We start from the raw sequence: 72,089 nt of genomic DNA, 5'->3' as shown, positions 1-72,089 counted from the left end.
CAGAAAACAAACATTTCCACCAATGTGAACATGGCCCTTTGTTGATAAAATTCTATCGAGATCTGAAGGGACTCACAGAATTCTGTCACACGGGAGATTTGGAGGTGTTCCACAATATGTGCCTAAAGTACAGGCCAAAGAGATTGCATTTCGGCATAGAGGGGAGGAAATATAGGACATTACTAGCGGTATTAGCCCATAACGAGAATATAGGCCGTGAAAAATCGAGGACAGCGGGAAACCTTGGGATGCTTCGCTACACTATGGCCTTTACAAAAAGAGGAAAAAAATGGGTGGTTAGGCCAGTATACGAAGAAATGGAATTCGATTTTGTGAAATATCTTATTAATGTTTTGGAGGTGCATAATCACGGAATTGCGTGCAATTTTGTTCAGAGTACACATACATTGCCACAAAACATTGCCAGCATGCCCTGTCCACCTAAAGCGGAGCTCGTGGATCAGTTCACTTCCCGGTTGGACTGATTACCATCTGTTTTTCTGATCAACAATGTTTTTATGAAGTGTCTAAATAATGCATCCAATTTGTCTTTTGAAATGTATCCTCTTTGTCATTTTTTTTTTCAACTAGTACCATTTTTACGAATGCCATACAATGTAATTCTGTGCTTTCACAGTTCACAGTTTAGTCGAGCTACGGTGGGACCTTCACTGATCGTGGGAGGGCCAGATGGATAACAGTGTGAAAGAAACTTTGGGGTTCGGCAGTTGCCTTACCATACAGTTGCCCAAATCGCTGAATAACTACTCGTCCCACAAAAGGGATGAGACCTAGGCTACATAAGATACTCGGCACCCAAGAAGTACTGACTGTGAAAAAAACAGTGCATCAAGCTATTGTAGACACACTTTGACTCCATTTTGTGTACCCTCGATTCCATTTTTGGAGTAGGGCACATTCTGTCATTGTGAGGTTTCACCTACCCCTCAGCAGCGCCACAAACAGCGAGCAATGACAGCCCCCACATTTTTCCTCCTGTGCCTGTGCTTCACAATTCCAGTTCTCATGGATGCGGTGAGACAAGATGTTGCAAACTAAGAATTTATCTTCATTCTGAGTGCAGGGCACCAGCTTTGAATTTTTGCTTGCGAGCTGAGGAAGCGCACACGTCGCACACAGTATAAGGTTCAATTGTTTTTCGACCTTGAGAGAAAGGGACCATTCTGAAAGGAATTGAATTAAAGGAGGAGTGTAATAATGTAAGATATGATAAAGTTCTCCATTCCTAAACTGGACTAAGGAACATGTAAGTTCAGTTCTTGAAAAATTGTTGATCCGAACGGAGTCTGCATTACGGTCTGCTTTATGCCAAGAGAATGGAAATGCCAAATATAATGTAGGTTTGACTTTCGACGATTGTATACCCGAACGAGTCAACCTATCATTAGCTTACCATTATTGCTGGGTTACATTGTACTTGTTTGTTCTTTGTGGCATATTGCAATGAAACTCAAGTACAACCTTTGTGTGTAATGGTCTTTCTACCGGCACATGGGCAGTCCAGCATCGAGATGCATGTAGGCCACCACTCGGTGCCCCCAGGTTCAACGCTAATATTTCATTAAAATGCCATGTTTGTGCACCTCGAATTGTAGTGTCAGCGTCCGCATACCGTTTCGAGCTGAACATACTCCATAGCACTAACCTCCAAAGGAAATTGTGGAGTACTTTCCACGTGGTTTTCTCTGTTCACATTGTTTCACGTCTGTGCTAATTGTTAGTTTTAATACAATGCCGAATTAATGGATAAAATGATCATTTGTAATAAAGATCGGCTACTGCGACACATTTCTGGTATGTTTTCCAAACAGGTACATCCTGCCATTCTGCGATTGTCATCGATTCCAGATACCAACTGATGGCTTTTTCAACCGGCAGCTGCAGATACACGTCAATAGCTGGATATCTTTGACTGTTTTTTGGGATGATCGCCAAGGGCCGATATACCCTTACGCAGTACCAGCGATTAGGAGCAACATAACATTGTTTACGTTGGTCTCGCGCCAAGTTGATGCACAAGCCTTGCGATTCACTGTGCGACCAAAGCGCTTTTTTTACCCAAAAGAAACACCCTGTGTACCCTAAAGGAACAGCGCGTGACTCATGATAAACATTTGTGGACTGAGATAAAAGACAAAAATTACCCATTTGATTGAATATGGCAATCGCCGGATGTTCTCGGAGCGTTTATTCTGAAAGTAAAGTACTTTACAAATTGTACAGTCTTGCTATTTCATTTTAAAGTACAGTTCTATATTCCGAATTGTGACATGCTGTGTTGGGAGACGATGTGTGTTGATTTCTGGGTTCTGCATCACGTCACGTAGGTGATGACTGGGTGCATTTGGCTACGCTGCCCAGTAATGTCATGGAGAAAGGCGGAGAATATCACTAGGTTTGGTGATGTCAGGCTCAGGGCCGGGGGATATAATTTAGTGCCACCAGGGCAGCCCTGCTTGGGCGATGCGGCAACCGATCAGATTATCACAAAATGGCCGCGCCCTGCTGCCTGATTTCGCATGTGTAGAAAAGTGAAAAACTACGGTAAGGTGCATAGGAAATGTTTGTACGATTGACCAACGTATGCTTAAAAACACATGCCCGAACACTTGGGACAACAATATTTCTGAGCGCATTATTCCTTTAAGGTAGCTTGTCAAGGAAAATACAGTCTACTCATATTATTGTAGGGCTGTTCATGTATGAGAGTGAACATTAGTTCATGTTAAAGGGGACAGCACCATACAGACAATACAGTGCGCATTAACTATGACATTACAACAGGAAAAGGAGAACCTGTGAAAAGCACAAGCTGCATCACTCTTTTGTGAGAAGCAACCTACTATTAACAGACACATACCCAAGGAACAATCGTTGGAGGCACAACCCAACAATTAAGTCAATCTTCTAAGAGACTTAGAGAAGTTAAAAAACGAGAGATCAGTAAGTGGTGGGAGGAATACTCTCTTCAAAACTACATTGTGTGATGTGGGCCGTATCCCTAGAGGTCTACATATTGTTAAACGAGTCTTCACGAGATTGCTGGTTACCTTTTCTTCCTGGAGACCGTGGAGTTGAGGTTGCCAGTCTGTCGGAGTATCTATTGCCGATGAATGGGTAGCGCGAGAAATTAGCCCAATACCCTCCTGACGATATATGACAGGATGGCACTGAACCAACTCCCAAAGCCACGGGTGGCACTTCTCAGTATTTACGTGACGTCGGGACAGTGTTTCCACTGGCAGAGAAGGCTTGATGAAGACACCGATAATAGTGGAAGCTGAACTCCGGAACATCCAAGAAGGCAGCAAGGCACAGGTACCGGCAGGGCACAAGACAGGTAAAGGAGGAAGGTCTGCAAGGACAAGCAGAACAGACAGGGGAATCCTACTATCCTAGCAGAAGGGAAGAAATCCAGGAACCCAGACAGGACCTCCCCTTACCCTTAACCAGGAAGCAGGCAAGGACCAAGTAGAACTGGGAAGCAAGGGGTAGGAGGACTAAGGAGCAGGGAGAGGACAAGGAGGAGAGGCTGGACAAGGCAGGATAAGGCAGAGCAAGGAACTGGGGAGGCTGAGGCACGGACGCCAGGGCTCCAGCAGCGCATACACAGTAACAACCGTGTTGAGACGAGTTGTCCCTGTGTATGCGGTGCTCTTTTAAAGCCCGGCATCAAAGCGAGGCTTGGAACGCATGTTCCGACACTGCGCATGCGCGGGACGTCGGATACTGACGATCCGCGCATGCGCAGATCCTCGCAAGATGGCGGCGTCCACGGAGCCTATCCGGACCGCGGGTCGGCGTGGGGAAAGATGCCACCGCGGGTACAGCCTCCATGAAGGAGGAGACCGCTGCGGCCGTGGACCCGGGACCCTAGGACAGGTAAGTGGCGCCCGCGAGCGAGCGCGCGGTGTGACACCATACCCCCTCCCGGACAACCCCGGAGCACCGGGTTTCCAAGGGTAGCGGAGATAGAAGTCCCAAACCAGGCGCGGTGCATGCACGAAGGAGCGCGGGTCCCAAGTGCGGTCACAAGCAGGATAACCTTTCCAGCTGACCAGGAGCTGCAGAGCACCCCGCCAAATCCGTGAATCACATATCTCCTGCACCTCAAACTCAGGGACCCCCCGAACCAAAACCGGGGCAGGACGGGAACAGGTGCGACCCATAACATCGGGCACATAGGGCTTCAAAAGAGAGACATGAAAGACAGGATGGACCCTCCAAGAACGAGGCAGAGACAAATGAAAGGCAACAGAAGAAACACGCCCAATGATGCGAAAGGGACCAAAAAAGCGGGGAGCCAGTTTCACTGGTAAATTGCGTACCGGTAGATTCTTGGAGGACAGCCATACCCTGTCCCCAACATGAAGGACAGGCTCAGGGCTCCGTCTCTTGTCAGCCTGTTCCTTCATACGTGCTTGTGCCACTGCCAAGGTACCGGCCGCCAATCAATGTTGATTGCGGATCAGGGATACCAGGGCATCAGCAGATGGTACGGCACTGGAAGATGTAGGACGAACTGGCAGCAGTCTGGGGTGAAGGCCGGTAGAGCAGAAAAAGGGGCTGAGTCCGGTAGCAGAATGAACACCATTGTTGTAAGCCGCTTCCGCGGTGTCCAACCATTCCGACCAGTTGTCTTGAGTGGCATTGGCATAACAACGTAGGTATTGCTCAAGGGTTTGATTGGTGCGCTCCGTCTGCCCATTGGTCTGTGGATGATAGCCGGAACTCAGGGCTCGCTGAATGTCCAAATGCCGACACAGTTGGTCCCAAAAAGATGAGATGTATTGAGATCCCCGGTCCGATAGAATCTTCTCCGGAAGACCATGAAGACGATACACCTCGTGTAGAAAACGTTGTGCCATCTGGGAGGCAGTGGGCAGTTTAGGAAAGGGCAAGAAATGAGCAGTCTTGGTGAAGCAGTCCACCACCACCATTATACACGTGAAACCACCAGACAGGGGCAGGTCAACGATGAAATCCGTGGCGATGGTATGCCAAGGGTACGGAGGCGTAGGCGTGGGTTTCAGGAGACCAATGGGCCTTTTGCGAGGAATCTTGGTCTGGGCACATACAGGGCAGGAATCCACGTAGTGCTTTACCAGCGTGGCCCATCCAGGCCACCAGTACTGCCGTGCAACCAGTTCTTGTGTTGTGCGGACTCCACAGTGACCACAGACGACGGAATCATGGCAATTCTGTAGAACGATCTTCTGGAGCTCCAAGGTGGGAACGTACAGACGATCCTTAAAGAACAACAAGCCGTCACGTTCTGTGATGTCAGAGCGTTGTAGTATCTGTGATCTTGAGGGATCTGTTCGTGTGGCTTCTATCAACTGTTGGAGCTGGGGAGTCACCATCGATAGAAAATGCTTTGACGCTATCAGAGGCTCCGGTTCCTTGGCACCTTCAACGTTGTTTTCCAGAGACCGAGACAGGGCATCAGCCTTCGTATTCTGGGAACAAGGAATGTACGTGACGGTGAAATCAAACTGCGAAAAGAAAAAGGCCCAACGAGCATGACGGGAGGTTCTGCATTGCAAAGAGCGCAGGAACTGTAGATTATGGTGATCTGTGCGAACCACCACCGGGTACCTCCCACCCAGCAAGTGATGTCGCCACTCCTCGAGAGCTGCTTTCATAGCCAGTAATTCCTTTTCAATCACCGCATAGTTTCTCTCGCTCGCTGACAATTTCCGTGAGTAGTAAGCCACCGGGTGCTCTGTTCCCGTGACTGAATCTTGCTGTAGTAAGACCGCACCAATTGCGTAGTCCGAAGCATCTGTTTCAACCACAAACGGCTTTTCATCATCTGGATGTCTAAGAACAGGAGCCGACATGAAGGATTTTTTCAATTCCAGAAATGCCTCCTCGGCCTGCGTGTCCCAGAGAAACGGCACCTTGGTACTGGTCAGGCGGGTTAGGCTGTTGGCAAGTTGAGAAAAGCGTGGAATGAAGCGTCGATAAAAGTTGGCGAAGCCCAAGAACCTTTGAAGTGACTTCACGCCATGTGGCGGTTTCCATTCTCGTATAGCTTGCAGTTTCACGGGATCCATCTGCACTCCCGTGCTGCTGATCACATAGCCCAGAAATTCCATGCTTTCCATATGAAATTGACATTTTTCTACCTTGGCATACAGGCCGTTAGCTGTTAGTCTACGGAGAACTTCCTGAACATGTGCAGTACGAGTGTCAGAAAAAACCAGGATGTCATCAAGGTATACCCATACGGATATTCCAATAAGGTCCGAAAAGACATCGTCCATGAACCGCTGGAAGACGGCCGGGGCGTTGCAGAGTCCAAACGGCATCACCCTGTACTCGTAGTGACCAATAGGTGTTTTGAAGGCCGTCTTCCACTCATCTCCCTTCCTAATCCGCACCAGGTGATAGGCCCCTCTTAGATCCAGCTTGGTGAAGATTTGTGCGGATTTCAGGGATTCGATGATGTCCCGGATGAGTGGTAATGGGTACCTGTCTTTCCTCGTGATCTCATTTAGTTGACGATAGTCGATACAAAGGCGCAAAGTGCCCTCTTTCTTCTTGACGAAGAATAACGGGAATCCTGCGGGGGACTTGGACGGCACTATGTAGCCCTTGTTGAGGCAATCCTTAATGTACTCCTGTAGGACGCCTTTCTCGAGTTGAGTCAACGAATAGATCTTGCCGTGGGGAATGACCGCATTGGGCAGGATGTCAATGGAACAATCAAAGTGCCGGTGGGGCGGTAATGTTATGTCCTCAGGCTTGGAGAACGCCTTGTGGTATCCGGCATATTCCTGAGGTACCAACTGAGTGGCACATAAACGGGCAGATACGTCAGCAGGATTGAGGGACTCCAAAATTGCAGGAAAGGTTTCGTGAAGTCCACAGTCCCGAGGACAACGCATCGAAGAGAACACCAGGGAACGAGCGGTCCAGTCGACCTGAGGATTGTGATATAGCAGCCAAGGTAAGCCCAGCACCACCGGAAAAGAGGGAGACTTGATGACATCCAACGAAATCCGTTCGAGATGCCCTTCCACAGAGAGCCACAAGGGATCGGACTGTTGGCAGACTGGACCAGAAGACAAAGCAGAACCATCAATCACCTCGACCACTGTTGGTCGTTCTTTGTAATGTAAACGGATCCCATTGGCAATCGCGAACGAGGCATCGATGTAGTTGCCGGATGCTCCACAATCCAGAAGGGCCCAGGTTTTCATACACTTCCCTAGCCAGGCAACACCGACTTTCAGGATCAACAAGGGCACCGGGTTCATAGGAGGAAGGTCAGATTCAGAGAGGCGGCCCGCTGCTGCATTCGCCTCAAACAACGGGCCTGTTAGTTTTCCTGTTTCTTCAGAGGGCGTAGTGGACAGGTGCCTAGAAAATGGCCAGAACCACCGCAATACAAGCACAGGTTTTGCTGTCGTCTTCTTTTCTTTTCGGCCTCGGACAACGGGCCTCGGATGGCACCCAACTGCATGGGTTCTGGGCCCACATCGGTAGAGACAGCTGGTCCGGGGTTCTGTACCGGAAGGACCGGGTGATACCTGTCAGATCTGCGACGTTCACTCTGTCGTTCAGCTAACCTGTGGTCAATGCGTAAGACTTGTTCCACCAATGCAGGCAACGTTTCTGGCTCCGGGATGTGCAGCAATTCGTCTTTGTACTCTTCTCGTAGTCCCCGACGAAACAAGGTTTTCTGAGTGATTTCGGGCCATTGTGAATCGGTTGCTAATTGTCGAAACCGACTGATGTAGTGGATTATGTCACCTGATCCTTGTTTGATCTCCATTAATTGATTCTGGGCCATGGCTGCCAAATTGGGCGGTTTAAAGACATCCAAAAAGGCTTTCTCGAAAGCAGCGAAATCACCCAACAGGGGACTGTTGGTAGAGACCAAAGGTGCGGCCCAAGCAAGTGCATTGCCGGTTAGGTTTCCAAGGATATACCCGATCTTAGCCTTGTCTTGACCAAAATGACTTGACCTGAACTGGAAATGGATCCGACAGTGTGTACAGAACTCTGCCACTCGACGCGGGTCACCATCATACTTCATCGGAGTAGTGTAAGCCATGGAGTTCTCAGGTGGTGTAGCTGGTTGTGAGGGGTTAGCCAAACTCCGGCCCATCGCTTGTCGAAGGGTGTCGTTCTCCTGGCGGAGGGTGGTCATTTCAAGACGCATGGCACGCATTTCTTCGCGTAGTTCCTGCATGTCGTCCATGTCGAGACTGAAGGAAAGGCGTCTCAATCTGTTAAACGAGTCTTCACGAGATCGCTGGTTACCTTTTCTTCCTGGAGACCGTGGAGTTGAGGTTGCCAGTCTGTCGGAGTATCTATTGCTGATGAATGGGTAGCGCGAGAAATTAGCCCAATACCCTCCTGACGATATATGACAGGATGGCACTGAACCAACTCCCAACGCCACGGGTGGCACTTCTCAGTATTTACGTGACGTCAGGACAGTGTTTCCACTGGCAGAGAAGGCTTGATGAAGACGCCGATAATAGTGGAAGCTGAACTCCGGAACATCCAAGAAGGCAGCAAGGCACAGGTACCGGCAGGGCACAAGACAGGTAAAGGAGGAAGGTCTGCAAGGACAAGCAGAACAGACAGGGGAATCCTACTATCCTAGCAGAAGGGAAGCAATCCAGGAACCCAGACAGGACCTCCCCTTACCCTTAACCAGGAGGCAGGCAAGGACCAAGTAGAACTGGGAAGCAAGGGGTAGGAGGACTAAGGAGCAGGGAGAGGACAAGGAGGAGAGGCTAGACAAGGCAGGATAAGGCAGAGCAAGGAACTGGTGAGGCTGAGGCACGGACGCCAGGGCTCCAGCAGCGCATACACAGTAACAACCGTGTTGAGACGAGTTGTCCCTGTGTATGCGGTGCTCTTTTAAAGCCCGGCATCAAAGCGAGGCTTGGAACGCATGTTCTGACACTGCGCATGCGCGGGACGTCGGATACTGACGATCCGCGCATGCGCAGATCCTCGCAAGATGGCGGCATCCACGGAGCCTATCCGGACCGCGGGTCGGCGTGGGGAAAGACGCCACCGCGGGTACAGCCTCCATGAAGGAGGAGACCGCTGCGGCCGTGGACCCGGGACCCTAGGACAGGTAAGTGGCACCCGCGAGCGAGCGCGAGGTGTGACACATATCCTCACTACACCCTCCTTCGAAGAACAAGATCCCGCCATGCTGCAAGAATGGGGAGAGTCCAGCAACACTTGCTCTGTCAATTTTCTGAATATTGTAATGAAATATGACAGAATGGACCAACATCAAACTTTGGAAAAAATTCAAGGGAGATTGCGGAACAATTACAGAACCTTAAAGCAAGTGAAGGGGGCAAAAACATCTGTATCAACATGGAAAATCGATACAAAACATTTGAGGTAGACATAAAATTGCGGAAGCAGAGAAATCTATCCGTGATAAAAATGATTACGAACAAGGGAGAGTATTTACCTTCGCCAAGCGTTTTGATACCTTAAAACAAAAGCTCCCAATCCAACCATCCACTTCTACGAATATTAGCGCCACTGAATTGTCATCCTCAGATGTTGATACAACTGAAAGTGACAGTGAACAACCCTCTAGAAAATTAAATTTTTTGGAGGAAATGAGACTGTTGTGGGCATGGAAGGCAGACTCAACAATGGCAAGAAAACAAGAGCAAAGGACGTGGAAAACCATCGGGCCAAAGAGGAAGAAAAAAGCAAGGATGGGAAGGCGCTGTATTGACATCAAACACGGACAAATCGGAGCGCTTAACACGCTCTGGAACAAAGAAATAAATCAAACAACATTGGAATCATCAGACATGTCCATTATTAACCTCTCAACACACTTGCTTACTCCAATAGAAACACAAGTTTTAAAACTGGGCCTGAGCTTTGTCCCACATATATGTATAACTATGCGTAAACCTGCATTGATTTTGATAAATACATGCGTAAAGTAAGATAAAAAAAATTCTTTGCCATGTACCCATCCAAAGCAAAGCCAAAGGTCAGCCACCAAGGACATACTGATGTCTCGATACAAGGCACTCTTACTCTACGAAATCTTGAGTATTTGGAAACTGAAAATACAGACTCTGTCAATATTTTAGATCCAGAATGGGAATCTATGAATGTCGACACAAAATTGGCCAGGTAAAACTGAGCTAAAGGTAAAATCAAGATTTAACACTATGTTCAATCCAGAAGGCCATGTAGAGGCTTTCAAAGACCTGGTAATCAATGATCTTAAGAAGTTCAGGAAAAAATGGGATCCATTGAGAACAAATGTAACCCCGCTACAACAACGCACAGTGATACAACATGGGGTGCTATGACGGATTACATCATCAAACCATCAGATAAGGGGACAAACATAGTCATTATGAACCAAGATGACTACATCAAGGAGGCCCAAATACAATTAATGGACAAAAATTGTTATGCGAAATTACAGGATGATCCCTCACAGGCCATGAGTAATCAATTATGTAAACTTTTACAAACATGGAAGAAGAGAGACTTGTTAGATGAAGATATGTGTACATCTTTTACATCCCAAATTCTCTACTATTCAAACGATCTATTTTCTGCCCAAAGTCCATAAGAGCTTGACTAAACCCCCAGGCAGACCCATAGTAACACTATGTGGGGCACTGTTGGAAAATGTCTCAAGATTTGTTGATGAGACATTGGTTTCTTTTGTGACTACCTAACCTTCATACTTAAGAGATACCAAGGATTTCTTGAGTCGGATAGAAGGTATACCATGGAAACCGTCTTACTTGTTAACGACATTGGATGTAGTCTCCCTCTATACATCGATTAGACACTCAGATGGCCTGAACGCATGCAAAAAAAAATTGTATACCAGGTCTATGAATTACCTCCAACATGGCCATATGATACTTGAGATGATTAAATTCTGTTTGACTAATAATTGTTTTCCTTTCAACAAAGTGTTTTTCATACAACTCCGAGGCACTGCTATGGGCACCACATTCGCTCCCTCGTATGCAAATCTGACAATGGGCTGGTGGGAGAAGTTTGTTGTGGCATCCCAGAAATAGCAAATACACAAAGAAAATAGCTCTGTGGTTACGCTATATTGATGATCTATTTGTAATCTGGGACGGTTCCAACTTGGAATGGCTGGATTTTGTAAAGGCACTGAATATTAATGGATTAAATCTGAAATTCACTGAGAGCCATAGTAAGACAGACATTATATTCCTGGATATTGTAGTTACTGTGGCCCAAGGAGAACTTACCACTAGTTTGTACAGAAAGCCTACCTGCTCAAATATACCACTACATGTGAAGAGTAGCCATCCCACAGCCCATATGGGGAATTTATTCGCATCCGGAGAAACCGTTCAAAAATAGATACTTTTGACAGCGAATGTGCCTTGATGGCTCATAGGTTTAAAAATCGAGGGGACCCTAAAAAAGTACGAGAGAGGCTTTTTAAAAGCTAGAGATATAGACCGTTCTCTATTACTGGTTTCCAACATTGTGCAAGATAACACCACAGACAAGGTAGAAACATGTCTTATTTTGACCTACGGCAATGGAACACAGAATATCCGCCAGGTCATACAGAGACATTGGCACATTCTTAAATTGGATAAACACCTGAGCAGTATTCTGGTTGACAAAGTGAATATTACATTGCGTAGGTCAGCTTCATTTAAAGACACTTTTACCAAGTTTTATGAGTCCTCTTAATGACAAATTGGGAGTCATCTGGATTAATATAAAAAAAATGGGCTTTCAAAAATGTTCAAAATGTAAAGCTTGTACCTATGCTGCCAGTACTACTTGTTATTTACACCCCATTTTAGTAGAGAACATTAAGAGTCTGTCCAGGATTACATGTGAAACTGAGTTTGTGGTGTACATGTTAAACTGCCCATGTGACTAATGGTATGTGGTTAGCAAAAAAGGTAAACTAAAATTAAGAGTGCTACGGCATATTATGGCAATTAAGAACACTGATCCAACATACCTGATGGCCCTCCACTTTAAGAAAGAACATGGTGGAAAACTAGAGGGATTCACCTTCATTGGAATACACACAGTTTCTAAACCACTCAGAGGTGGCAATCGCGAGCTTGCACTGAGACAATTGGAAACAAAATGTATTTTGGACCTTGAGACAAAAAAAACAGGGGACAAAACCTCGATGAGGAGCTATATATGTTCCTGGGTACATGAGGTCCTTTGTACATCACCCCTCTGAGCTGTGTGTAACAGACTGCATTGTGTATTTTATCCAAAGGAATCCACCCGCTAAATCTTTTGGGCATCATTTCTTGTTATATAATGCACTATGACTCTTTATGTTTTAGCTCTCAAGTACCTGTAATTATTTGCACATTTTATCCTCAATTTGTTGTCAACATATACGAAATCATGGTTCCTTTTGCTTCTTTTAAGATTGAGTGTTTTTTAAAATTTACTGAATTATGTTAGTTTGTCTAGGTTTTGGGTTTTATTATGAGCAGCCCTTTGAACACATAGATTTTTGGACTAGTTTTACTCTGCTTTTTCTATCATATCTTATATTATCCTCATTGAGTTTCTTGCATACATGTATTTTAATATTGCATTTCATCATTGTGTTTAATCATGTATGAGGCTAAGCATGGAGTTAACAAATATGAACACTCATATTAGGCATTTTATAAACAGAAATATTGTATGCACTATGCACTTTAGAGGAGAGCAATATTTGGACACACTATGCACTTCAATAGGGAAAAAAGGGGGGGTGCTCCCTTCTTTTTTTCATAACAGCCCATGCATGCACCCATAGCTTTGTGAGAAATGTCTGCAAGGGATATATTCCCATTCATTTAATGTTATTAGGGTATTTATTGCCATATCTGGACATAAGACCAATACGCTACATTTGGATTATATAATGTGATAAGATGGCTGATTGCTTAGACACAGAGAAAGCTGTTATCAGCATGTAGACACTCTCTATTCATGATCAGAGAGTTGACATGGTTTAAAACGAATTTCATCATTTGTGTTAATTCAACCTATGTGATCAAGCGGGTGGCATACCGCGAAATGTTTTGTTTTTGTTATGTCTGCTCCGTTTTTCCTGATGCACATCTACTAATAAAGAAACTTTGTGCTGCCTGGACTTAAAGTGGTGCTTTCTTCCTCTTTTTGCTGAAAGGAGAGTTATACTTTACAGCTGCTCTCAGGAGTGCATACCACTTGTTCCACTTTTAATTAAGGCTTCTTTTTGGAGAAAAAAAAATGTATATATATATGTATATATATATATATATATATATATATTCAGTAAAAAAAAGTTGTTAAAGGGACGTTATGGTTAAGTTGCACTACTAAAAACCTATGAAATTTAGTAAAAAACATTGTTAAAGGGACGTTATGGTTCCAAGTAAAACTGAAAAACCCCTGAAATTCACCAGTTATGGTAAGCTAAGCAACCATAACTAGCTCCACCACCGTGCATTGCTAAGATTAACACCCGGGCATCAAAGATGACATCACAAATGTCATTGATGACATCACTGATGACATCACATGTCTGGCTCCCTCTTTTTTATTTTAGTGATATATCTTAGCCAGTAATACTTAGGAACAAAGAAATAAAAAAGTACTATATTTGTAGACTTATACTTAAAATATGTTTTTACAGTAATTCATTTGGGGTTCAATCACAGCATATGAAACATATACATAGGTAGAATACACACTTGAAAAATACCAATTCTTTCTGTGTATGAAGACAATCAGTAAAGTTCACAACACTTTCTTATTGTTGTGCTGTTTTTTTATTACTATACTTTCTCTAGATATGCTCATATTTGTATTCGCATTACTTTCTTTAGGGTGCCGTCACATCATGTGATAGTTATACATAGGGAAGTAGTAGGTTTGAAACAGCACAATCATTTCTGTGCATAAAGATAATAAGGAAGGTTATGAACAATTTCTGGTTCTACTGCTGTATTTGTGCATACTTCACTTTCTCTGTATAGACTCAAATTTGTATGTGTTATTGTGTCTTTGTGTTTTCTATGTAATAATGAAATTATATAGGAAGTGGGTTTCATTAGCTACTTATTACATGTTGCGCAGTACACAAAATTCTAATAAGAAAGTATTTATCATTTCGCTATTCAACATGGGAAGACTATGAATATTGCACCTCCATCTTGCATGCTGCACACAATGCTTATATTTATATATGAGTAGCTTAGTATACTGTAAAGAACTTCATAATAGAATACTATTTATATCAATGTATTGCCTAAAGCACTACATAGCTCAAGCCATCTATTCCAATGATCTTTGACACTTTTTTTGTCAACATTATAATAAGAATCCCTTGTACAGAGTTTTCATGAAAATTACATTCACATGTGATGTCATCAATGAAGTCATCAATGACATTTGTGATGTCATCTTTGATGTCCTGGATGTTAGTCTTAGCAATGCACGGTGGTGGCGCGAGTTATGGTTGCTTAGCTTACCATACTGGTGAATTTCAAGGGTTGTTCGGGTTTTACTTGGAACCATAATGTCCCTTTAAAAACATTTTTTTACTGAATTTCATAGGTTTTTAGTAATACAACTAAACCATAATGTCCCTTTATCAAAGTGTTTTTTTACTGAATATACATATATATACTATGAATTTGATAGATGTTCCCTTACTTTCTATACATATAACATGCTGAACCCCCTGTTAGTGATTATGATGTCCGAGGACTGTGCGCATGTCTGTGGACGACGCGGATAACATCAACACTACCCAAAAACTCAGGGGGTATCTTAGATTGTTCTATCATGCCATATGAACACTGAACAAGTTACAAAAAGCAGCACATAAACACATATATAACAATAAGTAAGAAGTGCAACCTATATATGTAACATATCAACCGTCCATTTAAATACCATGTGTACTAAAATGGAATATACCAAAACAAAAAAGATATGCTTCCAGCATAATTACCTCACAGAAACTGCACAGCTAGGAGCAACAGCAGACCTACACAACAGTAAGAACAGAACTTACCAGAAACTAGTAAGTAAACTTCATTTTTCTTATATATTTCTAAACTTTCTATATTTGGTACACTAAAAGTAATATATTTTTTTTACACAGAAATGTCCAGTACTTTGGAATGGCTTGAAGAAGATTTTCCACGTGAGGAAATGTCTGAAGACAGTGATACAAATGGTAGACACTTCTCTATATAACAAAATTAATAATCATTAATTTATGTGTACTTAACATATATATATTTTTTTAACAGACCATACAAACATTGAAAATAATACAGCAAAAGAGACATTAGAAAATACTCTACAGCCCATGGAATGAAAAATTAATATGCTTATGGAAAATGTCAATCTTTTGAAACATTTTGTAGAGGATCACATAAAAGAAAAAATTCAATATCATTGTCCTACATGCACCTGTTCCCCCTCTCCATGTCCCAGTCAACTATCCCCAAACCCTCACCACCAAAAAAAACGTTATGATGAGACTTCATCCCTTCATCCCCTCAGAGCGATATTCTCCAAACCCCTAATTCCCCTGTATTTGTGTCAGTTTCTGCTTCCCCCTCTCTTTCATAAATGTTATATTTGTATATAATAATACAATATTATATGTGTTGTTATTTCATTCCTTTGTGTCTTATTTTTTTTAAAAAGGCAGTTGGAGTGTCCGCGGAGAGCGCGGGTGTCCGGGATGTCCGCAATTAACCAAAATGAGGGTTTTCTACGGACACTATACCTGTCCGTATTGTCCGCACGCAAGATGAAACTGTTCTTAGAACACACAAGGTGTCCGGGATGTCCGTTATTAACCAAAATGGAGGTGTCCTAAGGACACTATACCTGTCCATACTGTCCGCAAGAAAAATTGAACTGTTCTTAGAACACGCACAATATCCGGGATGTCCGTAATTAACCAAAATGTAGGTGTCCTAGGGACACTATACCTGTCCGTATAGTCCGCAAGAAAAATTGAACTGTTCTTAGAACGCGCACAATATCCGGGATGTCCGTAATTAACCAAAATGTAGGTGTCCTAGGGACACTATACCTGTCCGTATAGTCCGCAAGCAAAATGGAACTGTTCTTAGAACACACGCGATGTCCGGGATGTCGGTAATTAACCAAAATGGAGGTGTCCTAAGGACACTTTACCTGTCCGTAATTAAAATGGTGTCCTTAGAACACACGCGATGTCCGGAATGTTCACAATTAATCCAAATGGAGGTATTCTAAGGACACTATGCCTGTCCGTACTGTCTGTAGAACATCTACGCACATGCGCACCACACCCATAATTCCTACAAACATTGCGCCTGTCCATAACTGTCCGTCTCACTTGTGTCGCACTTTTAATTAGTTTGAAAGCTACTCCACAACGTGCTGCATGCACCTCCAACCAATGTATCCATGAGTCTCCCAAAATCCATATAATCTGTTTTCTGAAACACACAGCCATAGCTATATGTACTTCCCTCAGGAAAAATACTTTCTAATAAACTTTCTCCTTACACAACACACCCAGTAAACTTTACTGACCAATCCCTTGCTTTACTCATTCTCGTTTGCATGCCTCTCCACCCCAAAATCACTGTATGTAATATGCAGTGTTTGCGGACTACCACAATGTCCGCGGACATATTGAAAATCTAAGCGTGTTGTATTTAAATTTAAATAGTGTGCCCCATTTCCCCTTTGAGGTTGGCTCTGAAAACAGCCGTTTTTTTGGTTTTTTTGCATATGCTTGACAGACACCTGTTATTTTCTATTTTTTCCTTTTTTGTTCTTACTTTCTTACTTTATTCCTACAATCTTCACATTACCCTCTCCAAAGCAACCCTTACATTCCGCCATGGCATTTCCCATAAAAGATAAAGAAATGCCATCTTCTCTAAAAAAAACGGCATTACTGGAATCAATATTCTCATTATTACAGAAGAACACCAGCTCTAAGCATGAAAGCACACATGCCTTGGTTGATTGCACACCTAACAATGTTTTTCTGAGGACAAAAACAGAACTATTGTGCCATATTGCCCTAGGTATTAATCGAGAAAAAAATTACTTTGGCATTTGGAAGGATGTTCATTACTGCTTGAACCAAGTGTTCCAAATCTGCCAACAAAGTAGAGGCAATGACACAGCCCAAATGGAAAGCACCATAGTGCAAAACTACCACATGGGGACTGTTCATCCTGGCCATTTCTTCACAAACTTGTACAATTCCCTGTACATTGTAATCAGGCACAGTGCTCCACAAAACTACCACATGGGGACTGTTCATCCTGGCCATTTCTTCACAAACTTGTACAATTCCCTGTACATTGTAATCAGGCACACCAGCTCTAAGCATGAAAGCACACATGCCTTGGTTGATTGCACACCTAACAATGTTTTGCTGAGGACAAAAACAGAACTATTGTGCCATATTGCCCTAGGTATTAATCCAGAAAAAAATTACTTTGGCATTTGGAAGGATGTTCATTACTGCTTGAACCAAGTGTTCCAAATCTGCCAACAAAGTTGGGGCAATGACACAGCCCAAATGGAAAGCACCATAGTGCAAAACTACCACATGGGGACTGTTCATCCTGGCCATTTCTTCACAAACTTGTACAATTCCCTGTACATTGTAATCAGGCACAGTGCTCCACTAGACATGCCTACATTGAGCATACTGCTGTAAACCATGCACAAACATATCTCCAAGCACCAACACCCTGACTTTGTCCACCTCTGCCATCTTCACTACACACAGTCTCTTTCAACACAAATCCACAACCTCAACACCCGATTGGCTGATCCATACAGTCCCCTTTCCATGCTGGATTTGCTGGAAAACCCCAGATGTGGCACGCCCTGTCCACAGACAGCCGCAGTGTTCGCGGACTGCGTAACTCTTGGACAGCCCTTCTACCCTTTCCACTTCACTTTCTGTGCCATTCTCTAATTGGATACAGCTAAGCAGTCACACAACCATCCACCAATCGCATCCAAGACCTCTACATCTAACTCCATCATCAGAGTTCAGCACTTCAAATGTACTGTTGATCACTCTGAGTGCAGGTCTCATATCATTGGAAAGCACCTACTACACAAACTACTGTACAAGTCTCCAAGATTTTTACTTGCAGCTGCATACATATACACATGCATGAATACGAAATACAGGTATGCATATTTTCTGCCCAGTACATGTACAACTCTTATGAATGCATATAAACAGAGTAACTGCCACTTAACCTGTATAACCTATAAAATGAACTTACTGTCATTGTTCCCATCTGCTATAATCAACTGTCACTTCCAAACCTGTCTGCTATCTAAATTTGTTTTTTACACACACAGATTTCTAAAAAATTATAATATTAAAAGATTGGAGAAATAACAGTATAATTGTAGAAAAACACTTACTAGTTTATTATAAAAATTACATACAGCTAGGATAAGGGCATGCATCTTTATACGGTCACACAGATAGACACTATCATTGAAAACCTCCCAGCTGAAATAACACCACTGCCTGTAAATCACATTCTTCTGCTTTATTACCCATACCGTCACAAATGCATACATTCCATGCTCTTCTATAGACTTTCTGCCATTTATCTTATAAAAATTGCAAAATAAGTATATCATTATTTCTTCTATCTTTTAACATTCAATAACACAGCCTTAACAAACCAAGTGAGATTCATACACTTAGTATTCTACTCATTTGCAAAGCATGTTGAACTAACATATTTTAAGTAAAATATAAAGCCTGCACATAGTCAAAGAAAACTGCATTCACATACTATGTTCAGTTATCAAACAAGAATACTACTACAAAATTATAAAAATCAACGTCTAAATTAACATCAGTGCTATAAACACACAAAATTACTAACTTGTTTCTTTTACAATTGCAGTGAAGACCACTCTCCTGAAAAGCAGCAGTATCTGAAGTACAAACAACAACTCAGAAGAAACCTGCTGATTCCAAACAAAATAAGTAAGTAGAATACTACCATAATATTGTTACTATTACTCAAACACATTGTGGGGTTGCTTCATGTAATTTGTGTGCCGAAAAACAGAGATTTGTGCACCATTCCGCCCACAAATCCACCTTTGTTAAACAAGGATTAGCAGGCAGAATGGCGCACAAATCCCCGTTTTTCGGCACACAAATTACATAACTCAGTCCCTAGAAAGTTAGTATTACAGAACAAAAACCTGTTTTAATTCTGTACCATTAGATTAATTATTAGTGCTTCTCGTCACCACTAGCTTACTTTGTACTGTTATCTGAACCCCAGTATAGTAACACACAAATACAAGAATAGCCTTCCCAACTACTTGTAGCTGCCCAATGAACAATCACACACCAACACATACATCCTTACCATCATACTCAGACACTCATGCACAGAGCGCACATACATTGCAGAATAGCCCAACCCATACCTTCTTTTTTTTTCAACAGACCCCAAAGAATGCCTACCAAGAAGAAAGTCAGTAGAAAGCAACACAGAAGTAGAGCAAATGAAAATAAAAGTGTCCAAAATAAGCATCCATCTCTAGCAGAATTTGTACTAAAAGTTCAAACAAAAGATCTAATAGAGTCATTAAGCGAAATAAAACAAGCTTCCAATACAAAAACTTTCCCTCCTCTTTCAAAATGTAAAACGAAACAGAAAGTGATTAACAAAAATTCAGCTACCACTACTGCTAACACTGCTCCTGTAAATCTTGATGTAGTGGGAAGTAACCATACCAAAAAAAGTATTTTAGAAAAAATGTTCCAACACAGATTCCTTCAGAATCTTATAAAAACAGGAGACACATCATGCACAACCCTTAAAATCTACCGTAGAAAATTAATCTTAGAAGCTTTGATAGACAGTGCAATCCTTCTCAAAAGGAAGTTATTTATTTTTGTGTTAAACAGAATGAAACCACTAACAAAACTAACTACAAAAAAAGACTTCTCAATAAACGTAATATCAACAAAAATAACTTCTTAAATATCTGTGGAGGTGAATGGAGTCACATCACGAGCATAGAACCATATTTCAATGAAGAAGCATACAAACAAAACCAAACAAACACAATTGCCATACATAGCAGTGGATGAGGGTATGAAAAACTTAATAAAATAATGCAACAAGAAATGCTGCTTACAAAAATGTCCCCAGAAAAGTCAATATCACCTCTCCATTCGACTGAACCAGAACGTCCAGTATACAAATGGCCGTGCATGTCAATGTGTAACATTGCCAAAAAATCTTTCAAATCTTTACGCCAGTTCCTCAATCAATATGTGAAAGGCAACGACAAAATCAAAATGAAACTACTACAAAAGTGCGCAAACACACAGGACTACAAGGACATTCATTAGCCTGCATTTCAGGACCTATTTGCAAAAGCTCCTTCCATCATATCAAAATGATATCAACACATCATTCAACTATAAGAAATCTAGTCTATAAACTGTACTATGCTAAAAGTCCTGCATTAGCACTAGCCAAATTAAATAACAATCTTCTACATGGTACAGCCAAAGACCTACTCGAAGAAATAGAGCATATCCAGAGAAAATATTTTGGAAGTGAAAGCCACTTACAAAATGCAATAGCTTTACAACAGACTAGCAACAGTTATACAGATGGCAACCTTCTACTACACACATATAAAAAAGAAATACTAAAATTTAAAGGTATATCTGCTGAAGTACCAAACCATGTGTGTGTGTGCTGCCGCAGAACATTTTATAAAAGTAACATAAAAACTGTAGACATAACATACAAAATAGAAGACAATGATAATTCCAAATGGTTTGAATTAGCTCTCTATCTTATAGCAGAAAACAAATATGAAATAACTGACCCCTTAATACTTTGCACTTACTGCACTACAAAACTAGACAACAACCAAACTCCTTCGCGTGCTATCACAAATAACTTGGAATTATTCCCACTACCAAAACCCCTGCAACAACTCAACTTATATGAGAGCATCATAATTCAAACAGTACACCCATTTCAAGCAATACTATGCCTTCAACCAAAAACAGCAAAATGACCTCCCTCGGAATTAGTGAAAGGCTTTCGTGGCAAAGTAGTTTATTTACCATTAGATCTAAATGGAAATGTGCACAATCTGGGAGTGCAAGGTCCAATAGAGCAATCTTTAATTGTCTTAGTAAATGGTGTACCTACAAAAGACAAAACAAAAGGCAACAACTCATAGTCTTACATAAAGTTAGGCAAGCCTTGCAATATCTAAAAGACAATAATGAATACTACAAAGAAATTAATATTGAAGAAAACTTGAGGGAAACCACTGAAATAATTCAAGAGTCAGCATAAACTGGTCAATTTGAACTTCTAGATCTTGCTACAGTATCCAATATTTTAGACCATTATACAATTCATCCATTACACTCTAATGACACCATAGATGATGCACTAGAAACATACCAAATGTGACAAACCAAGGGATCAATAATCAGCATATGGGAAAAAAGTATAGAAGCACGTGCTTTTCCTCTACTCTTTCCTACTGGGAAAGGAGGAAGGTACGATGATAGACCCTTTCAAATACAGCATCAGAATACCTCTCGTTACGAATGTATTCTGAAGATCCCAGATTTAGACAAAATGTGGAATACATATTCCACCTACTCTTTGAAAGTGAACCAGCAACTCTATGCTACGGAGTTGCACACATATTGAAATCCGGTACCCACTTTCAAAATATGTCAGTTAGCAAACATGCGTGGTACTAAGGAGTACTGGTTACGACGTCACAGAGATGTACGTTATATGATAAGAAACCTTGGTCCGCCCACTTGGTTTGTTACATTAAGTTGTGCAGAATATGCATGGGAAGATTTACATGATTTCCTACGCATAGCGAACAAAAACAAAACAAACATAGATATACTAACACCTGGAGAACTTTGCTCTCTAGATCCTGTTAATGTTTGAAGATATTTCCATCATCGCTTCTTTGCTATGCTACACTTTATTTGTAATAAAATTGTTCCTCCCCTCGGAGACGTGCAACACTTCTTTTGGAGAAGAGAATACCAAGCCAGAGGAGCACCACATATCCACAGGCTTTTATGGATTAAAGATGCTCCTAAATTTGGTCAAGACAGTGATGCCACTGTTTTACAGTTTATCGAAAAATATGTTACTTGTGAAATTCCACCAGAAGCAACAAATAGTGATCTTCATGCACAAATTTTACAGTTTCAAAGACACAAATGTGGGAAATATTGTTGTTGCAAATACAAAAAGAAAAGGAAATACTACACCAAATGCCGCTTTGGTTTCCCTAGACCAGTTACAGCAACAGGTCAAGTAAACAACTTCATGTCTTCAGTTAGACATAGCGTTAAAGGTAAATCACCCAAGAACACAAATTACAAAAAAAGAACAGAAGAAGCTAAATATATCAATGATTACAATGCAATCATTGCCCTCCTATGGAATGCAAACATAAATGTGCAGTACATTGCAGACAATTCCACTGCAGTTGCACAATATGTTACAGCCTACTTAACCAAAGCAGAAAAAACAGAGCTTACAGACCTCTGGGATGAACTATCATCGGACAAAACACTGTCTCAGAAATTGTACAGTTTAGGCATAAAAATGCTCTCTCATAGAGAATGTGGAATCTATGAAGCTGCAGATCGTTTAACCGGTACTGCTTTGTATGGAAAATCTGGAAATATAGTATGGCTAAGTCTTGGTCCTGCTAAATCTAGGAAAAGAGTTCTCAAATCATACTACGACATAGAACCAATAGCCAAAAATTATCCTAACAGCCAAGAAATTTTGAAAAATAATTACCAGACACATACTACCCAAACAGAAGTACCACTTTGGAAACCATGTGTCTATACCACATAGCCCAAAACTTCGCATACAAAAATAATATAAAACCTGATGAAAATAAAAGGTAGGTACATAGTGACAAATTATGAAGGCAGCTTAGTGAAACTTACCAAACTAAACTTAATTAAGTCCCATAGGACTCAATGGAAATGGGGATTAACACCATTCCGCCTCCGTGATTCCTGGAAAACCGGGGTTGTAATGCCCCAGTAATTCTGGGAATCACGGAGGCAGAATGGTAATACGAGTCCGGCGGTAACCAGGTGGTTTTACCGCCACGGTTACCGCCAGACTCGTAATGAGGCCCCATAACTCATGCCACCACTGTGCACTGCTGTGACTAACACCCAGGACATCAAAGATGACATTGCACATGTCATTGATGACATCATCGATGACATCACATATCTAGGCCACTTGTTTTTATTCACTTCCATATTTAGGCCAGATGTTTTTGTTCACTGACAGTCAGAATATGAAAATTCAAACGGTGCTATATATCTAGATGTTTTGTCATATGTTCTTAAAGTACTTTCCTTAGGATTTGGTCTCAGCTCATGGTGCACATACACGGGGCAATAAGCAGGCCTCAAACACACTATTCATTTGTATACATGAAGACAAACTTTAATGCTATTGACATTTTCTGGTGATGTAGTTTCGTTCTTCCTTACTTTCGTTTCCTTGTATGTGCCTCTGATTTGTATACATTGGGGGTCTTCATATGTATTGTTTGTATATTACATTATACTTTAACGTGTTTTAGTCAAAAACTTTACACATCACATTTTTTAAATTAATCGTAAAATACGTAAAATACAACTACACATTTGTAAAAGCTCATTTTCTTAATATAAAATTAGTAAATAATTAATGAAAATACACTTCCTAAGATTTCATTATAGTTGACATATGAACCAATGAATAAATATATTTATATACATTTAAGAGAGTAGCAAATAGGCAGAATATTGAAGTGGCAAAATATCACAAATAGCAACCACAAAGTGCAAACCAAGTGTCACGATAAACATGTTAACCAAAGTAGCGGAAGGTCACACTAGGATGCTCAGTCGTATCTCGCGTATTTATGCGATTTCACAAATTGCTCAAAAGATACCCATTTTCGGTTTAGCACCAAATGCAGGCTATTACTACATGCATTCAAACAGTAGAGATAGAAGGCGCTCTCACTGATTGATTCCGTGTCATGAGTAAATTCAGCCAAATTTGACAGTATACCTGTTACCATACCAGGGCTCTCAGTGAGGACATGTTTTGCGGTTTCCAGGCAATTCACGTTTTTACAGGCAAGACAAAATATATCATCCTGCATCATTTTTTGAGCTTGTCCGATGATTGCTAGCATGGGCAGTCGATTTAGTCGAAATAATAGAATAAACCTGCAAAGGTTTTTCGATGGCCATATCAACAGATAACATTGCGCAACCCCTAGTGTGTAAAGCATGTATGATACATGCTTATATGATTGCAATCCCACCAGGTGTGTAAAACTATTAATCCTGTCACAATCTATTCATTTTGCCTTAAAATCTTCACACAGCCTTATGTAACCCATCTCCCATTTTGGTGACCAGTTTATGGAGGCAAATAGGTCCAGAATAGACTTCACATACATTTTGGAGTGTCTAGTTTTCAATCAAGACCCAATAGATGCAGAAGTGGACATTGCAGGGTACCCACACCTTTAATATACAACAGGCCATGCTTCATTAATGTCAGGACCTCCATTGATATGAGTCCTACTTCTAGGCTCAAAATCTCAATGGGGACACAAGGAGGAATTCCAAGGATCTTTCTCCAAAAACATGCCTCTAATGTTCTAATCCATGTGGTATCAACAACCGTTAGGGACTCCAGACCGTACTTCACAGCAGGACAGAAACATTATTTATACAATCGTAAGGCCCACACAAACTGTAGCCCGCCAAGCTGTGACTAAAATAACAATTAGGGCCATTAATTGGGCCACCTTCCTCTTCCTTGCAGTTTCGCACTCGGGGTAATTCCGTTTAGACTCAAGTTCGACACCCAGATAACAATAGCTATTTGTGTATTCTAGTCTAGTCTCCTCAATCAGTTGGCCAGGTGTCACAAACATTCCTTCTATTGTTTGTACTGACACAAGTGTGTATTAAGTCTTGAATTGTTAGCTATCTATTCCATGTTTAAGGGTGTATAAGAGTGAAACTCCCAGACCACCAATCAGAGCAATAGAAGGGGAAAATGGGCAAATAGTGGACACCCAAGAGGGAGTTAATAGGGAATTCCTTGAATATTATAAACAACTATATGGGGACAAAGAAGGGAGCGACTACAAGGGGATGATGGACCCATTGAAAGACATAGGTATACCAAAAATAAGCGCAGAGGAGTGGGAAGAACTAGACACCCCAATTACATTGGAAGAGCTAGAAGCAGTGGTAGTACAACTACCCACCAGTAAGACCCTGGGGGCGGATGGACTCCCCAGTGAGTTTTATCAAATGTATAAAAAGGAGGTGCTTTACCCGCTAATGGCAATGCTAAATGAGGCATTTGAAATAGGGAAGTTACCGGAATCCTTCAGAGAAGCAATAATCATACCACTCCCTAAACCCAACAAGCCAGGCAGGGACTGCGGATCGTACAGGCCGCTATTGATGCTGAACCAAGATAGCAAAATTCTCACAGTGGTGCTGGCAAACAGGATGAAGCAGGTCATAGATAAATTGATACACCCTGATCAGACCGGATATGTCCCACGCAGGAGCATATCCGATAACCTTAGACGCCTTCATCGGGTCATAGAGCACACAAAAGGAGACTTGAGCGAGATTGCAATTGTATCGCTTGATGCAATAAAAGCCTTCGACTCTGTCAAATGGCCCTGGCTGAGCGCAGCCGTGACTAACTATGGAATAGGATCTGGATACCTCAAATGGGTTAAATTACTACATAGTGCACCGTTAGCTAGAGTTAAGACTGGAGCCATCATTTCGGAGAGATGGCAACTAAGTAGTGGCACTAGACAAGGATGTCCGTGGTCTCCGATGTTGTATGTCTTAGCACTAGAACGTCTAGCGATATATTTGAGACAGTAGTATGGAGTGATAGGGATCGGCATAGAGGAGGAACCGCACTTGGTTTCACTATATGCAGATGACATGCTGCTGTACCTGAGATATCCTGAGGAAAACCTCCAATTTATCCTGGAAGTGATGGAGCACTTTGCGTTGCTGTCCGGCATTGCAGTGAATCCTAAAAGATAATGTATATTCCCTGTAGGGCGGTATGTAGGGGTCCCAAGAGAACAATTGCCAGTTTTACCAGTACCATGTGAGATAAACACATTCAGATATCCAGGAATAGATCTTTATCATACGGCGGTAAAGAACATTGATAACAGTATGAGGTTCTGGGCTAAGCTCCCCTTAACAATGATGGGAAGAGGGGCGCTGTTAAAGATGGTAGTGCTGCCGAGATTATTGCATTTTTTCGGGTCCATACCATACCTAATACCACAGCGGTTCTTCATCAAGCTACAGAGCATTTGTAGGGAATTTCTATGGCACGGATCTAGGAACAGAATTGCCCTTTGGAAGTTGCATAACTCGCATGACAAAGGGGGCATAAAACTGCCTAACTACGAGATCTATTACCTGGCCAGCCAACTACAATATGTGGCCAAATGGTTGTCAGAAGACCCGACCTCAGAATCGAGATTGTTGAGACTGGAGTGTGCTCCATTCTTCCTGAAAGAAGTAATATGGCTACCCACACCACCGCTGAAAGGGCACCCAGAGATGATGATACTGGTATGGAAATTATGGCGTAAAGCTTGTCAGGCTATGGAGAACCCAACCCCGTGTTCACCGCAGGTGCCATTAGTGGCTCTGACAGGAGAAGATGGGCAATTATTGAAGACGATTCAAAAGCACTGGGAACCGGTGGGGGTCACAACAATGGGAGACATATGGCAGGATGGGGAGATAATAGAATTTGGGAGGCTGGTGGAGGAAACAGGACTACATGATGTAGGGCAATATATCACAGATAACAGAATGGTACGGTGGATCACAGAGACATGGTCTGAAATAACGCTAGAAGAACAATCAGACATGGCAATAGGAATGATATATGACATAGCAGAAGGAGGGCATGAGATTTCCAGACTATATGAGCTATTGATGTCCAGGATGGGGAAGGAAGTGGCACAATTAAGACATGACTGGGAAGAAGAAGTCGGGGCACCCATGAGCAATGGTATGTGGGAACGGGCTCAGGGGTACCACAAGAAAGTGTCAAGGAACGTGAGGTTACAGCAAATACAATTATATGTAACCCACAGGGCATATATGACTCCCCAAAGAATAGCTAAATTTAAGAATACAGAACAACAAACATGCTCCAAATGTGGAGAGGAAAACGCTGGGGTGACGCATATATTTTGGGCATGTCCGGAAATTGGGAAGTTCTGGGCAGAAATAGCTAACCGGCTAGACGAGAAGGGGATTAAGCTAAATGTTGAATCGGTGTGGGCATGTATGATAGGAGGGTTCCCTAGACCATGCCAACTGAAACACGTAAGCAAGTTAAAGGACTTGGCATATCTACTAGCCAAGCATAGAATTGCCATGGGATGGAAGGCATGTTACAGACCAAGAGTAGAAGTCGGGTGGAGAGACCTTCAGAAATGGACAGAAGCGGAAACAGAAGTATGGCAGGAAGTGGGAGATAAGGGAGGGGAGGAAGAAAAACTTTGATGGCCTGGAAACAATTAGTGGCTACACTGTATGGGTCCACCCAAGACAGCTCAACAGATTGGGATTCTGCCGAGGACACAGGAAAAGGAATTCCTCTAGAAGAAGTAGATGTGGATCGTGAAGTGGAGTAGGCTTGAGTTGGGGGGTAGGGCTAGGTATAGGCAGTAGGCATTGAATGATAAACGTAAACTGTTAGAAGTTATGACATGCACTGCAAGTTGTTGTTTTATGTTGATTGTTTGTTGAAAACCAATAAAAATGATTTAAAAAAAAATATCTATTCCATGTTTAACATTACTGAAAACTCTGATACGGTAGCATTCATTATTTTACTATCCAAAATTACCAGTTTAAAAATATTGTACTTCTATGGTGCATGCTCCGGTCATTGCCTATGTGTATGTATGATTAGGTTCCACTATTAACAACAACACTCCAATATCATGTCTTGTTTATATAGGTACATTCTTAAATACATTAAGTAGTTCATGATAGGTCTCTCGATCACCCCTGACATCTTTCTACCAACATTATAAACACAAACCCTTGTAAGGACTTTTCATCAAAATTAAGTGCATATGTGATGTAATCAGTGATGTCATCAATGACATTTGTGAAATCATCTTTGATGAACTGGCTGTGCACGGTGGTGGTGCGAGTTATGGTTGCTTAGCTTACTTAACCATAACGTCCCTTTAACAACATTTTTTCTCTGCATTTCATTGGTTTTTATTAGTGAAGCTTAACCATAACGTCCCTTTAACAATTGCATAGGATTTTATGAACGAAAATATTTTGTGATGTTACATCACTGTATATAAGTTATTAATAATTCCTCTTTTAACATATATGAAGAACTGTAAACCTCCTTTAACCAACATATTTATTGCAATGCATACTGATGTGTGTCTTTATCGGCAGCGCATGCTGGGGATGCAAGTCATGGTTGAATTTCCTAGGGCATGAGTTGAGACCATGACCCCAGGCCCACCAAACCACCCTTGTTTTCTACTGCACCTCCACTCTCCTTCCCTCCCCTCTAATGTTGCCCCCTCTTGGCTAAACAGCTGTCATGATCTCTGCTTCCAAAAGGTCAGGGTTTTCCCAACTCCCTTGGAAGCAGATCCATAACCCAGGTTCCGAGTGCCAACCAGTCCCAATTGGGACCTTTTGGACCCAGTCCTGGCGCCAGTGGCACCAGGCTCATAAATATGCCCAGTCCCAGCGCTGGAAGCGCCGGGCTCATAATGCTTGGGTGGACTTACCTGCAGCAGACCATGCTGCTTACTTGCCTGCCAGTTGAGACTCTGATCCTCTTCTGTTTGGAACTACTTTTCCTGTTGGGTGGGGCAGGAGCCACTCCCTAGATTCAGAACACTGGAACTCTTCTGGAAAGCAGGAACTCTTTTCTTACCTAGGCGTGGCTGTGGAAGGAGACACCTAAGCACTACAGGAGGCTATTTAAACCACACCCGATGGATGAATCTTGCTTTGCGTTATTCTGCATCCTCAGCAGCAGAACGCTCATCGTGTCTTCTGCATCTGATCCTGGGCCTAAGGAAAAAGGCTTACCATTCTGAATCCAGTCTTCAGCAACACCTATAAAGACAAGAAAGAACAGGTTAGCATTACGGTCTTCAGTGACAGCTCTTCACTTACCTGGTCCATCGGCTGTCACCAACGCCTCGCGCTGCATTCCGGCATCTGAAAGACAAAGGCTTACCTACTCTTCGTGCGCTCCGGAGGTCTTCACACTGCATTCCGGCATCTGAAAGACAAAAGCTTACCAACTCTTCGCACGCTCCGGAGGCCTTCGGCGCTGCATCCCGCATCTGAAAGACAAAACAAGGTGCGTTTAAAGACATTGGAGAACTTTAATACTCACGTGCCATTACTCCTTTCCACATCTAACCCAGTGGGTATTCCGGCACCCTGCAGCCGCCCCGAACTTGTACCTGCAAAATAAAAAGACAGTTAGAGCGCATCGTGAAGCAGGCAACAAGCGCTTACTTACGTGCTTCCAGGCGCTTCTATTCATCACAAGGGCTCCATCTTCAACTCACTTCAGCCCGCCATCCACCATCGCCGGAACCCTGCAAAACAAGAGACATCATTAGTAAAGACTTTAAAGACATTAGAATTACTCGAAACTTACCGTTCGTGCAGTAAACGACGGACAGCAGTTCTCTGAAGTCAAGAGGCCTGCTTCCCTTATCCAGTGAAGAAACTGGTTACAGCACCCTGCCTCGAGGCAGATGGAGAGTACGGCGTTCACTTACCTAATGTGAGAGCGTTAACCTTTGGGGTTCTACAGGAGAAGAGAAAGGGAAGAAGAGAGAGACATTCAATAACCCAGTTCATTAATCCCACATTTTCTATCTGCAGACATCTTACCCTTCAAGCCAGACATACAGTGCACAGAGATCCAGCCCAAAGAGCCAGCCGTGTGTTACACATCACCTTTGAAGATACGGTATACGCCCAGTCAAGACCGGCGCCTCTACGGGAATCAGGTGAGCGTTACAACAGCACCAAACTTTGCAGAACCATTCAGGGTCAGGTCTAAAATGATATTGCTTAATTTCATGCAGCTTCATTGAGTGCTATAAGCCATCCAAAAACTGCTTTTCACCGACCCTGTAATACAGAACGATGCATTGATGACCGTGAACATCACAGGCATGCAGCCAAACATCTCAGATGTTTGCAGACTTTGTAGAAGAAAAAACACCCTATTTATTGCTTTTTATGGCCATATCCCATCCCATCCTAATCAACCCTCACATCCCCAGAGATTTTTTTTCATTTGTTAAGACAATGATGTGTTTTTAGAGCAATGTCCACAGACTATGGGTGCTGTTCGGGAATCCAAGGTGGCGTCCGTTTCAAAAGTGTTGACGCATCTCATGTTTTTAAATGACCAATCAGCAGGTGCATATGACGTCCGTGTACCTCATGCTGCTCTCTGATTGGTCCAGGGGATGTCTACAGACTCTGAATAAGTAAATGAGATATCCAGATATCAGAATTTCTTTTCCCTACTTTTTGGCAATTTTTAGAAAAATGACTGGGTGAATGTACACCAAATTTGCTAAAGCACACTGAAGTATACAGGAACCAGGCAGGTTTCACAAACTTTTGTTTATTCTTCAAATATCATCTGAAGTCCCACCAGCAACACAGCTTCCCTCCTTTCAGGAGGCTTTCTATCTATCAGTTATCCTTCCAATCTAGATCCCTCACTACTCAATATTCCCTACATTATATAGGCACTGTGCTGGCTGGGATCGATATACTACACACCTCCCTCCTATTGACACAACAGTAATAAAACACACATTGTTTGAATCTCTGAGGGCTGCTGATCACCTCTCAGACCAAACTTTGCAAAGTCATTCCGAGGTAGACATATACATTTATTGCAATGTTTGGTGAGGATTCGTTGAACGGTGGCAAAGTTATAAGCCACCCAAAAAGTGCTCTTTCTATGAGTTGAGCACCTTAACCATAACAACAGGGTCGCTCCCGCAGGCCTTGTAAAATATGTATATCAGTGAAAAAACGTAGTTAAAGGGATGTTATTGTCATCAACGACATTTGTGATGTCATCTTTGATGTCCTGGGTGTTAGTCTTAACATTGGACAGTGGTGGTGCAAATTATGGTTGCTTAGCTTACAATAACTTGGACACTTATGGGGATTTTTGCTTTTACTTGTAACCATAACATCCCTTTAAGAAAACCTTTTCACTGAATTTCATAGGTTTTTTTATTAGTGCAACTTAACCATTATGTTCCTTTAACAATGTTTTTTCACTGAATTTCTACCCTTAATCTGCTACAAGTTTCTTGTATTGTATTCACCCCCAAAGAAGCGTCTGTAGAGTCCGCGGATAGTTCCAATTTCCGCGGACTGAAGGTAGCATTCACAAAGCCCAGAAGTACAGGGGAGAACAGAAAATGTTCTACCCATCAACCAACAAACACATTTACATAAAGCAACGTTACTTATATTTACTAAACCCAAATATATCTTTTTGTAGAAATTATTACTTGAAAATTTACACATTATTTTTTGTTTATAACACACAATATAATGGAATGCACCAAGCATAAACCATAAGTGTACACCTCATATTATAACTTCAATACAACTGCTCATAGAGACTAAACACCAAGTGCATATTCTAAAAAAAACTCTCATCAAACAGTAAGTGCACTGTATTTATTTAATTATTATTGGCATTCATTATGTAAACATGTATTATAAACAAAAGCACTGTTTTTTTCATTTTGACAGAAATGGAAAACACACTTGAATGGTTAGAGGAGAACTTCCCAAAAGAAGAAATGGGTGACAATGACATCTTTAACGATGTACAGTACATGTTTTAATGTAACCAAATGATAAAATTAGTTGAGACTTAGCTAAAATAATAATTTCTTTTTTTCTTACAGTACATAGTTTTCATGAAGAAACCACACAATTGGAGGAACTATGTAATGATTTTAAAGAACTTTTACAATATGTGAAAAATCATGTCATTAAACATGTTCCCTATCACTGTCCTTCTTGCACCTGTCTCCCTTACCCTCAGCAATCATCTAAAAAAAATTTAAATCAGAAGCTGTGAAGAAACCTCACACAGGCGCAGTGTCCGGACATTTCCGTTCTCGCATGCGCTTCCCGCCTGATGGGTGTCCACGGATGGGCGTCATGGCCACAGATGTCACAGGATATCCTCATGTGACCACACCCGTGGAGCATGGCGGCCTGTTTGCGGATGGTGTCCACGCCCTGCTGACAGTTTAAAAGTTCATTTTCAGCCAATCTAGGGTGTTGCAAGAAGAAATGTTACCCTTCCACAGCTCCCAGACCCATTCATGATTGATCTGGCAAATTCATACAATTCGTAAAACTTTTCAATAAGCATATTCTCTTTTTTAACCACTGTTCTTTTTTCTTCACATACGGTCACTTCTAATACCACTTCTCCCATTATAAAACTCAGACTACAACTTCCAGAATGCAAAGTCAACCCCAGGACTACGTGGAAGCTTTCAAAGTATGAAATGCACATTGAATGAAAAATGGCAAATGCTGCACATTTAAACATATTTCTTTTTAGCAGCATTTGGATTAAAGCTAACAAATGCATGTATACATTTAAAACAGCCCTGTGAGTATCTTTTTTTTTTTTTTAAAAGAAAGCAAATGCAAACAATATGTACAATGTATTTAAGTGCCACTCGGTGTGTGCAAGTGTAATAACCTGGGAGCACATGCATACTTGCCAGTCTCTTGGTGCTTATGCAATCCTACTTTTTCTCTGCATTCTGGGACCTGTAGTCTAACTTTTCAAATAGAAAAAGTGCAACTACAACTCCCACAATACAAAGACCAAAACCAACAATTAATTAGCACTTAAATATTAGAATGCATCATATTGGCAAGTATACATGCACTGCCAACATATTAAACTTCGGCACAAGTGACACTTAAAAATACTCTATAACTCTTTTCCATCTGCTTTTCTTTTACAGAAAAGTTACACACAATGCTGCTATACTTTCACATATTCATTTTTCTTTACTTTCATAAAAGTGCTCCTAAAAGAAACCTTTTTAAACGCTTTGCATTTTCAATTTTTCATTCCTTAGAAATGTCACACTTTCCAACCTCACTCATTACAGGCTGACAACAAGGGGACTCAAGACCTCCAAATGTACCACACGTATACTACAATTTGAAAGAAAACCAACCACTTGCACAAATAAAAGCGAGATTATATTGCATTCAACAGTGTGTGAGAACAATTTTTTGAGACCTAAAAGCAAGATAGCCAGGAACAAAAACTCCCCCTTCTTTTACTTAACAAAAGAGGTGTTTGGCTAAATCTCAAACTGTTACCTGTGATATTGCAACTTGCTTTCCTACCCCGATGCACAAGGAACAACAGAGCCCAGCAAGGTAATTTCCAAATCTAGAGCCAACCACATTTCTACTCACTCATTACATCCCTTACACTGCCACCATTCTCCACCTCCTCACACATACATGTATGCTGCCAAAGTATCTATATTCAACACTTCCCCTTACATATAAAGTACTCTTCTTTCCAAACCTCTACTATAAGACACCACACACTTCTGCAACAACAATCCTCCATTGCATTACTACCAGGTCACAGTCTCCCTATTGTTTAAAAACAGTGTAACACATTACAAAATGTATTATACTAGACACACAGCAGTTCCTCCATTACAATCAGCAGCACTAAAGTAGCCTACAAATGCACCTTTTTCTAACACACATTTTTGCTTTGCCATGTTCCTTCTAATTTCCCAAATAGCACTATTCATATTCCAATTGTTCTAACAACATAGTTAACATACTTTAGTAGACTATCTATAACACAACTTTATTAACTCTTTTTTCCAACAACTCATGCATTCATGAATAACGACCTCTTTTACTAAACGTACTTCACCATTACCATATATACCCACTCACTTTCTTTTACAATTACAGGAAAGAAGAACATTTCCAAAGACACCAACCAGAAGAAGACTACTCTTCTCATACATTACTATAGTAGTAATCTGTCTGTTATTGTAACAGTATAGTTTCGTTGTATATTAGCCTACACTATTCCTTTCAAATCAACATTTATTTCACACTTACTCATTATATTTGAACATGCATACTATTTCTATTCTCATCTAAACACCATCATTATAACACCCACTGTTCTCCTTAAAACATCATAATGTCCCTACTTATTCTTTCCCTCCTCCACTCTCTTACTCACTAACCCAAACCCTTCACACCTCTACACACTCTTACAACCTTCCCACCCATAGCAATCATCCCACCGCAAAATCACACTGCACTCTATTCATCTCTACCATCACATTCATACACCCATTCAATATACAACCATATACTTTCCACAATTTTCACACCCAAACTTTCTTTTTTCCAACAAACACAACATAATGACTGCTAAAAAGCAACTCCGTACAAAAAAAGAAAAAAAATAGAGCAGATGAGAATAAAAGCAAGCCATATAGTCATCCATCTCTAAAACAATTTATAGAAAACAAATCTGCTAGTAACGTCACTCAACAAAACGGAACCAGCGAGCACTAAAAAAAGTAAGGACCCTCTTACAAAAAATAAAACTTAAAAAATATATAAACAAAACCAAACCTACTAATGAACTTCACACTATATCTATCAATGTTAACCTAGCCACAGTGAAGCTTCCAAAAAATAAATTTTACAAAAAATGCTCTGCCTTTGAGTGCTTCACAATCTTGAAAAGACAGCTGAAAAGTCACGATCTACCCTTAAAAACTGCTGTAGAGGACTAATACTCGAAGCTCTAATTGACAGCGCATTTCTACTCAAAAGAAAATTGTTTATATTAATTTTAAACAGAATGAAACCACTAACTAAATTAATCAGTAAAGTACAAAAAGTACTTCTAAAAATGTGCAATGTCAATTTAGATACCTTTTCAAACTTCTGTGAAGTTGAATGGATTTACACAAGCAGCAGAGAACCATATTCCAATGAAGAGGCCTATAAACAAGAACAAAAAAAACAATTGCCATAGACAGTAATGGCCAAGGGCATGAAATGGTAGGACCCACCATTATGGCACAAGAAACCCTTATAGAAAAAACATCCCCAACAAACATTGAACCAAGTGTTCTTTTCGCCCAAACAATCCGTCCTGTGTACAAATGGACATGCAGCTCAATGTGCAACGTAGGCCAACAATCCTTCAAATCTTTACGACAATTCCTCAATCACAAAAGTAGAATGAAAACTTTACAAACCAGGGACTCCTGTCCAGTGCACAGCCACACTACACTGCGAAGGCATTCATTAGCCTGCATTTTGGAAACTGCTTGCAAAAGCATGTTCCACCACATCAAAATGTTAGCAACACACCATTCCACTATACAGAATCTTGTGCACAGATTGTACTATGCAAACAGTCCTGCTCTGCAACTGCAAAATTTAAATAACATTCTCCTACATGGACGGGCCAAACAACTCCTTCAAGAAATAGAACACATCCAAATTAAATATTTTGGAACTGAAGTTCACTTAGAAAATGTAGTACTTTCAGAAAACATTAGCGAAAACCTTACAAACCCCAACCTTCTAACAAACACATACAAAAAAGAAATAGCAAAGTTTCAAAATACATCTGCTGAAACACCATACCAAGTATGTGTGTTCTGTCACAGAACTTTTTATAAAAACATCACAAAAATAGTAGATATGTTCAACAAAATAGGGGACAATGAGGAATCCCAATGTTTCCAATTGACTTTATATCTAACAACAGAAAATAAATACAAAATAACTGACCCCTCAATAGTTTGCACGTACTACAAGCAATACAAAGCTTGACAATAACCAAATGCCATCACTTGCTGTCACTGATAACTTAGAAATATTCCCACTTCCAAAGGCAGTCCAACAACTTAACTTGTATGAGAGCATTATAATCAAAACGGTACACCCATTTCAAGCTATAATACACCTTCAACCCAAAATAGCCACATTGACGCCTTCTGAGTTACTAAAAGGCATTCATGGCAAAGTAGTATATTTGCCATTACACCTTAAAGAAAATGTAGACACTCTAGGAGTATAATGGCGAATAGATCAATCTTTGATTGTACTAGTGTCATGATGCCTACCCCCGGGGACCCAGACCTGGTCCAGCAACCCTGGAAGCAGGCATCGTCATTTTGAGCAAGCCCAAAAACCCCCTGCTAGGGGCTGTTTGGGTGCAGTCCTGGCGCCTATGGCGCGAGGCTCATATGGAGAGTCAGTCCTGGCGCCATAGGCGCCAGGCTCATAAAGTAGAACTTATCTGATGCAGACCATGCTGCAAACTTACCTGATGCAGACCATGCTGCAAGAGCTCCAAGCCAAATGAGGCTTGGAAGGGACTATTTTACCTAGGGACTATTTTTTACTCAGGTTGGGCTGGGGAGGAATACTTACCTGGGCCTACTTTGGAGGCTATTTAAACCACGCCCGAAGAGCAGCACATGCTTCACGTTATTCTGCATCCAGCAGCGTAACGCTCACCGTGTCTGCAAGCCTGCATCCAGTCTTCTGCCACGCCTGCCTCAAGTCTGCAGCTCCTAGAAAAAGGGAGGAACAGAAAGAGAAAAGGTTAGAACAAGAGCAATATCTTCGATCCTTACCTGAATTATGGATCCACCGCACCTTCGAGCTGGAAGAAAGAAGTATTTTACTCACGCCGCCTCACCTGCTGCAGCGCCGCGCTGAACTCACCAGTCTTTGCAGCATCCTCACGATCCTCTGCATCCTTCTACATGTTCCCGCCGCACTCCGGCACCTAAGGGGAACACAAGAACAGCAAAGGTGAGCCAAGGGAATAAACAGAGGCAATAGTAACTATCCCCATAGACTTACCCGATTTACCGCCGGGGGTACTATTCCTCTTCACGGGTCGGTGCAGTCTCCGTTGCATCCTCGCCGTACCCCGGCCCCTAAGGGGAACAAAAGGACAACAAGGTGAGACAAAGGGACAAACAAGGGGAATTCTTCTCACCACAATAGACTTACCTAATTTTACCGCCGGAGGCATTATTCCCCGAACTTCATATTTTCTGTCCGCACCTGAATAAGGGAGCAAGCAACAGGTTACATTCTGGTCTTATTTTATTGAACTGTGTTGGATAAGACAAATCCTTACCTGAACTTCGTCAGCTACCACGAGGAACTCTTCGCTGCAAACTGCAAGGAATTGGACAAGAGTGAAAGTCAGACATTTGAACACTTAAGAACTACAATGTTATGAAACTCACCAATTCCTTCTAACCATTGAAGCAACTGGTTATCTACGCGCCCCTGCGCTCGATGCAGGATGGAGAGCTCATCCTTCCAAACCATCAGGTGAGACTTTAAGAAGGGACATTAGAGGCGATCAGTGGGGAGAACAGCAGGGGGAGGTGGGGGTTAACTCTCAACTCCACGGGTGGTTAATTCCCTTTCTTCATTTACAGAAGTATACTCCTATGGGCCAAGCAAACCAAGCTGGGAGGGCCAGGCCAGTCTGTCATCTCGGCACTACATGTCACATTGGTGGAGACCGCAGCTGTCCAGTTCGGATCGACGCCCCTGTGGGAGCCAGGTGAGCGTAACAGAACGCAAAGCCTACCCACAAATTCCCACCCGGGCGTTATGGAAACCTCAGAAACTGACCAATTGGCCCAACTACTAGGGGAACTGAGGGCAGAAGTGCATTCCGCCCGTCAAGAGACCAATGCTCTTAGGAGAGAGCTGATTTTGTCAAAGGAGCGAACTGATGATCTTGCTAGGCAATTACTGCAAAGCCAGGCTGGACAAACACCCCTACCAGGACTCGTTGTCAACTCTGGCGACTTGTATAGTATTCAATGATTGAGTTCACTAACCTGGGCAACTGCGGTTCACAATCGAAGCAACAGGCCGATATCGGAAAATCTCCTGTGGATGCTCCGCTCCCTCTCTCCCTGGAGGGAATCTCAGTGAGGAGGGAAGCGGAACCCCCAGGGAAACCCTCCTGGGGAAGAAAACCCTGGATAGCTGGAACTCTTCGGAAGGAAGTGTCGAGTCGGAAAGGATTCCTCTAATCGGTCTGTTAAGCAGGGAGGGTCGATGACCTTTCTATTAGAAAGAGAGAGACAGGTGAGCGTCAGTACAGGAAGCTACAGTGAGGAGCGAGGTTTGCAAGTAAGCGGGGAAATGTACCATGTATCAAGGCTTAAGTCCTCAGTGAGGAAAGAGTGTTCTGGGGTGCTTCCGGCAATCTGAAGAATCCGTTTGCTCTTATCAAAACAGAGGAACTAAGAGGACAAAGAAGGAGGAGAACAGGATGGTTAAGCGTGTGATTGGTAAAGGGCTAAAGAGTAGTCGGAGTATAGGATTACTCACTGCTGCTGGAAGAACCTCTCTATCCGAGTGATCGGTGGAGATGAATACCGACCGAGGGAGGTGTCTGTGTGTTTTAGGAGGAAAGAACAGGGCAAAGTTAGAGAAATGAAGGAAAGGCAAAACAATAAGCACTGTGGAAGGAACCCTAGTAACAAAGTCACGGAGCGTCAGTAAAGGCAGTAGCGACTCGCCTGCTGGTGGCTCTTCCTTCCTTATCTGGGGTCATGTGAGCCGTCACGTGCGTTGTCACGTGATCCAATGTGAGTGAATCCGTCGTACGCGAAACAACTAGACCGTTGCTTTCTGAAGTAGGGACTGTCGCTTTGGGAAGAGCTAGAATAGCGCTATGTGCGGCTCTTCCTATCCTCCTGCTTTGCCACCACAACCAACGTTGATAGTGTGTAACAGTATGACTCCTTCTCAGGGGAGGCGAACCCGGCTTGCCGGGATGGAATCGAAAAAACGTTCTCACCAGTTTGGGGGCATGAACCCCTGAAGCATCTTCCCACGTCCTTTCTGAGGGTGAGTACCCCTTCCAGTCTATAAGGAACTGAAGGCAACCTCGTCTGTATCTAGAATCGTAGATGTTGGCCACCTCATATTCTAGACCTGTCTCTGTGTTGATCGGAGGAGGGTGACTCTTGGGTATCTGAGCAAAGCGGTGAGGAACGTGCAGCTTAATCTGCGAGACATGGAAAACTGGATGAATACGTGACCATGAGCGAGGCAGTTCTAATCGAACCACAGATGATCCTACTAGGGAGAGGATCTTGAAGGGACCAAAAAACCGGGGAGACAACTTGGACGGTACTAAGTGTTTGGGAAGAAAACAGGAAGCTAGCCAAACCGATTCTCCCTCCTGGAGAGAAGGTATCTGTCTCCTATGACGGTCTGCAAACGGCTTGGCCCGGTCCTGGGCTGCTTTCAGTGAGTGGCGGGCCAGTCTATGTCCTTCCTGGATGTCACAAACTATTTGGTCGACTTCTGGGCATTGCGAAGAAGGAGGTAAGATGGAAGGTAAGAATGACGGGTGATATCCATAGGAGCAATAGAAAGGAGTGGAGTTCAATGCAGAATGAAACGCCTTGTTGTATGCGAATTCTGCCAATGGAAGCAATTCCAACCAATCATCTTGAGCTGCGGGGACAAAGCATCGTAGGTACCCTTCCAACGGTTGGTTTAGGCGTTCCGTCTGGCCGTTGGTCTGTGGGTGATATCCAGAACTGAGAGACCTCTTTATTCCTAACTCTCGACACAAAATTTTCCAGAACTTAGAGGTATACTGAGATCCTCGATCTGACACTATCGTGTCTGGAAGACTGTCGGAAGAAGATATGTGTGATAAACACCTGAGCCATCTGTTCAGCACTAGGAATCTAAGTAAGAGGAATGAAGTGCGCCAACTTGGTAAGATAATCAATGGTTACCAGAATTGTGGTGTGTCGGGATGAAACTGGAAGGTCCACAATAAAGTCTGTAGAAATATATTTCCATGGTTGGTCTGGGATAGGCATACAAGATAGTAATCCGTAAGGTGGAACTCGAGGGGTCTTGGACTGTTGGCAAATCATACAAGCGGAAGCATAGTTGTGGACATCGATTTTTACTGTAGGCCACAAAAAATACTGAGAGACCAGTTCTAGGGTGTTTTGAACTCCTCTATGTCCAGCTGCTCTGGAGTCATGACACATCCTGAGCACTTCTTTTTGTAGGGATGCTGAGGGAACAAGGACTTGGAAATAGCAGCCTTGTGATGATGTAAGTGGGTGTTGGCCTGCAATATCTTCATATGATTGCTTGTTTTGTGCTGTAGCCTGCCTTAGTTCGTGAAGGAAGTCCGTGGTCATCGCAACAAATCTTGACTTTGCAAACAGAGGTTCTGGAGTGAATCTGTTATTGGAGAAATCCTTGCGTGAAAGGGCATCTGCACAGAGATTTCGATTTCCCGGGAGGCAAGTAAACTCTATTCTGTACGGCAGAAAAAAAATGGGCCCATCTCGCTTGTCTGCTGTTCGTTGTACGAGCTTGCTGCAACACTTTGAGATTTTGGTGATCCGTACGCACTTCAACCGGGAATTTTGTTCCCAATAGCAGATGTCTCCATTCTTCGAAGGCTCTTTTAATAGCTAGCAACTCCTTTTCCAGCACAGAATAATTCCTTTCTGATGGATTGAAGGTCTTGGATAGATAGGCTACCGGTTTTTCTTCTCCCTGATCGTCTTTTTGGAGTAAGACCGCCCCTAATGCATTATGGGATGCATCCGTTTCCAAAATGAATGGTCTTTCTTAATCTGGGGTGGCCAATATGGCAGCCGAAGTGAAAAGACGTTTTAGCTTGTCAAAAGCCTTCTGGGCTTCCTCATCCCAATCAAAGGGGACTCCCTTTTTAGCAGCCTCGTTATAGGTAGGACAGTTTCAGAGAAACTTGGGATGAATTTACGATAGAAATTTGTGAAACCCAGAAATCTTTGGATTTCTTTGATGGAGGTTGGTGGAGGCCAATCCAACACAGAAGACACCTTTCTAGGACCCATAGCAATCCCCTGGGAGATAGAACAAACCCTAAATCTGTGACTTGGGTTTGATGGAATTCGCATTTTTCAGCTTTGCAATACAGTTGATTCTCCAGAAGGCGTGCTAATACAATATTGACATGACGGATGTGTTCTTCCTTGTCCTTTCAGAATATTAAGATGTCATCAAGATATATTATGACAAAATGAAGGAGAATGTCTGCGAAAAGATGGTCCATGAACCGTTGAAACACAGCCAGAGCGTTGACCAGGCCAAAGGGCATGACGTGATATTGATAGTGGCCAAAAGGGGTACGGAACGCTGTTTTCCATTCATCTCCGGGAGTAATTCTAATGAGATGATAGGCTCCTCGAAGGTCCAATTTAGTGTAGAATGAGGCCCCTTGAACTGCTTCCAAGATATCGGGAATCAACGGCATGGGGTACTTATCTGGAATGGCGATACTGTTTAGACCGCGGTAATCTATACAAGGTCGTAATTCGTCTGAGTCTTTCTTTGGAATGAAAAATAATGATGGTCCCACGGGTGAAGTGGATTCAGAAATTAGTCCATTTTGAATGTTTTATTGAAGGTATTCCTTCAGAGCGTCCTTTTCCTTTTGGGACAGTACATAAATGCGTCCGAAGGGTATTGGTTGATCAGGTAACAGACTGATGTGACAGTCATCTCTGCGATGAGGTGGAAGGGTTGGAAATTTGGGTGTGGAGAAGACTGACATATATTTTTTGTGACATTCAGGGATCCCTTTGATGTGGCTAATAGACGGGACTCTTTGACACCTATCCATTTCTGACGGGATATGTAACCCTATGGAAGTATGGAACAAACAATGAGAGATGCAGTATTCTGAACCTAAAAAGAGGGTCCCAGCCGACCAGTTGATGAAGGTATTATCTAATCGCAACCATGGGAGACCCAAGATAACCGGAGAATGGGCTGTCTTTATGAGATCAAATTCTAGGATTTCCCGGTGCGTCCTCACCAAACAATTTAAGGGTACCGTTTGTTCCCGGATGGGACCAGAGCTTAGTGGAGTTCCATCAACCCCCTGAATAGGTCTGACTAGGGGTTTGGCTACTTTGGGGATCCCTTTTTTGGTGGCCCATTCATCATCCAAAAAGTTCCCAGCTGCCCCGCAATCAATAAGTGCAGGAACATCCCTTAAAACGGTAGCCCAGAGGGTTATTGTCAAGGAAACCACAACCATAGGTTGGTCCACAAGCCCTATGTCTGGGGAACGTTCAGTAGTAGAAGGGGAACCCTGCTTAAAAACTCCTACCGTGGTTCCCCCTACGGTAGGGTTTTGGCGTTTCCTGAACCCTGAGATGAGGTTCTACGACGGGGAACAAGAGGACAGTCTCTTAGCATGTGTCTAGAGGAACCACAATACATACAATGTCCTAAGGTCTCTCTCCTCTCCCTTTCTGTGCTGGATAAAGGGCCCTTCATGGTCCCAATCTGCATAGGTTCTTCAGTAGAGAGCGTCTTTGTACTTCCTGGAAAAAACTCTACCTGAGTACGAAGGCCCTTACCCTTCTTCCTCTCCTGATGACGTTCTTGTAAACGGTAATCTATCTGCATCGTGATAGAAATCATTTCAGCCAAATTTGCTGGTCTAGGAATTTTTGAAACTTCGTCTTTGAGTTCCTCTGACAGCCCTCGCCGAAATAATGTGATAAGACCATCATCCGGCCATCCTGTTTCAGAGGACAACTGTTTAAAGAGTGTGATGTAAGAGATGAGGTCTTTAGATCCCTGTTTCAAGTCAAGTAACCTTTCCTGAATGGATACTGAGATTTCCTTTCGACCAAACATGGTCTTCAGGCTGTTAGTGAATGCAGTGTAGGAGTTCAGAACGACATTTCCCGAAGTTACTAACAGGGTAGCCCAGGCTAAGGCTGGGCCCGATAAGTGGGAAATCAAAAATCCCACCTTATCCGTCTCAGTGGGAAAGATTCTGGGTTTGAATGTAAATTGGATGGTACAACTGTCAAGGAACTCTTTCAGCTTAAGCGGGTTCCCGTCAAACTTCTCTGTGTGGAATGTTGACGGAGGGGTTTCAGAGAAAGACCGGCTAATCTGTTGTTTTAACTGAGCATTGTCTTCTGTTAGGGTCTGCATTTCTATAGTCATGGCCTGCATTGCAGCCATGAGTTGGTGCATCTGTTGCTCCATGGCAAACCGCCGTCGCCCCCGGCAGCGAAACCCAAAAAGAAGGCGTCGCTATCTGTCAACTCTGGCGACTTGTATAGTATTCAATGATTGAGTTCACTAACCTGGGCAACTGCGGTTCACAATCGAAGCAATAGGGCGATATCGGAAAATCTCCTGTGGATGCCCCGCTCCCTCTCTCCCTGCAGGGAATCTCAGTGAGGAGGGAAGTGTAACCCCCAGGGAAACCCTCCTGGGGAAAAAAACCCTGGATAGCTGGAACTCTTCGGAAGGAAGTGTCGAGTCGGAAAGGATTCCTCTAATTGGTCTGTTAAGCAGTGAGGGTTGATGACCTTTCTATTAGAAAGAGAGAGACAGGTGAGCGTCAGTACAGGAAGCTACAGTGAGGAGCGAGGTTTGCAAGTAAGCGGGGAAATGTACCATGTATCAAGGCTTAAGTCCTCAGTGAGGAAATAGTGTTCTGGGGTGCTTCCGGCAATCTGAAGAATCCGTTCGCTCTTATCAAAACAGAGGAACTAAGAGGACAAAGAAGGAGGAGAGCAGGATGGTTAAGCGTGTGAGTGGTAAAGGGCTAAAGAGTAGTCGGAGTATAGGATTACTCACTGCTGCTGGAAGAACCTCTCTATCCGAGTGATCGGTGGAGATGAATACCGACCGAGGGAGGTGTCTGTGTGTTTTAGGAGGAAAGAACAGGGCAAAGTTACAGAAACAAAGGAAAGTCAAAACAATAAGCACTGTGGAAGGAACCCTAGTAACGAACTCACGGAGCGTCAGTAAAGGCAGTAGCGACGCGTCTGCTGGTGGCTCTTCCTTCCTTATCTGGGGTCATGTGAGCCGTCACGTGCGTTGTCACGTGATCCGATGTGAGTGAATCCGTCGTACACGAAACAACTAGACCGTTGCTTTCTGAAGTAGGGACTGTCGCTTTGGGAAGAGATAGAATAGCGCTATGTACGGCTCTTCCTATCCTCTTGCTTTGCCACCACGACCAACGTTGATAGTGTGTAACACTTGGGGGAATCCAGCTCCTGTTTCATCGAGTAACCCTGTGAAAATAAACCTACCAGGAACTATTCCATAAGCTCCGCCCGAACGCTTTGCCGGGGACCCTAAAAGGTTTGCTGTGTTCATGAACCAATGCCGCTTGCACTTTTTATGCAGACCTGTAGCCTTCCCAAACGATCAAGCCAAGGTAGCCTTTGTATTGTCATATTTCAGTGGCAGTGCAGCTGATTGGTCAATTCCGCTAGTTACTCAGGATGACCCAATTCTTCGAGATTTTCAGGGCTTTCAAACGAGCATGGAAAGACTATTTGCCCGGCACTCCCAAGGACAGGCCTTGGATAACAAACTTTTGTCCCTACGACAGGGTAACCAGGACCTTCTATCCTACATCGCAACCTTTAATAGGTTGATAGTGGAAACTGGATGGCTTGAGGTAAAACGGATCACGTTATTTCATCGAGGGCTTCGAGGAGAACTCAAGGATGTCTTGGCTCAAGTCGTGAACCCACCTCAAGACTGCACTGAATATTTAGACTTAGTGGTCCAGTTAGATCATAGACTTCAGAACAGAAAGGCTGATCGAGCCAAGATTGATAATCGGGTGTTGGTTAAAACCCACGCTAACCCCAAAGGAGAAGATTCTTCAGAACCCATGCAAATCGGAGGGGTTAAAGGACCCTTAACCCAGAATGAAAGAGAAAGGAGACGGCAAATGCAATTGTGTCTATATTGTGGGACTTCTGGGCATTTCCTACGGGATTGCCCTATGAAACCACCCAAGAAGGTGGTAGGAGCTGCTGATAAAAGCCATATGGAGTCAGACTCGGGAAACGACCACGCCCGACAAGCGTAGAGGTCCGCTTGCCGAGCTTGAAGAAGGATACTCAGACCTCGCATTTCATTATGCCAATGGTCCTCATAGATTCAGGGCAGCCATAGCGTATGCACGCAGTAAGGGCATACATTAATAGCGGGCCATAGGAAACTATGTGGACTACGAATTGGCTTCCAGGATGAATCTACATCTCTGCCGAAAAACCACCTGTGATGTCATCACCACAGTCGATGGAACTGAAATCGCCTCTGGGCCTATGACTCATTCCACCGCAGAGATGACACTATTGGGTCAGGATGGGCATTGAGAGACTATTGTGTTTGATCTAATCAAAGCCCCACAGTTCCAAATAATACTGGGGATACCTTGGTTGGAAACACATAATCCTTGTATTGATTGGCGAGAGAAAAGAATAACCTTCCGGGATTGTGCACAAACCTGTTACCCAAAGAAAAATCTGAATGCAGGCCTGGCCACAGTAACCACAGCAGTCATGCAACTACCTCCAGAATACCAAGAATTCCAGGATGTCTTCGAAAAAGGACAGGCAAACACCTTACCACCTCACAGATCGTACGATTGTCAAATCGATCTCATACCCGGTGCACAACCCCCTTGTAGCAGGATCTATGCCCTTACGGAACCTGAGAACCTTCACCTACGACAATACTTAGACCAGTACCTTGCCAATGGCTTTATTCGCCCATCCAAATCCCCTGCATCTTCAGCTTTGTTCTTCATGCCCAAAAAGGAAGGTGACCTCAGAACGTGCATAGACTACCGCGCATTGAACCAGATAACTGTTAAGAACCGATACCCATTGCCTCTGATCCCAGAACTACTGGACCAAGTGAAGGACGCTTGCATATACACTAAATTAGATTTCCGGGGGGCATATCATCTGGTACGTGTAAAAGAGGGCGACGAATGGATGGAAGTATGGGTTATTCGAATACCAGGTGATGTTTTTCAGGTTGTGCAAATCACCAGCAGCCTTCCAATACTTCATGAACGATGTCCTTCGTGAACTCATTGACGTTTGTGTTGTCGTATATATCGATGATATTCTAGTATACTCCTCTTCAGAATCTGACCATGTGAAGCACGTCCGGGCATTTCTTGAGAAATTGCGCCAGCACAAGCTATATGCAAAACTAGAAAAATGCATTTTTCATGCCACAGAAGTTGAATTCCTTGGGTTTATCCTGACCCCAAAGGGAGTCCGAATGGACTCACAAAACAAAAGGTGGTTGCAATCCTTAAGTGGCCATCACCAAGTTCAGTTAAAGGAGTACAAAGCATGTTCGGCTTTGCCAATTTCTACGCAGATTCATCCCAGATTTTTCACATGTCATACATCCCATCACAGCACTCTTGCGAAAAAATAAACACTTTATGTGGACTGAAGAAGCTGAAAATGCCTTCCAAGAGCTGAAAGTGAAATTCACGTCTGCATCTGTATTAAAGCACCCGCGCCCTGACCTTCCATACATAGTGGAAACTGATGCATCCAGTCTAGCAATGGGAGCTGTCCTGTCTCAAAAGGACCCTGAAACTGGCCAGCTTCACCCAGTAGCATTTTGGTCCAGAAAGTTCTCGGCACCCGAGTTAAACTATGCGGTTACCGACAAGGAGTTATTAGCCATTAAATCCGCCTTCAATGCTTGGGGGCACTATCTTCTCGGTGCCAGGCATACCATTACTGTGTTCACCGATCACCGGAACCTACAGTATTTAAAAACAGCCAAGGCCCAATCGTCACGTCAACTCCGATGGGCATTGTTCTTTGCCAAGTTCGATTTCGTGATAACCTATCGACCAGGTTGTAAGAATGGTAAAGCAGACGCCTTATCCCGAATAGGGATGGGAGAGGCAGAAGTGAACCCAGAACCAGTACCTATAATGTCCAAACAAAGGATTCTTGGCATGACTACTCTACAGACACTAGAGGACATTCAGGTAAAGATCCAGCAACTCTTTGATCCTACAGCCCTGCAGGACTGGGTAAAGAAAGGCATGGACTACTCTGTCACCAATGATCTGCCTTATTACTAAGGGCGGCTATTTCTGCCACACAAGGAACTACAAGAGCTAGTCATTTCCCATTACCATGAAACCCTAATGGAGGGGCACCCAGTTATTGCAAAGACTGAAGCTAAAATTAAAAGACAATTCTGGTGGCCCACCTGGCGAAAGGATATTAAATCATTTGTGATGTCTTGTGGCATTTGCGCCCAAAATAAAAGTCAAAAGAAAAAACCAGCTGGACTCTTACAACCTTTAGACATTCCGCCTACGCCATGGCACACCTTATCGTTAGACTTTATTACTGATCTACCTCCTTGTAATGGATTTAACACCATTTTAGTTATTGTGGATCTTTTTTCCAAGATGGCCCACTTTATTCCTTTAAAAGGATTACCTTCAGCCTCAATCCTGGCCAAAGAATTCCTCGAAAACATTGTTCGTATACATGGATTTCCGTCCGTGTTAGTCTCTGACCGGGGCAGTCAATTCATTTCACATTTTTGGAAGAAATGTTGTCAATTGGTGCAAATCGACGTGAGATTATCGACCAGTCACCACCCCCAGACCGATGGTCAAACGGAGAGGACCAACCAGACTCTTGAACAATACCTGCGTTGTATGTTACATCAGACTGAGAGTAATTGGAAGGAAATTCTTTGGATCGCCGAATATGCATACAATAATTCAGTACATTCTGGAACTGGACAAAGCCACTTTCATACCCTATATGGGCACCATCCTCGAACCTCAGACCTTGACTCACCCCAACACTTAGAAATGCCCGCAGTGGACCATCTACACGCTACGATTACACAAGCCTTTAAGGAGGCAACAGCACATTTAAAACAAGCGAAGGAAAAATATAAGAAAGATGCTGATCGGCATATAAGTGATACTCCACAGTACCAGATAGGGGATCAAGTATGGTTGGCCACAAAACACATACCTCTCAAGGGAACATGGACCTTTAACCCTAGGTATTTGGGACCTTACTCCATTAAGGCCATTATCAACCCGGTGGCCATCAAGTTGGGCTTACCTGCTAATATGCGAATTCACCCCGTCTTTTATGTGTCACTTTTGAAACCAGTGCAACCAGGGACAAGACTAACCAAGCCACCAGACCCCATCCTTATAGACGGGGAACCCGAATTTGAGGTTAAGAACATCCTGGACTCTAAGATGGTGAAGTCAAAACTTTTTTATTTGATCTACTGGAAAGGTTACGGACCACAGGAAAGGTCTTGGGAACCTAGTGACCAAGTGCATGCACCTCAATTGGTGAAAAGATTCCACCGAAATTTCCCAGACAAACCAAAACCACGGGGAAGAACGACTTTAGGAGGGGCCTTGGGGGGGAGTGCTGTCATGATGCCTACCCCCGGGGACCCATTCCTGGTCCAGCAACCCCAGAAGCAGGCATCAAATCATTTTGACCAAGCCCAAAAACCCCTGCTAGGGGCTGTTTGGGTGCGGTCCTGGCGCCTATAGCGCCAGGCTCATATGGAGAGTCAGTCCTGGTGCCATAGGCGCCAGGCTCATAAAGTAGAACTTACCTGATGCAGACCATGCTGCAAACTTACCTGATGCAGACCATGCTGCAAGAGCTCCAAGCCAAATGAGGCTTGGAAGGGACTATTTTACCTAGGGACTATTTTTTACTTGGGTGGGGCTGGGGAGGAATACTTACCTGGGACTACTTTGGGGGCTATTTAAACCACGCCCGAAGAGCAGCACACGCTTCGCGTTATTCTGCATCCAGCAGCGTAACGCTCACCGTGTCTGCACGCCTGCATCCAGTCTTCTGCCACGCCCGCCTCGAGTCTGCAGCTCCTAGAAAAAGGGAGGAACGGAAGGAGAAAAGGTTAGAACAAGAGCAATATCTCCGATCCTTACCTGAATTCTGGATCCACTGCACCTTCCAGCTGGAAGAAAGAAGTATTTTATGCGCGCCGCCTCGCCTGCTGCAGCGCCGCGCTGAACTCACCGGCCTTTGCAGCATCCTCAAGATCCTCTGCATCCTTCTACACGTTCCCACCGCACTCCGGCACCTAAGGGGAACACAAGAACAGCAAAGGTGAGCCAAGGGAATAAACAGAGGCAATAGTAACTACCCCCATGGACTTACCTGATTTACCGCCGGGGGTACTATTCCTCTTCACGGGTCGGCGTAGTCTCCATTGCATCCTCGCCGTACCCAGGCCCCTAAGGGGAACACAAGGACAACAAGGTGAGACAAAGGGACAAACAAGGGGAATTCTTCTCACCACAATAGACTTACCTAATTTTACTGCCGGAGGCATTATTCCCCGAACTTCATATTTTCTCTCCGCACCTGAATAAGGGAGCAAGCAACAGGTTACATTCTGGTCTTATTTTATTGAACTGTGTTGGATAAGACAAATCCTTACCTGAACTTCGTCAGCTACCACAAGGAACTCTTCGCTGCAAACTGCAAGGAATGGGACAAGAGTGAAAGTCAGACATTTGAACTCTTACAAACTACAATGTTCTGAAACTCACCAATTCCTTCTAACCAGTGAAGCAACTGGTTATCTACGCGCCCCTGCGCTCGATGCAGGATGGAGAGCTCATCCTTCCAAACCATCAGGTGAGACTTTAAGAAGGGACATTAGAGGTGATCAGTGGGGAGAACAGCAGGGGGAGGTGGGGGTTAACTCTCAACTCCACGGGTGGTTAATTCCCTTTCTCCATTTACAGAAGTATACTCCGACGGGCCAAGCAAACCAAGCTGGGAGGGCCAGGCCAGTCTGTCATCTCGGCACTACACGTCACATTGGTGGAGACCGCAGCTATCCAGTTCGGATCGACGCCCCTGTGGGAGCCAGGTGAGGGTAACAACTAGTTAATGGTGTACCAACAAAAGACAAAATAATTTGGCAACAACTAGTCAACTTAAACAAGGTTAATCAAGCCCTACAATATCTAAAAGCAAACAATGAATACTACAATGATATAAACATAGAGGAGAATTTAAGAGGAACCACCCAAATAATTCAGGATGCACCACCAACTGGCCAATTTGAGCATCTAGATCCCATTACTGCAGTCAACATTTTGGACCAGTATACAATTCACCCACTACACTCTGAAGACACCATTGAAGATGCATTAGAAACATATTAAATGCATCAAGCCAAAGGATCTGGGGAAACGTGTAGAAGAATGTTCCTTTCCTCTACTATTTCCTACAGGAAAAGGAGGAAGATATGATGAAAGATCCACACAAATAACTGCATCAGAATATCACTCTTTACGAATGTACTCTGAAGACCCCAGATTCAGACCAAATGTAGAATACATTTTCCACCTCCTGTTCGAAAGTGAACTAACTAGCAACTCTATGTTATGGAGTTGTACACATATAAAAAATAAGCTCTTATTTTTTATACATGTCCGCTGCCCAGCTGCTTCAAAGGATAAAAGACCAAGGTGAAGTTTTGCAGTCAAGTATCCCAAATCGCTTGGCAAACATGCGTGGTACAAAAGAATATTAGTTTCCGATGTCCCGTACGTTGTATGCTAAGGAACCTGGACCCACCCACAGGGTGTGTTACTTTAAGTTGTGCAGAATACACATGGGATGACTTACATGACTTCTTATGCATAGCAAACCAAAATAAAGAAGGAATAGACATAAAAACACCAGGAGAACTCTGTTCTCTTGAATCTGTGAATGTATCAAGGTACTTTCATCAACGCTTTATTGGCATGATGCACTTCATCTGCAATAAAATGACCCCTCCACTCGGAGAAGTGGAACTCTTCTTTAGGAGAAAAGACTATCAATCCAGAGGAGAACCACACATCCACATGCTTTTGTGGAAAAAAGATGCTCCCAAATTTGCCCATGACAGGGATTCCACTGTTTTACAGTTTATTCAAAAATACATTACCTGCAACATCCCTTGAGAAACCACATAGTGACATACATACACAAATCCTGCACTTCCAAAAACATAAGTGTGGCAAATACTGTCAATGTAGATATAAAAACAAAGGTAAATACTATGCCAAATGTAGCTTTGGCTTCCCTAGACCAGTTTCGGCAAAAGGGAAAGTAAATAGCTTGATGTCTTCTGTTAGACAGAGTATAAAAGGCAAATCACCTAAAAACACACACAACATTAAAAGGGACGAAGCGTCAAATTATATCATTGATTACAATGCAATCATTGCCCTCTTGTGGAATGCAAATGTAGACATACAATATATGGCAGACAATTCTTTGCTGTTGCAAAATATGTCACAGCTGAGAAAACAGAGCTAAAAGACCTCTCGGATGACATATCATCTGACAAAACACTGTCACAAAAATTGTACACTATTGGTAGAAACATTTTCTCCCATAGAGAATGCGGGTGCTACGAAGCTGCAGACCATTTAACAAGTACAGCTTTATATGGCAAATCTGAACATATTGTCTGGATAAACCTTGGTCCGGCTTTATCACGAAAAAGAGTACTGAAATCCTACCAAGAGATAGAAACAATAGCCATAAATGATCCTAACAGCCAGGACATTTTAAAAAACAATTTAAAAGACACATACTACCCAAACAGAAGTCCTGCTTTGGAAAACATGTGCCTGTAACACATAGCCCAAAAAAACACTCATACAAAAATAATGTCACACCAGATGAGACAACTGGTTAGTATATAGTTTCAAGTTTGACTAGGCTTCCTTCACAAATTACCAAAGCCAGTCTAATTAATCATATAACATTATAATTACAATCTCCGCAACATAGGGAATTTTATTACATGGCCCTACTGCAACTTTTTAAACTATGGAGAAATGAAGAAGAATTATTAGGTAACCATGAGTCATTTGAAGCTGCATTCAATGCAAATGAAAGCAGTATAACAAATGTCAATTTCAAGCAATACAAAGAACTGTTGGACAATGAATGCCAAAGAGAGGAAGAAGTTGAGGCTCAACTAGATAAATACACTCCTTCCTGTATAGGAAGCCAAGAACCACTTGGAGGACCACTCATTCTAAATGAAGCAGAAATAGCCATAACTGTAGTAGAAAACACCATGTATCAATATAAACAATCGGAAGAAGACGTGTCAGTGCTCAAATCACAGCTAAATGATGAACAACTAACCATTTATCTAGAAGTCACTGAAGTAATTGAACATGGTTTTAAACATGAAACTAAAAGTTGTAGCTATAAAACTTATAAACATCTGCTTCTGTATTTTGAATAACTTATTACGTGCACCAGACGGAATCAACCATATTTGGGCACAGATGGTAACTATAAAACTTGAGGGTTTCATAAGAGAAGAAAAAGGAGTATCCAAAGGTCTGTCTTGGTTTAACTGTCTACATTTATCTAAATAAAAAAGTTTTCAGTCTCTTTCTGAAGAGGTCCAAACTTTCACACTTTCTGATTTCGAGTGGAAGTTGATTCCAAACTTTAGGACCAAAAGCACCAAACCTTCTATCTCCTCTTCACATACATTTTGTTTGTGGGATGCAGAGTAAGAGTTTATCCTCTGAACGTAAACTCCTTTTTGGCTGATAAAATATAGTTTTATATGCTAGATATGCGGGGGCAAGTCCTTTAATGCATTTAAACACTAGGCATGCCATTTTAAATGTAATCCTATCTTCCACCATCAAGCAGTGGAGTGATCTCCGCATTGATGACACATGGTCTCTTTTCTTTAAGTTTCCAATTGCTCTCACTGCTGCATTTTGTGCTCTCCGAAGTCTCATCATTTGCTTCTGAGGAATCCCTACTAACAGACTATTGCAATAATAGAGGTGGGGGTTAGTCATTGCCCCCACCACGAATGCCCTGTCTTCCATCGGAATGTAGGGGAGGATTTTCCATAATGATCGGAGTGCAAAGTGAACTGTTTTCACTTTGGCCCCTACTTGAGCGTCGCTATTCAAATTCTCTTGCCACCAACAACCTAGGTGTTTTACTTTTTTTGCATATTACAATTGTTCTCCTAGGATCAAAGGGTGGGGGAGACTTTGGATTTCCGATGTTTTTTTATTCTTTGGACTGAATAATATAATTTCTGTTTTTGCTCCGTTTAGTTGTAAATGGTTATTGTTCATCCAATTGTTGTTACTTCATGCATTGATTGATTCTCTCGAAATCCTCTTCATTATTTTGTAGCTCAATATACATATCATCCGCATATGAATGAAATAAGCCGTATTTCCTAAATATCCTGAAAACTGGATGAAAATAGAGATTAGAAATAAGTGCAGATAGAGAGGAACCCTGTAAGTTGTGAGAGCTGATTCTGGAAAAACATTCTTAATTAAAATAATCAGCATATTTCTACAAAACTTAACAAACAACAACCTTTCAGCTGTTGTAACAGTTGCCACAGGTTTAGCTGCCTACAAAATAGGAGGTGTAACTTTACACTGACTACTGCTCCTTCCAGTAGAACTCCAAAGCAAATTAGAATGCTACAAATTATCAGCAGACTCTGCTATTGAAGTAGGCAGAATTCTGAAACAAATGAAAGTGCTCCTAATAGATGAAGTAAGCATGGTTTCCAACCTCATGTTGGCTTTAATTCACCTCAGAATGCAAGAAGTCCTAAAAACAGACTACAAGTAACTATTTGGGGGAACACACTTTGTTTTCGGAGACCTCCGACAGTGAACAACAGTAAAATGGCAACCTATTTTCAAAACATTAGGACACAACCAATGCCGCAAAAACAGCAGCATAGGAAATATACATCTCTGGATATTTTTTCAGTACAGAGAACTAACTCAAAACATCTGTCAGTCTGCAGACCTCACCTATGCTAACATTTTAAAAAGCCTTAGAACTGTTTTGCTTATTAAAGATGCAAACTCTATCTTAAATGGTAGACTAATCCATAAGCTGTACGGGCAAAACACACCTGCTCCTGATGTAAAATATAAAATGCATGTCATTAATGCCAACCCTAGCAAGCTGCAATCAATTCAACGAGACAATGTTAAAAAAAGAAACTCAAACCATAATGCATATCGGCTCCACACACAAACTAGAAGCACATGGCATGACACTCCTTATGTGCCAGCAAGCCACAGCATGACAAAATAGCTTAGAAAAATCTATCTCCAACACAGCTGGATTGGAGAAAATATTTATGTTTTTTTCTAAACTGAAAAGTAATTCTAAAATGTAACCCTGAAGTAGAACACAGTTTAGTCAATGGAGCAATTGGTACAGTTGTTGGCTTCCAAACATATCCACATGACAACAACATTCAGTTTGTCAAAATCCACTTTGACAAACTTGCAGAAGTTAAAGAAATAGGCCACACAATAGCACAATTCCTTCTTTTCAGAGACATGTACATACAGAGAGAACAATACTCTCTGTCTCTTGCATATGCTGCCACTATTCATAAAGTGCAAGGTCTAACCCTAGATCACGCATTGATTGACATTGGCAGCACAGTCTTCAAGGAAGTTATGAGTTACAAAGCACTTTCATGTCTACGTACACTTGAAGGTTTATTCCTAGTCAACTTTGATGCATAGTCAATGCTGACATTCCTTGCATCCTAGAATACAACAGGCTACATGGACTGTACGCCTCCCTATCTAGATATGTACCCTGTACCTCAATAAACTAAACCTTTAAAAAGAGACGTTATACAAAGAGCACCTATAAGAGATCTCCCAATAATACCAACCAAAGAAACAAAAACAACTGCTGCCCCATCAGAAGACAAAAAGACAAATATGTATTCTCGAAAAAAAAAGTGCAGGTCCATCAAATAACACAGAAACACAACTATCTGGTCCACTTGAGGAGAACCATCTCCGGTTCCGGAAGCACCTCAAAACCTTCCTCTTCGCCTCCACTTTCTCTCCAACTCGCCCCTGCTTAAGTTACTGAAACTGCACTGAATCTGCAACTGGGCCACTCACCGTTCTCGGTCCTTGGCCCAGCCACTCTCCCCTGCACTGCCTCCCTGGCACTACCTGCAGTACGGGACTGTGTCTGTATCTCTACAGCCCCCCTTCCCAGCACTTGTCTGCACTTACTTCGCACTTGCCACTAGCTGGCCCTTGTTATTTTCCTGTATGCTATTAACCCTGTACTGCACTTTCCCCTCTCCCTTCCCCCTTGCACTTCTCCTTTTCCCCTCTACCCTTGCACTTGCGCGATTTGAATGACACCTGGCCTAGTAGGATCATTGTCTGTCTCCCCTTGTTCCCCCCCTCCCTCGTCGCGCCTTGAAACACTTGTGTATAGGCGCGTTACAAATGCCATATCATATCATATCATAACATTTAAATTTGGCAACACAACTGGAATAAATTGCTATGCAAATGTAATTTTTCCAATTACCACCAATTGTTCAAAACATTTACTTAAATGGATCAGACAAGTTGTGTTTACAAATGCTCGTCTTTCATAGAAATGCTACAAATAACCCTAACAACAACTACAGGTTCTCAGGTATAAGGAAAGAATTTGAATTTTGTATAGGAATGGTGAAATTCACCATAAACACACAGGACGATTCACAAGCATTTCTAATGTACTTAATACAAGTACTAGAGACCAAAAACATACCTATAAAAGAAATATTCTAGTTCCTCGCGCAGCTTGTTGTGACTTGCGCGACGGCTAGTAATGCGTCTTGGAAATCCATGAATATTCGTGTGTACAATACTTTTTCTGCACTACGGCTCGTCCAGGGTCCTTCTTGGCGTGCAGCCATTGCACCATTTCTGCACCTGATTCCATGAATCAGGCCCCAAGTCTGCACATGTCCTTACTTCTGTTGGATTGTAGGCCTCCAGAGATGCTGAGTTTCTCAGTGAGGAAGCTTGTAGATGATGCAGCAGGATTTGAAAATTATACAGATTTACAGTAGGAGCCAGTGCAGTCCAATAAGGGTCGGGATGTGTTCAAATTTGCGGAGTCCTTTGAAGAATCATGCTGCACGGTAGTTGCTGAACGGCCTTCCAAAATGGCATTGCCACCATCTAGGTGGGAGAGGACCAAGGCTTGGATAGCTGATCTGAAGATGTTTTCTGGGATGAAGGGCCCGATTTTCCACAGGAGTTAAAGTTGGTACCAAGTCGTTTGTGTCTCCCTTGTTATGTGCTGTTTGAAAGAGAGGTGTCTGTTGATACTGAACTGAATGGACTCAGCTGAGGCAGCCATCTGGCGTGTGCAGGCCTCGAGGTGTATAGAAGAGAGTCTGGTCTGGATGTGAGGGTGTTCAGTGCTGTTACCCAGCAGTAGGAATGTAGTTTTCAAGGGGTTGTGCTTCAGGTAGGCAGTAGACATCCATGACTGAATCCAATAGAGGCAGGCCTTGAGCCTGTGGATGTCTTCGATGGAGGATAGCTTGAGGTATAGCTGCGATAGCTGCGTATCATCTGATATTGCTGGATATGCCTGTTATGTGGAACAAGGAGGGTTCCAAGCGGTTCCATGTAAAGATTGAATATCACAGGCAAAAGGATAGATCCTTATGGGACTCCACAGGTGATGGGTAAAGTTGGTGATCTGGAGGAATCCATTTGTACAAACTGGTGGCAATTAGCAAAGTATGATTTGAACCAGTTGAGGACAATCTCACAAATCCCCATGCAGCAATGTAGATTGTCAGTTAGGGTCTGATCGTTTACTGTGTCGAATACTGCTAAGAGGCCAAGGAGAACCGGTAGGCAAAGAGGGCCATCATCAACGATTTTAAGGGCATCATCTATCACCTTAATGGTTGCCATTAAATGCTACATCTGGGTCTGAAGCCAGATTGGTAGGACTGAAGAAGATTTTTATATTCAATGTAGGTTTGCAGTATAAGTTGATGTTGGTTGTGAGGGTGTTGTTGAGTTCTTGGAGAAGCAAGTCGCAGTCCCAGTTCATCAGAGGTAGATCAGCACATGCAAATTGAATTTTGGTGAGTTCTTCCATGAGGTACTCCACTGGTAAGTTCCTGAATGATGTGAAGGCTTGTTTGCTGTATTTATGGTGGGTTTGCTTGACTGGTGTGGCGTGACTACAGTTAACAGGGAATGCCAGATGGTCTGACCAGTTGAGAGGGATTGAAGAGCTTTGAAGGAGGGTGGGAAGGGTAGAGATCATGAGGTCAAGGATATTAACTTTCCTGTAAATTGCATATTTTTTGTGTGCTGTGTGAGGTTCAGTGTGTCCAATAGGCAGTGGAGATCTTCTTTCATTGACATGGATGTTGGGTTAACAGGGATGTTGAAGTTGCCATGTAAGATGTTGTTGGCATGTGCGGGAGAAATGGTGGTGACCAAGTCCGTAAAGTCTACGATGAAGGAGGTGTTGGGCTTGGCTGATCTGTAGATAAGGTGAAAAGTGACTCTGTCCATTGGGGAGAGCAGGGCGTGGCAGGAAAGATTTTTCGAAAAACCCAATGGTGGTGATTGGCCATGATGCCTTGTTTGTAGAATTCTGTAGCCGTTGGGGATTAGGACATTCTAGGATGTGGGTTGAGGTGGATGTGATCCAAGTCTCAGTAATGAAGATGGCATTCAAGTCATAACTCTATCATTAGGATCGTATCTCTCCAGTCCTGGCAATCCCTTGCATTGGGGCCTGTATCTGTAACCATACAGTCCCCCCAACCCCCTTTTCCTGCTGCACTTAACAGACTCACCCTGTCTGTTGCCTTAAATCAGCACTTGCCACATGTAGGCTGCACTTCCACTGTTTGTTGCTTGTTATTTATTTGATCTATTTTATCTATTTATTATTTATTATTTATCTGTTTTTCCTTTGCTCTGCACTTTCCACTGCTCCCCCCTTCCTTGCACTTCTCCCCTTTTTTCCCTCTCCCATGCACTTGCGCGTTCTCAATGTCACTGGGCCTAGTAAGATCGTTGTTTTTGTTCTCCCTTGTTCCCCTCCCCTGCCTTGTCGCGCTCTGAAACACATGTGTATGAGTGCAATATAAATAAAAAATCAATTCAATTCAATGTGTGGTGATGAGGTGAGCATCAGTTTTCATGTAGTGGTGGATGATGAAGAGCTCATGAGGTCTATGGTGACGTTTGTGAGATTATTGCAACACATTGTCCATGATGTTGCTGGTGAACAGCGTGGTTGCCGATGAGTAGTGATGGTAGGGATTGGCGTGGGAGAGAGGGGTGAAGCACATATTCATGGTAGCTTACCCAATGTTAGAGAAGCAGGGGTGTTGGCCCTGGGTCCTCCAAATCCAAACTGGAATTGCCCTTTACTTCGTCTGCCCTTCGCTTCAGATGCCTGTGAGAGAAATGCCCTTGATCTAAGAGTTAAATAAAGAAAGGAAGGGCCAGGGAAAAACAATTGGGTGTGGCTTTCATCACGTGAACATGATCCACTTGTACCTGCTCACCAACTGCAAAAGAAAAGAGGCTGCCTAAAAGGCCTGATCATGTGACCTGCAATCTCCTCAATGCTGTCTGTCTGGAGCTGGCCTAGAGTCCTTAAGTAGCTGCCTGGAAGGTTCAAATCACTGGTGGTGGGTGGAGCAACTTAACGGCAGGGTCTGGTCACATGGCCAACAGCCTCCTCAATGCTGCCATATAACCATTGACTGACCCACTGTCTGGATCTCGTCCGCTAGAATGTATTCAACTGCCAAAAACAGGACTAGGCTATTTTCTTCAAAATACAATCGAGAGAATGAATTGACAAAACAAGAGTTAATAATATTCCCAGATAGTATAGTCAAGAGAACCAAAGCTGAGCATTTGAAATCAATAAAAGGATTTGTGCATCAACACACATTTCCATTAGAAGATTTTAACATCACTGCAAAGGCAATTCCTAGGTGACGAATGACACTCTGAGCTATATCGGGTGTAATCTGGATACTGGTGGATGGAGATGCCCATCCTGAAAAGAAGATCACTCAAGGACTCTATGAAGAGATTCAATGACATGAGTATGAATATATGCCTATGGATAACACCATACTGCATTTAAATAGGGTCAAATCTGGGAAGGACTGTCTGTACAGCTTATAACGTTCTCCCAAAAGAGATGAAAACCATATCCAGACCCAACCCAGACTCCCAAGCAGGAAGGAGGATACGATTTATCATTGAACCTCACCTTGAGTGTGAATGGCACAGAGAGATGAAGACTAACAAATGTGAGCCGGTCTCCTCCAACACCCACTACCATCCAGCCAAGTTGAAGCTTAATCTGTGCCACAGTTGGCCGGAAGCAGGAGTGAACATTAGAAGATAAAAAGTAAGTGAATGAATCAACTACACTTAATTCAGCGATTGATGTAACTTAAGAAAATATGCAGCCATCCGGACCTCTATACAACTGAGGCATAACTGAATAGAGAGGGCAGAAAATGTTTGCAATTCCATGCGAAGAAGCAGGTGAAGCTAACTATAATATGGGTTATGCGATTAAACTTGGAAGCACCTATGCATGGTTTGAGACCAATTTTAGTGGAGCCTGAGAAGAAGCAAAAAGACCACATACAAGATCAATTTCAACAGCTCGCTCCAGAATAACCATTGACTGAACTACTGTACTGAACTTGGAAGATGCTGTGTTTTTTAACCCAATTTAAAATAGCTAGTTGGAGAGAAATAGGACTGGGTTATATTTTCATGCAAATTGCTCACATCCCAAGTTATAGGATTCAGCCAAGGGAAACGAAGCTAAAGCAAACTTAAAATAATTGGCAAGATTGAAAAAATGAACATGTGGAAACCATGTGATCAGGTTATATACAAAAAGTGTAAATCACAGGGCCAAAATAATTGTAATTTTTATAGCAATGACTTAAAAAGTGTATGAATCCTATAACAACCCAACCAGACACTATATGAATCGTTATATTAACATTTTGAGCAACAAGTGTATGGATGTAGCGAGGGGTGACTTATTCATAATGCGGGTCGATCTGCCTTCCTTCTGCCCTTTATGAAGACGGCAGTATCACAGAGAACAGTGCTTCTTGCTGCAGGAATCATGCAGGTTATTTTGGTGCATGACATGCATGACCTGGCTTGCACATACAGCTATCTCAGACAGCTATCTCAGACATATTGAGGTGCGCAGCGTCACAAAAATGGTTTAAAATGGCAATTATAACATTGTTTAAAATAGCATCAATATGTGTTTTGCAGTGGCAGTGCTGTTATGCCCTGCATACTGTTGGTGGGCGGGCATCTATTGGAATTTTCCATGTGTTCCAGAATGACTTGTACATTGTATGGTGTTTTGTCCAATTTGTAGAAAACACAGTTTTCATTAATTGCACCATATCAACCCAGCATTGAATGGCTGAAAGTCCCCTGCCAGAATTCGAACATATGCAAACAGGTTCCCACAGATTTCAGTAGATTCCCCAAAGGGATCTACAGAGTTCTGTAGCCCCCTCTGGCTATCTACAGATCTCTGTAGATAGACAAAGGGGATCAACCCTCTTAATTGTTCTCCCATCCCATGGCTCTCTTCAATTTTCTCTCCCTGTATACACCACCCTGTTTTGTACAGTGCTGTGTTACTTATTTTCTAGGTTAAATTTAGTTTATTTATTTGTATAGCGTGGCCAAGCCCAAGGGCATCAGGGCGCTTTTCATACAAGTTGCAAAAATACAGACAGGAATACAATAATTTACAAATGTGCATCGGTCAGTAGTGGGGTACATCAGGTCATTAATGTCTAAATGAGAATTACATTACATATATACAAAGTTCAGTAAGTACATCAGGTAGTGATAACATCAGTAGGCATGTCAGTTTATGTGATCGGATTAAGGTCTTGTTCATGGAGCCAAAGTTTAACTTTTTTCCAGAATAGGAGGAATTATGGTTCCTCTCTGAAAGATACTGGTAGAGCATTCCATTTTTTTGGCAGCAAGGACTGGGAAACTAACCCCACCTGCGCGTTGTTGTTTAGAACGTGGAATGGTGACGCAGTGAGACTGGGCTGTTCTGGTGGGTCGTGTAGATGATTGTCTGATTTGATTTGATTTGGTTTGCTTGTATAGCGCGCTAAACCCTTGGGTAGCTAGGCGCTTAACTTGAGGATGTGTTACAGACGTTATACATAGTAAGATACAATACAGAAAATTGCATATATACAATATTTACATTGTGTACAGGATTTACAAGGAGTGTGCATCATATGACACTGTGGAAGACATTTTTAATATTTACATAGATATGTCATCAAGGTGTTATGTGGGTGATGTTAGGGATGGGGTGGTCTGGGGGTGTAGCCAGGCTTTTACTTTGAATCGGAAGGCTAGGAAGGAGTGTTCATCTCTAAGCGCGTGGGGGCAGGGAGTTTCAGGTTTTGGCAGCTAGAACTGGGAAGCTGGATCCACCTGAGTTGTGGAGTCTGAATTTGGGGATGTTGAGGCAGTGGGTGTATTTGGCTCTGGTGGGTCTCGACAAAGTTTTCCAAGAGAATTTGTCTATAAGATATTTTGGCGCCGTATTGTTGAGGCATTTGTGGGTGATCATGAGTGTTCTGAAGGTTATCCTGTCTTTTATGGGGAGCCAGTTGGCTGCCAGTCTAGCTTGGGATGTGTGGTCTGAACGTGGGATGTTGAGAGCTGCTTTCAGAGCTTTGTTTGGAAGGATTTGGAGATTCTGGATGTTTTGTTTACTGGTGCCCAGATAGAGGGAGTTGCAGTAATCGATTTTTGATACTATTGGGGCTCTGGCCAATGTGATACAGTTTTGCGTGGACAGGAAGGGCCTGCAGGCAGTTATTAGTTTAGTGGTATATGCTGAGGAGGAAGCTAGGGCATTCACTTGTCTAGAGAGTGACAGGGTGGAGTCGAAGTATACCCCTAAAGTTTTGGGTGTTGTTGAAGACATTGATAGTATTGCCATCTATATTAAAGGAGTTGTATTGAGGGTTACGTTTATTTAGGCGTTGTCTGGACCAATGAGTAAGAGCTTGGTTTTGTCGTTGTTGAGACAAAGGCCATGCTTGGCCATCCAATCTTGGATATTGCTGTAGATTTCTTTGAGAAGGGCGGAGTCGGACTCGTAGTTGCCAGAGAGTGTGATGAAGACCTGAGTATCATCAGCATAGTTGGTGTATGGGACATTCATATCATCTAAGAGGTCAAATAACATCTTGGTAAAGATGTTATATAGCGCGGGGGAGACGCATGAGCCTTGGGGGACCCCACAGGTGATGGGGGAAGGGTCAGCTGAGGCAGTGTCTGAAAAGACCCTCATGGATCTTTCAGATAGGAAGGATTGAATCCATTTGGCTACGTTAAGTGAGAAGGCAGCTGAGGTGGTTAGGTGCGATGTAAGGATGCTGTGGTCGACTAGATTGAAGGCTGCGGAGAGGTCCAGGAGTAGGAGGAGGGAGGGGATGCCTTTATCTTTTGCCTCATCCATTTGGATCTTCAGATCAAGAAGGGCTGTCTCAGTGCCATGTCTTGGTCTGAAGCCAGATTGACGGAGGACCAAGAGGTTGTGAGATTCAAGATGGTTTTGTATTGGTATGTAAACTGCTTTATCAAGGATTTTTAGTAGGAATGGGACTGTGGTGATGGGACGATAATTAGTGGGAATGTTAGGGTCTAGCGTGGGTTTTTTGATCAGTGGTTTGACCCAGGCGTCTTTGAGATTCTTGGGCACAGTACCAGATGCAAAGGAGGTGTTGATCAGTGAGGTGATGAAGGGGGCAAAGTCTTTGGCTCTGGTAGCTGAGCAAATGTCTCCTTCACATTTGGAGGGTTTAAGACTGGCAATTATGGATTCTACCTGTGTGGTGGTGACAGGCGCGAATTCAAAGAGGTTAGTAGTGTTGTGGTGTTGTGATGATGGCTGTGGGGGGGGAGTGCTGGTACCTTTGGAGGCTAGGAGTGTTCTTTTAGTTTCAATTTTGTTCTGTAGTAGTGCAATTTTGTCCAGTAAGGCCTTCTGGATTTTGGCGCACCAAGATGCGTCTATGAGGCAAGTGGACTGTGGGGGTACAGGGGATTCCATTTCGCTGAGGATTGCGAAGAGTTCCTTCATGTTTGAGCTAGCATTGTCAATTCTGTTGTTGAATGTATTGCTTTTGGTGTTGATGATGGCAGTTTTGTACCTGGTTGTCACTGCTCTGAAGAGTGCCAGGTTTTGCGAACTAGGGTTTTTTTATCCATTTGGTTTCTAAAGATCTTTTGGACTTTCTCAGTGCTTTTAGTTCAGGTGTAAAACATTTATGTAGGCGAATAGGTAGAAGCTTGTTGAATAAGCACTTATGGGTAAGGGAAAGTGTTTTGAGGTCGATTCTTTGCTTAATGTTAAGGTATATTAATCATATACAGATCAAAATATATTCATACAAACCACTACTCATATTTCTCACCTAATTACTTCATATGTACTTTTGTTTCATAATAAATAGGCAGAAACAGAACTCTCAAATCATGGCATTGATAGTACATGTCATTTAACATTTGTCTTTAGTTTTATAAATGTAAGTCGACAAGCCCCAGAATGCAGTGCACCTAGTATTTTTCCACATTTACTTAGATGTAAAATTGCTGTCTGTGCTTGAATTCCTATATTGGGGCACGCATAGAGGTGTGCTCCCCCATATCATGGCAAATTCCACCTTAACCTTGGGGTACAACTGCCTTAAGATAAAGTAATTGAAAATACATTCACAGTTTTAACAGAAACAGAAAGAGAGGGAGGGCTCTTAAACAGCATCATGTACCGCTAGATGTTCCTTTTTTCTTGCAAGCTGGGAGTCACACACACACACACACACACACACTTACAGCTGTAGCTTTGTTGGGGTTGTTGGAAGCGTCCCCATGATTGCACACCGTATTGACGGGGAGCTGGCAGAGAACTGGGCGTAATGTTGCAAATTCATATGCATCGAGTACAGTTAATTATGGATGGGATATGTTGCTTTTAGTATTACTGTTGTTTAGAATGTAGATATATATTAGATCTTCATGCAATATTAAAACTGCAAATGCAACATGAACACAATCTGCACACAGGGCGCTTTGCAAAAAACATGGTAGTTGGGACTCTTACAAAATGTATGTTTGTTTTTTTAAAAAATGTGATTTCATTTTAAACTATATACAAAATGCCATACAATAAACAAACATGTATATTGAATACATCTTATAATGGTATTACAATAAAATTAAATCCTTCCCCTCCCCACAGCATTCAAGGTTCACCCTTGTATTCCATCAGTTAATACGGTGTAAGAAATGTACCTCAAATTTTTTCAAACAATGCAAGTTTCTTTTCTCTACGGTAAATAACTCTTTCAATCTCGACCAGATTATGCATCTCTGCAAGCAATATCAAGAGATTCTGTTCTCTTCCATCCTCTCAAAATTGTTTTTTTGCCTATCATTGCACTTCTGAAGATCCATTTTTTCTGACTAGTAGTCAGATCTTCTAACATCAAATCACTTCCCATTATCAGGGTCTTGAAATTATATTTTAATCTTTCACCTATAACCTTCGCACAGATGGTATCATACTCTAACCAAAATCCTCTAACCCAGGTCCAAAAGACCCTGTTCAAAATCTTGATCTGACGCAATCTCTCTGTTAACCCTCTGTTAACCCTAAAGAGCACAGTTTTACGTTTTCACACATTCGAGACCATTCACTTTCATCGATCTTGCTTCCAAGTCTCCTGCTCCACTCCTCTCGTAATGAATCATTTCCTCTGTATGCAGTCACAACCATTCCATCCACACGGCTGGCTAATCCACTCTCCCCCATTTTTGGAGTTTTTCTGAATGGGTCTAAATTCAATCCATCCTTCATCTCAAACTCCCCAATGACTTTTCGAATTTTCCGATAATCTGCTACCCTGAAGTTTGAAATATTAAACGTAGCTTGAACTTCTTTGCCCCCCATCCAACGCCCATTCTTGTAAAGGTCCCCTAGCCATTGCACAACACAAAGGAACCACTCTTGCCAGAAAATAACCTTACCCTCTATTTTGATTTTTGGATTCATCCAGGTTGAGGCTCCTGGGTCTCTCATAGCATCATTTCCAAGGTAATTATTCAACTTTTCCCATGCAATCCTCATATTCCTAGTTAGAGGATCTTTTATACCACCTGCTCTAGACACTGTCGTCAACATAGCTTTCGGTGTGAGTGGTCCGTGAAAACTAGTCTCAGCAAGAACCCAATCTCCTGGATTAGGTTCTAAAAATTGGACTAGAAATTTTGAAACAAAAGCCAGATGATATGCTTTAAAGTTTGGTACTCCCAAACTACCCTTTGATGAGAGTAGTTGCAATTTATTTGGCTTTTGATCCCAAAGGAAGCTCTGAATTACACTGTCTAACTCCATTGAATATTTTCTTTCAATATCCAGTGGTATCATGCCAAGGGCATAATTTATTTTGGGAGTAGAAACCATTTTCAAGGCATTCACCTTTCCCCAAAGAGACAGGTGTAATTGCCTCCACCTCTCTATGTTTGATTTAAAGGTTGGACAGACCATATTCATATTCTCCTTAATAAAATCCTTAATTACAGGCGTTATCCACACCCCAAAGCATAAGAGCTTTTCCCCGCAACATTTAAAACCCAATTGTGTTATTAAATTTTTGTTGTAAATGTGTGCCAGTGGTAAAATCTCTGCTTTGGTCCAGTTTATTTTAGAACCTGAACACCGGTTGAAGGCCGACAAGACATTCATCACTTTTGGAAGTGATTGTTTTAGATTACTTAACACAAGGAGCAGATCATCAGCATATAGCCAAACCTTTTGCTGTAAACCTCAACAACTCCCACTCTGTACTTCTGCCCACTCGCTATGCCAATCAGAATTCCTCTCATCGTGCACTTAAATGCCTCCCATACCACATCAGCCCCAAACTCCCCAGTGCAATTTTCCTCTACAAAAAATTATGTATCAGCTAAAGGTGTATCCATTACCTCCTTTTTGTCTAACAATGAGGTATTCAGCCACCAAATAAATTGTTTTTTCAAAGCTGAGTCCAGTATCAAACTCATCAACACGTGTGCATGATCTGTTAGCACAATATTACCAATTTTACTAGTCATGTAATATTCTGACATTCTCCCACTTGTGAACAGCATATCTAATCTAGAGTAGACTGCATGTGCTCCAGATTAAAAGCTGTATTCCCTACTCAATGGATTCTCTGATCTCCAGACATCACACAAGGTGTGTTCTTCTAGGAGATCCATCAGAGCTATCGTATGTTCATCTTGCTGTCTGTTATGTCTCAAGGTACTTCTTTTCAGATCATTATTCAACACTGTGTTGAAGTCCCCACCTAGAATAATATTATGGCAGCCCATACTCTGTATATCCTGAGCAACTCTTCTAAAGAATTTGCAATTATCAACAGTAGGAGCATAAATATTGCAAAAAATAACTTCTGTTCCCTGAATGTTAACTAGTAATGCAATCATTCTCCCTTCATTGTCACTCAAGTCTTTCAGGACTTTTAACGGAGCATTCCTCCTAATCAGTATCGCCACCCCTCATGGTTTTGTGTTAAATGATGACCCATACACTCTTCCAATCCAACCTTTCTTCAAACTTTCAAGTTCCCCCTGTATGAGGTGGGTCTCTTGAATGAAGCAAACATCAGATTTGAGGTCATTTAAATAAGCCATTACAGTTTTACGTTTTTGAATGTTGTTTAGACCATTAACATTCCACGTGACCACTTGCAATTCATCATCCATTTTCATTTACTTACTTATACGGAAGTCGTAAACTGATTCTATATTTTTTAAATAACATTCGAATGTGAACCCTAAACTACAAACTCTGAAATAGATGCAAAACACAAAGAGCAACACAAAAGTTAAACTACTATAGCACATGTTAAACTGTCCAGCCCTGGACACCTCTCCCTAATTTTTTTAACTCAAATCTTTGCTAAACAACTTATTTATAAGGTTTAATGGTAGATTTCCCTATTTTTATCACTGTAGAGCCCTCCAGTCCCAAGTTTACATTCAGCCTGATGCCCCTCAACCATCTATAAAGATAGCCAATATCGGTCTACCCATCCTGCATTTTACCCTGATATTAATTAACATTCCCCCGGCAAACAATGTTCTGCATGCAATACCTTCCATTGATTCACATAGATGCAATTAGTTTACAAACAACCTTGGCCTTGAAATTGCTGTTCACTGACATTAAAAATTGATACCCTCATATATTTCATCTGCCCCCACTACCCAGCCACTCCATGAATCCATTCATAACTTTTGTCTTTGTTTCCCTAGAGTAGCCAACGCCCCCAAATGTCCCCTATATAACTGCTGCCCCTATCAATTTAATACCTTTACCTTCTGGACCAGTGAGTCTATTTTCTCAGTATCAAACATCTACTAATAAGATCATCCATAATATAGTCCCTATATCCGTTTCTTGGAATAAAGAAATTAATGATAATGCAGCTAACACAATAGGAGCAACTTTTATAATTCAAAACTATAGATTATTTATTCAATATTCTATAATGTGCTCACTGCAATACACCCAGCAGCTCCCTTGTGACCTTTTAAACTGACTTCCTCAGGTTTCAGATGGCATAAATGTTAGGCAGAATCATATGCAGTACCCTTTGGGAGCACCACACACAATTAAGACTACAAGTGACAGTACAAATTCACCTTTGGTACAAGCCTGTACTACACAGTAAAGTGGTAGTGATGGCTGGGCAGCCAGACTTATCTCAAGAGTAAAGTGAGCAGTATCAGAAGTTACACAAAGGACAGTAATTACTATGGTTCAAACAAACACTGACTCAAGGTTTCTGAGTAAAAGAATATACATTTATTTACACATCATTTGTAAAACATATCACTAAAGTAAGGCAGCAGAAAATCACAATCTTAATATACTACACAACACCCAATGAATTCTGGACAGTTAAACTCAAAATGAAGTGTGAGCAAAATGGCACTCCAGCAATTTAAAAGGGAGGGAAAGACAAGGTTATACAAAATTAAGCAGCACCAACAAGTAAGTAGGCAGGGCAATCTATAAAAGGCTTGCTACAATGAGGATTCAATTCAATAAGCCTGGGCCAATGTCTATGATTCCGAGTCTTTGCAGAGGATCACACAGTTCAGCGTAGTTTGCGGTTAAGTCTTTGCCAAGAGTTCAAAACGAAGTTGGTCAGAAGAAAAGTTACTTAAAAGAGTAGAGAAAGACAAGCCCTTGGATTGGCAAATGATTTCAAACACTTTCATTGCGGTCAGGCGGAACAAGTAAGGTACTGTGCAAACAATCGGGTTTGCACAGTACCTTTAGAGCAGAAGAATGCTGTAGCTGAGGCAGACGTTCTTGGCAGATCCCGCAGGCTCACGGTTCCTGAAGCGACTGTCGGACTGACATGAAGGAGGAAGACTGGAGGGTCCTGCACTGTCCAGGGAAGAAACCAGCAGCGGAGCAAAGCGACGAATAAAAGGTGTGCTCCTTAAAACCCAAGCAGGGTCCGGTCCTCCCGGCTATCCGGTTCATTGTAGCTGTGCACAGCAAGTTCAACCAGAGGAGGGAGGCTTGGCTTGGAGTTTGGCGAGCTGGTTGGTCCCACCAGCTCAATGGAAGAAGATTTTTTGCAGATCTTCTCTTTCGTCGAAGTTTGGAACTTCGGACCCACAGCAGGGCTTCACCAGGAGGTTCAGTCGTGGTAGTGGTCCTCTTCTTTCAGCTTCTCTTCGGTTCTCTCGATCCAGTGGTGGCTCTGTCTTCCAAGTCCCAGAGACCCAGTTTTTCCCCATTCACACAGCCTGGCTGTCAATCACACAGCAGGGTGGCTGTCCTGGCGGGACAGTCACCACAGCCAATCATACAGAGTGTGACATGGGTCTCCAAGGAGACCTTGTGCAAAGGAGTCTCAAATCCCTCCCTCACACCCTATCCCCTCAGACATTCAGAGGCCTAAGGAGGGCTTCTGTGCAGAAGCCCGCCAAAGGACGGCGAACAAAGGAACCAAACCTGGTTTGGTCCGCAGAGTAAAACACGAGAAAGACCTTTACAAAAAGAAATGGCAAATAAACCCAGCTGGAACCAAAATAAAATAAAAGGGGTCCAGCGGATTAAAGTTCGAGGCTACTAACTTAGCCCAAAACAGTACCAAGGCTATTTTCATAGACCGCGGTAGGGAAAAAATGGTAGATATCACTGCCACCAGCCAAATCTTAAGGAAAGGGGAACGAAATAATGTTCCATGAGAGACAGGCAAAAAGGGATAACTATTAACCCTTTCCAGTACTCTATAAGATAGTTTGTACTGGGTCTGTGAATATAAAAAGACTAAAAGTCAATGGCAACTTTACATGTTCTGGGGGACAGTATTAAGCCTTAGAAAATGGAGTTCAGAGTGGGAAGTCTGTAAAAGACAACCCTGTGTCACTGCACTGAAGGTGCTGTGTGAAACACAGTAAAAAGATGGTGCCTATGGAGTAGGTGAGATTCCATAGTCTATGAACACAAAAATGTAAAACACACAGCAAAACACATGTAAGAGTGGGAAAAACGGTTAACACTCTTACCAGGTGGGAAAAAAATCCTAGAAATCCAGCAAAGCTGCTGAGGGACTCAGTAGGTAGGGGAAATTAGCCATTCTGGAGAATTCTCCCTAACAATAAAATGTGTAAATCAGTAACTTTAACCTTCGCGGTTACATGAATTTTAAGAAACAGGGACATTCATTGACAATGATTCATCTCGTAAGAAGCGCAGCTTTCAACCATGACAAGGTTTATGATTTAACAGTCCCGCAAGAAAACAGATGTTATCTAGCTCATTGTATTGAAGTCGCGTAGAGGGGGTTGATCATTTTTTTGGGCTGGTAGTAAAAATGGGGCATGAGGCCAGGGTAGCTGGCGGTTAATTGTTTTTACAGGCCAACAGAGGCTGTATGTTCTGGAATAGTGGCGCATAAATTCATATGTCTTCAGAAGCGCCAGGCATTTGGGGTAGTTGGGATTGCAATCAGTAGTTCAAAGAAGATCTTGTTATTCAGGCATTCCTCATATTTGCTCAAATATGTAAGCAGACCATGAGCAGTCAGTCACACTTAAAGTTAAAGGTCCTAGGCCAGTTATTGCTAGTAATTAATTATGTTTCAATACCAATGTTTAACCATATACTGATGTCATGGCCCGCTACGGATCGATCCTAAGAAGAGGTGTGTTCTGAATATGATCTCAAGATGACTATCAAGATAAGACTGGTCAATGAAAATGGAAGAATTGGGAAAAGATGGAATTTCTTTTAAGAGGTTTCAGTCTATCGTGTTTGTGAAGGAGGTGCACTACAATAACGTATTTGGAAGTGTTTTAACTGTTGGAAAAGTGTATAAAAGATGTGAACTGATGTGGTGTTGTTAAGACTTAGGTTAGTTAAGACCTGCAACACCATCTAACCGCTCCTCTGAGCTTTGTACAATAAACTTGCTTTATGTACAACCGTGAGCTTGCTTCTTAAGTGGTGGGCCTGTTTGGGTTGAGGTGATTAAAGGCCCATCCACACAGCTTTATTTTCCCCATTCTGATTGAAAGCCTACAATTACCAGCATGCAAAGTAATGCTAGCCGAAACAAATCTAAAGAAATTGAGACTGAAACGATCACAGCCCCAGCTATGTTCCACATTGCAACCAGATGTACTCACCACTTCCCTTTATAATCAGCCGTCATTTGCACTTCCTGGTGACAATGGGCACAAAACACATTTCCCATCTACTTTTGTTATTCATCGTTGTCCCCTTGTTGGTACACTAACCCAAGGCCTTCACGCCCAGATTCAGTCTCTCCTCTCACCATGCCCACAGCTTTGACTGATTTCTTTGCAGAGGGAGGGGTCAGGGGTAAAGGCCCAGAGACTTCAGACACTAAAATAAACACACAGGGTTATTTTTTGTTTTTGATGCAAGGAGCTACTGAGAAGCCTCAGGCGAGCTACCAGTGGCTCGTGATCTTCTGCTTGGAGAACCTTGGTCCTAGAGGGAACAGAATAAACAAGTGTTGGTGACGTTCGTAAATAAGATGCAGATGAAACCCAAAGATGGACGTTTGAAAATTGAAAAGAAGGTGAATGAATCAGTAAACATTAGCCTTTAGGATTTAACCTGAGAAAATGTGCAGAATTTCACGTCGTTATGGCACCGAGACAGTCCCTCCGGCAGTGGACGTCCACAATTGTATGAGAAATTGAACTTCACTAGCGTGTTTTGAGTGCAGACATGGCAGAGCAGAGCATTTTTGTACTGCTTTGTAAAGTCACGATCAACACAAAAAATACAAACTGATGGACAACCTCCCCGATAAAATGAAGCTGTGAGTATCTACGCTTCACTCGAATGAGAGAATATGTGAAGATTCATAATGCCAACCGCATCCTAGCAACACCCAATGGACTACTTCTGACAAACTATAGTTGGCTGGAGTATTGAAGAGTGGAACATCATTTCTTTTCAGAAAAAAGAATATCTTTGACAGCCTTTGATAAAGAAGTAATTCCTTGGCGACTGCTTTTTCTCTTAGTAGAAAAAATAGGTTTTAGTAGTATGTTGGGTTATCAGCATGAGAATTTCCCAATACTGTGTGGCTGCTGCACAGATGTAACATTGAAAAAAGAAAAGAGATTTGGGAAAGTAGACTCAAATGCGCTAGCCCCTTATATAAGTATATACAGGCGAGTCTTTACAGTCATTTAAATTGTATTATTGTTTTTTCACACTAATAATTTTTATCTTTCATAAAGGGTTTCAAAAAAACATTCCAAATAAAGAGACATTTCTGTTAGATGTCACTTTTTTCATTTATTTTTGCTTCACACCAATATATTCTA

Source organism: Ambystoma mexicanum, chromosome 2p, assembly GCF_040938575.1.
Source record: "Ambystoma mexicanum isolate Mex_15411 chromosome 2p, UKY_AmexF1_1, whole genome shotgun sequence".
Lineage (NCBI taxonomy): Eukaryota > Metazoa > Chordata > Amphibia > Caudata > Ambystomatidae > Ambystoma > Ambystoma mexicanum.
Note: the sequence above shows the minus strand (reverse complement) of the source record.